This window comes from Toxotes jaculatrix, chromosome 20 (genome assembly GCF_017976425.1).
Source record: "Toxotes jaculatrix isolate fToxJac2 chromosome 20, fToxJac2.pri, whole genome shotgun sequence".
Classification (NCBI taxonomy): domain Eukaryota; kingdom Metazoa; phylum Chordata; class Actinopteri; family Toxotidae; genus Toxotes; species Toxotes jaculatrix.
This window is the reverse complement of record NC_054413.1, coordinates 19,671,208-19,743,296: the sequence shown is the minus strand read 5'-3', so window position 1 is coordinate 19,743,296 and position 72,089 is coordinate 19,671,208. Positions and strand designations below refer to the sequence as shown.

General features: G+C 44.6%; 1 protein-coding gene across 1 annotated transcript; it reads right to left on the bottom strand.

The window, feature by feature from the left end:
• Positions 1-42,268: 42,268 nt before the first annotated feature.
• On the bottom strand, positions 42,269-49,574 carry klf6a (Kruppel-like factor 6a). Its single transcript, XM_041065540.1, has 4 exons — positions 49,223-49,574; positions 46,794-47,364; positions 45,892-46,015; positions 42,269-45,170 (listed from the first exon to the last, which is right to left on the bottom strand). The coding sequence occupies exons 1-4, from the start codon at positions 49,322-49,324 to the stop codon at positions 45,119-45,121; spliced, it is 849 nt and encodes a 282-aa protein (XP_040921474.1). The 5' UTR covers positions 49,325-49,574; the 3' UTR covers positions 42,269-45,118.
• Positions 49,575-72,089: the final 22,515 nt, after the last annotated feature.

The window sequence follows — 72,089 nt, the reverse complement described above, 5'->3', positions numbered from 1 at the left end:
TGGTGGGGGTGGCGATGACGACGATAATGAAGAAAATGGCTATTTTCTTTCTTTTTTTTTTTCTTCACAGGAGGAGTGTAGGAGAGGTAACAGTAGTAATTGCGGTTTAAATGGAGGGCGCTGTAGAAAAAGTCAAAGACATGAGGATGACATGAATAATACAAGAAGTAGCGAGATAAAACCAGAAGCCCTGAGCTTGCACTAAAATAGAACTAACCTCGCAATTATTACTGACACAGAGCGAAAATGATCATTATGGGGACCATATACAGGCCGTTAGTAATTTAGAATGAGCTACCGAGCTCAAAGGTAATAGCGCTAGAGGCGAGCAGGGCATGAATTTTTAAAAAGTTTTTCTACTGTAAAAAGAGAGAATATACCTCAAACAACCATCAGACACATGAGGGGAAATAAAAAAGCAAGCGGCTCCAGCTACTGCTATTTGATGCCACATGGAGCAGAGAGCGGGATGATTGACATAATCAGAATCATAATAATTGCCACGGAAATAACGCTGCCAATCAGGCTATCATGTTGGTGTGCAGGCTATGGTAATTGGAAAACATGGTGACTGACAGTATCAGTGTGAGCCGTCCCCACCAAGACCTGCTAAATTGCAGCTGGCACAGACGTAGCACGAGTCGAGTCACGCAAGACAGACAGACCAGTCTTTGCTTGTTCCTCAGGAAAGAGAATACTGGGCAGACTGGACTGTGATCAGAGCATAAAGTCAGGAGTCCGTTCATTGATTTGATTTCCTTCCTTTCTTTCCAAACAAACCCTCTTCTCCCTGCTAATCTGAAATGTGTTTGACTGACGCCGATGCAGATTCTGTGGCCGCTCGAGAGCTCGGGCGCCCACGGGGAAATCAGACGAACAGGCAAAGCTGGGTTTCGACTGGGAACTAAACCTGTGCCCCTTCCTATTTTAAACTTAGTGTCCTGACAGTTCACTTCAGGTTCTGACCACCCAGGGATAAATTTAGCAACACCTTGTGACCCGCTGCCGTCTGACCAAATTAACTGTAATAGGTCTCATCCATTAACGACTGAGGCTTTTAAAAACACGTTTGAATATGAGGTAGCGCGTCCCCCTGGCACCAAACATCCAGGGTTGCCACTTAGAAACAGAACTTTTATAATCTATCATGGCACATCTCCCGTACTCCCTGTCTCACAGGAAGTAAGAAATTTGCCAGCTGTGCCCATTTAAGTCGTTTAGCATTAGAAATGCTACATGCTACGCAGCAGATTTTTTTGTGATTGCGTGTGTGAGTCGTTAGCTAGCTGCAGCTAACGTCCGTACATCTGCTACATCGGCTGTTTGGGATAAATAAACTGCAAAAACACACATTCGCACAGTTATCACTCAGAGTTAATTTTATTTCAGTCTGAACACACCTTTAACAGCCCAGTGCCTGAGAAAAGACTTTCATCTGTCACTTCCTTTCATATGCCCTGTTTCGGAGGACAGATAACTAGGATTATTTTTGGTGGGGATGTTTTTCATCCAGGGAGCGAAATGAGGACAAACAGCATGTACCAGTGTTTAGAAGATCTTCCTCTGTACTGTTCTCACTCCGTGTGCTATACTTCTGGTGTGTTTACGAAGTGAAATAGCCAAACTCCGTTTCCACGAGCCAGGAGTTGAGCGTCCTGCTCCTTTATTAACAATATTCAAATACACCACGTGAAAATTGCGAGTGAAACTGAAGAAGAACCAAAGAAAGCTTCAGCATAGCATGGCAATGAAGCTTAGCTAGCGCTAACCATAACGCTACGGTAACATACATTTACATATAAAGCTAGAAAATTAGCATTTCAATGCCCGTGAATGGCTAGTCGTTAGCCGCTAATTCGCGCTCCGTTTTAACATGTACATCTACAGAGGAAAGTCACTCGACTCCACTTTATCACGTTCACACACATTCAATAATAAACACTCATACAGCCATGTTTTCTGTCGGCAAAAGAAGAATATAGGACATCGGAACACACACATCGATGTTTTAACGTTCTGAGCGCAGCGATCTCTCGCATCCCATAATGCATTTCGTTCGTATAACGTCCGCCTTTTCAAAATAAAAGCCCAAATTCAAGTGTAAAAATAACATCATTGAAAAAAACTTTACCATTCTAAATATTTGCCCTGAGAATTTATAATAAAACAACTTCTATCATAACATGAACTAGAGGGCAGAACATCCTCTGTGTTTGCAGCTGATTGTATTCTTATTGTGTAGCTGTGGGATGAGGACTTTACCAACGATAACAGTGACTGTTCTAACTAACCATTTATCATACAGTCCTCAGGGGTTAATGTGACGTTCTTTTCGAAAAATTTATTTTCTATTTTCTGAATTAAATAACATAAAACGCTCCGTCTCTGCCATAACCACCACTCCTCTTTGTCCCCTGCCCTTCACACTAAAAGCCTGGCTGGAAATTGTCTTTCCACAGCAGCTCGTTGTGGCCTCAGGTTGACTCAACCTTAAGTTCACCCCTCTTACACACCCTGATTTCCTTGCCACGCTAATCTCCCGGGTGCATTTTACTGCACACGGCTCGCTGTTTGTCTCAGGCTTCAACTTCCAACCCCGGGGCAGGTAGCAGTAATGGGCTATACAGGAAACAACATTGAAGCGGGGCCCCGTAGTGTAGATCCTAATGAGAACAGGAACGAACACACACACGGACGCACACACGGGCACACATATTTCTTGCTCAAGCCACAGGGGAATTTGATTATTAAAAATGGTTCTTGTGCAGCAACATGCCAGTCAGTGGATTCTCAGGGCTTTTATGTAAAGTGTTGCTCTCAGCCCACCCATCACAGACGAATATTCAGTTGACAGCCCAGGGTGTCTAAATATAAACACACTTTTCTTCTTTGGTCTAAATGAAAGTAATAGCTGAAGGTAACAGAGAAGCAATAATCGAATAACTAATGACTGTACAGCAAAACATTTTTAGAGTTTTTAAATGATACTTAAAGCTTTTGTATTCCTGCAAAACGCAGTACAACAATATTTATTAAAACTGTGGTGTAATCTGAGAACACACATACACACCACATTTCAAATAATTCTCTTATTCCAGGCAGGTACTGCTAACAAAACTTAAGTGGCTCCGTCTGCTGTGACAGCCTTCAGTGAGTGTGCATTTGTGAGTGTGAATGTGTGTGTGTGTGTGTGTGCGTGTGTGGGGGCATGTGTGCCCACATGAGTGATCGAGTGTGTTCGCCAGACTCTGTCATCACATGCTTTCATGGCTTTGTGAGCTCTTGAAGAAACCCACATTTTTCCAGTCAGCAGTTTCAAGCACACACACACACACACACACACACACACACACACACACACACACAGATGCAAACACACGTGCATGCTCACGCTCACACTTTGTTTCGGGTTTGTCTCCTCCACAGACTGTTCCACCACCTCACCAAGTCCACAAAAAGATCTGGCACTTTTTGTTTTTCAAACGTGCCTCTTTTTTTTTTCCTCCCTCCCTCCTCTCTCTCTCTCTCTCTCTCTCTCTCTCTCTCTCTCTCTCTCTCTCTCTCTCTCTCTCTCTCTCTCTCTCTCTCTCTCTTTCTCTGTCTTCCCACGTTGCCATGACGATCTGACACACTGCACAAAAATGCCCCTGCTCCTGTTTCCCAGTGACGTGAGAGAGATGTGTAGGTCCCTTTCTGCTGTAAGTGCAGTCATGTCTCTGTACATCTTTGTTCATGGTCAGGAATTAGCGTACGTGTGATGTCGAACTGTGAAGACATTATTGCTCCTTACAGCCTCAATTTCACACAGCATCAGAATTAATAATAAAAAAAACAACATTTGCTGTTTAAGCTGTCAAATCCCCACAGAACTGTGCTCACATTTATTCATAATTGCACAAGCTCCACATTTTCTGCAGCGACGTCTCAGCAGCAGAACATAATAACGTATCACACTGTCAATAGACGAAAAAAGAAGTTTGAGAAGACTTTTGTAAACTCCTCGGCAGAGGGGAATTGTGGGAATAGAATATTAATGCTAACTTTGTTTGAGGGATGTTTTTCGAAACGGGACAGTCAATTTAGAAGAAAGAAAAACACACCACAGACACTTGTGTTTTTTCCTTCAGTGATCAGTGGCCTAAATGTAATTTATGTGAATAATTACAGATAATCATATTCAATTATGCACTTAATGCTAATATGACTAATAATACGATTTAATGAAGACAGCCTTGACCATTTATAATTTACCAAAGTAGACTGCTTCGCTTCCTAATTGAAAATCTGCTTTTGCACTGACTGTGTGAAGAACTGTTGGTGCTGTCCAAATCCCCAAACTGGTTTCAGTCTAGCTGTTGACAGGACATTAAAAATACAGGTGGTGTGTTTCAGATGGAGAGGGCAATAACACACTTGGATGTTATTATCATAAATATTGATGTTGTAATATAACCTGGGCCGAGCACACATACATTTCAGGGTCTGTAAAGGTCATGTCCCGCCATGCTATCAGATTCAGCATGAAACTGATTATCGCCGTCACCTCATCACACAACACATTATTATTTGTGGAGCGGCTCAAACAGCACACACTGTATTTTGATCCTCGGCCACGTTTGTTCCGTTCAGCCGCCGGTGGGCAGACAGTTAATGCAATGAGCAGTGATTGGTTGAAATGCAGAGTGCGACCTTTGCTAAGGAGTGCCGGCACCATTAGCTAAAGGTCAAACCAGACGACACATTGAACATTAGCTACAGCTCCACCGGCAGTGACATGTAACCACACAGGACCACAGACCCACCGCTGGTTGTGGTTCAAGTGGATTGATCTGCTTGTGTAGCCCATGTGGTTCACTTCAATAAGGGACACTGACAATGATGGACTGTTCCTCTGTACCTACGTTACATGCGAGGCAGACCGCTGTGGCTGTCCAACTAATGGCTGTAGCCGGTTTGACCTCATGCTGCTTTCACATCGCATCGTTCAGGAAGAGTGGGAAAAACTATTCACCTTAGTCTTTTGTTGGGAATAAAAATGTTGGGAACAACATCATCTCCTACTCAGGAAGTGTCGACAAATCCGTGGCAGAATAGCCAGAGGTTTTGTGGTTCCTGCGTTTCTGCCAACGTTCTCCGGCCAATGAAAGCAGCTGACGTATGTAACCTGTCTACAAATAAACAAAACAAATCCATACTTTTATATCCCAGCAGCTCCGTTCCCCAGGTACAGGAATAAATATGATCATTTTCTCCACTAGAGTTCATAACTAGCCAGGGTGTAAGTTAGCTCGCTGCTCTGTGTTAATTCTTCTTCAGTCTGATGTAGTTACATATATTTATTTTTACATCCATTTCCTGTCTGAAATTTCCCACCCACAGCGCGATGACAGCTCAGAGCGGCTGTCAGAGGAATGAGGTCAATCAAATGCAAATGTTTACCACTTATAAAACAATACAAGCCCATTCTCAAATATTAAAATTTCACAGGCTCTCATTAATTATACACTTCCACGATTGCTTAGCATATCTGACAGTCAGAGGAGTCTGCTGAGTCCTCTGGAGTGTGCACAGTGTTCGTCTGCGTCTGGGTGGTTTTTGACCTGAAGGCCCTGTTAACACTCATGACATTGGCATGCTCAGACTGCTGCGGATAATGGAGCAAAGGGACGACCTTTATGATGAATTAATAATTGATAGAGTAATTGGTTTGGCCTCTTACTGGGCTGAAGGAGCCCAAGGTTTTGCCTCACGCCTCTGAAAGAGAGCCATTATTCTGCAGTGTGTGGCCGGCAAAGGGCAAACAGCAGATCAAATATTCACCATAGAGAACACACACACAATTATTTCTGACTTAATGGGGCTGACTTCACAAAAAGTCTTTTCTAAATGCAGCGGACTGGAGCTGACCACAGTTACTGGGGGTCACCTTGGAGGAGTTGGTCAACACTGCTGCTAATGTGGTCGCTAGAAACGGCAGCAGTGGAAATTATGTTCATTCGGCTTTGTCAACAGAGTAGCAGGGGTATGATTAAATATAAAAGGGCTGTGGGGGGGGGGGGGGGGTATTTTCACTGCAATTAGACTAGCACTTGCCACAGAATTGCTTGATGGGAGATGATCTTACAGCATGTCACCCCTCTCTGTCTGTCTCTGTCTGTCCTCCCTCTCTCAGTCTCCCTTTGACGTGGAGATAAATGTGCTCCGTCGTCTCCCCTTAAACACTGCCGAGGCCTGCATATCAATTTTTGACAGCGTGGCTTCGCCGTCCATTAAGGCGCAATTATGTTAAAGATCTTCTATCTATTATTTGGTGCTTAGCTGTGCATGCAAATCGCAGTGAGGTCAGGCTCTAATCGAAGGCTGGCGTTTACTGACTCTGAGTGCCTTGTAGGTTTTTGTAATTGGCCTTTTGAACACTAATGGTGTGTCATGACTGATGAGCTCTTCAGTTTGAGGCCCAACGTATGCTTTTTGAGCATCAAGGAGAGACGTTAAAGGCAGCGGACAGGGAATGAGCGTCTCAGCTTGCTGACTGGTTGTTATGCTCACAGTAAAATTTGGTTTAAATCCACTTATTATTGTGAGAGTGGAACGTGTGGGGGGTTGGAAGAAAGTCAAGAAAGGGAAAGCTAAAGAGGGAGGTGGGTTCAGAGGGTTCTGATGATGAGGTGCCCTGTCTGACTTATGGAAACACTGCATATTAACCAGCTCACACATAGTGAACAGTGCATGTATAATGAGTAATTCCTGTTTGTGTTTGCTGTGGTGTGCTCCCCCTCTGCTGGCCCCTCATACATTATTTGTTGTGGTATTGTTTTCCAGCTGTGAGAGTACTCAACACTTTGCCTCTCCAAAACACATCAGCACAGGGAGGAGTTTGCAGCTTCAGAAGAGGCGATTCAACTCACCGTGTTGGTTTCATTTTTTTAAAAATATATTTCTATTATTGCGGTTATAAAATAAACCCCCCTCCCTGCTTGTGCATTAAAAAAAAAAACTGGAATAATAGCTAAAAATGGATTGCTTTTAACAAAAGTGTAACCAAAGAGCCTTGCCGCTGAGACGTGTTCTTTGAAGTGTACTTCCTGCTGCTTAAAGCTGTGGAGGTGCAGCCGATCACCTCCTAAATATTCTCTCAACAACATGACAACTGGTTGAAACGTGTGCTGAGATGAGCACAGACGAGTTTACCAAAAAAAAAAAAAAAAAAACATTTGTTGTCCCAGTCCCACCCCCCCTCCACCCCCCTCCTCCCTGACTGGGACTGCAGTTGAAAAGCATGCGGTGCGATGTGCACAGCAGGTGCCTGCAAACTCCACTGAAACTCTGTTAAACAAACCAGAGCTGCTCCTCTCTCTCCTCTGTCTGCGCTGATGAGGGATCAAAAGCGAGAATGCTGACACGTAAAAAAAATTAAATAAATAAAAAAACCATCGAGGCTTGATGACGAGATCAAGTGGAATTTTTACTGTATTGGTTTGGCGTGAGTGTCCCGTGCTGGATGTGCAGAGGCGGCGCTGCCTCATTAGCTATTCCTCACCATCTCTGAGACAGTGCTCGGGGCAGGTGGGCAGTAAGGCGCCGTCTGGATCCCTGCTGTGATGAAAGGCGTCTGGTTGTCACACAAATTTGATTGGATGGGTTTTAATTGCTGGGCTCTGGTTGGATGGAGCATTGGTTAATTGTAGCCAAAGCTGGTCTGCGGGCTGGGTTTATGTGCATATATCAGGGTAAAAGCATGTGGACATGTAACATATGGCATGAGAGCAATAAACTAGATTTGTGTAGGGCAATGTGTGGTTTCAGCATCAGCATCCTCTGTTTACCCGGACTCGACAAGCCAGAACTGCAACCACCATGAGGCAAATGCCTCGGAGCGGCGTTGCTGCGGCTGCTTTATTATTTTGAAGTTCTGTTTCAGTACCTCCGCACCACAGCAGAGAATCCAGTGCAGCTTCACACTGTGCGGAGCAGAGAGGCGTGAGCAATCAGAAAACTAAATCATAAAAAGGGGGGCCCAGAGACAATTGACTAATCCGGTGCAAACCCAGGATCTGGGTCTTATTGACTTACTGTCAGTGTAATCCATATCATAACCATCTGCTCCAGTGCTGTGAAACACCAAGGGCATAATAGCTGTATGTCTCCTGTGAGGGTTTCAGCTGACAGTAGCCTAAAGGGCTCCGTGGAGTCATTTGGAAGAGTACCTGCAAAGCCACGCTACACGAATCCTAATTCTGCTATTGAGTCTTCCTCAATACTTGTTCTCCCTGGGTTAACAGAGCAACACCTGCTCTGCCCGCAGTTTGATGTGGAGTAATATCCCCGGAGACGGATTTTCATCTTTTGTAAGATATTTATTTGTGATGGATTTATTATGAAGAAGCGTTTACATGACAGCTGATCCAAAGTATTGTTTCCAGTGATAGTAACTCCAACGCTGTTTTGACTGGCAGGAGTCCACATGCTTCCTGAGCCTCTGGATGGCTCTGTTTATATCAGCCCAGTTCATAATGAATGGACAGACCAAGCCACAGTCCAGGCCGGTCCTTTGTGAGCCCTCAGTGCAACAACATGTAATAACCTCCGTGGGCCAAAACACACAAAGGTCATTTTCTGTCAACCACCTCCAATAACCAACATTCAGCCCTTCATCCACGCACCAACCGGTCGACTGGACAACTGCACAGCCAAGCGGCCGACTCCGGGGTTTTAATGAAACCCGCTGAGGTCTCCCATTCCACTGTGACATGAGCCGGAATAATGACAGATGTAATGAGTCTGTCTGTCTGCAGGCCTGTCTGTCTGTCTGTCTGCAGCACTCCTCTTCTGGCCCTGACTTTGACCCGAGCTCCACGTTGACACCTTGAGCAAAATTCATCTGCTGCGTCTCACTTTCGTCGGCTGCCAGCAGAAGATTTCTGTTTGACTGCATCGCAGGGTGTGGGGGGTGGGGGTGAGGGGGGGGGGGGAGCGGCGATGTGCAGGCAGCCCTAACCCAGTCTTTGTCACTGAGCATCAGGTGGACTGTCAGGATAACAGAGCGTGACAACGCAGGATAAAGTGCTCCAGATGGGTGTTCCTTCCACATCTATGCCTGTTCCCCTGTCTTACCCCCCCTCTCCCTGCATGTCTGTTTCCTCTCCCCCGTGCTCGCCTCCCCTTTCTTGTTACACTGTGTTATCCAAGGTCTGATCCCTGTTCTTAGTTTTAATATCTTTCTCTCCACCAGGTGAATCTCAGAAAATGAAACACTGTGGGCAAACCAAGGACTCTGGTGTGTGTGTGTGTGTGTGTGTGTGTGTGTGTGTGGTGTGTGTGTGTGTGTGTGTGTGTGTGTGTGTGCCTCCCTGGGTTGTAGTCTGAGCTGCCCGACTGATGAGTCAATACGCGCTGCACAATCCGTAGCTTTTAGCAGAAAACCAATATGCTGCCTTATCGACTTGTCTAAAGATAAAACAATGCTATATTTTGGTGGCTTAAGCATCTGAAAAGCTGTAAATAGTGTTAGGTCTGGGGAGGGAGAGCGACTGAGAGAGAGAAATGGGGTGTAAAGGGAGAAGGAAGATGTCACGGTGCTTTCGCTGGCACATTTAGGCCACGGATTCCTGATGATTTATAGACTCACACAGGGCCTTGTTTTATCGAGCGCTATGGCAACAGAAGGATGTTGTGGACGCTGCCCTTATAATTGGGCTCATCCTGTTTGTTTGTTTACTGCAGCAGGTAGCTGACAGCTAATCCTATGCAAAGCCTGATAATAGAAGGCTTTCTGGGCAACGGGGCTGTCAACTGCCCCTGAGTCGAAAAGCACATAGCTCACCTTTAAGTCGACGGGGAACACACATACTCACAGACGAGCACATATTGGTTGGTTGAGGACTTGAGCCTCAGAGGGTAATTAATTTGTTTCCTTAAAGGGGCCCGTGGAGTTAAAGAGAGATGATCACCGAGCTGTCCAAAAACATATGGAAACGGACCCTGAGAGACACGGAGAATGGAGATAAAGCTGTTTTCCAGCTGCTGTGTGGACTCATGTTATCAGGTTAGCCAGACAGATGAACAACACCTCTGGTGAGTGACAGGCAGAGCTTCCCTTATAAAGAAAAGTTAAGAGGGATCCTCCTTGTTGTGAGTTATTATAGATTGGCTCCCTAAACCAGCTCCGAGCCCATCCCCCAATCCTGCTGTCGATCCTCACATCTCTCCATAAATGCCAGGAGCCGATAATTAATGATAGATCGGTGGTTAATGAAAGATTTACGTGGCATAAAGGAGGCTTGGCAATCAGGTGGCGTGTTGGAGGCTTTTGAGCTTTGACAGCCAGCGGCACATCAGCAGCGCCCTGGAGACAAGTGTGCGCAATGGCCCGACAGTCAAGGCAATGACAGTTGTAGGTGAGGTTAAGGAAAAGGGGGGCGGGGGGAGCAGGGGGGTGGGGGTGGGGGGGTAGGGGGGGCAGCCAGGCGTCCCTCGGTCACCGGTTGTGACACGCAGCAGAAGGCGGCCCGGTCGGCTCGGAGCATCCTCGTGACAATGCAGACAGCCGTTTAACCTCCAGCCCCCATCAGCCACGTCTGGGGGGGTGGGGGGGAGCTCAGAGCCACACACTCCTGACAAAATATTTAATTCCGACTTAAAAGGTTACTTCACAATAACACAAGGTCCCCCTTGCCTCTTTTTTTTTCTCTCTGTCTTCTTCCCCTCCACAGCATTCAATTTATTCCCTTCAGATGCACGCTTCACTGGGTACTGTAGTTGACTCCCTCTCTCACTACAACTGCTGGCTTATTAAGTTTCCATGGCAACTTGCCGTATCCACTTGTGTTTTATTCGAGCCTGTTGGGACCCCACAGGGTAAAGCTTTAAGCCGGAACACCAGGAAGCGATGGGTTTAGAGGGGGAAGAACAACCTGCGGCAGCACCGGGGAGAGGGATTGTTGGAGAATTGCTCATTGCCCTCCGCTCCATTTAACCTGCTATGAGGCAGTGGAGCTGAAGCACTGCTTTTTTATGTCATTGTGTCTCCTTGCATCAGGCTAAATATTAAAATATATCGACAAAACCACTAGGACTGAAGCTACCTGCGGGGAACAAACCTTCTTTGTTTTACAGTAAAACAAATGCTAAGAAATATTTTTGGCAAATCAAACCATTCTCATTTTCGTGGCTCTGTACCTCACTAAAACTGTTGGTCCCTCCTCTTTGGTCCAGACTGAAATATCTCAACAACTATTGGATGGGCTGCTATGAAGTTTTATACAGACACTCGTGGTCCCCAGAGGATGAGTCCTGTTGACTTTGACGAGCTCCTGACTTTTCCTCTGGGATCACCAGGCTGACATTTTTGGTTTTTACTGACGTGTCTTCACGACTGTTGGACGGATTGTCAGGAAATTTTGTACAGACACTCGTGGTCTCCAGAGGATGAATCTTGGAGACCTATTTCACTTACAGAGTGAAACATCTCAAGACCTGCTAAATGGTTTGACACAGATTTTTGTACAGACATTCATGGTCTTAAGATGCTGAATCCTGTCGACTTTGATGATCCCTTAACTTTGGTCAGGTTGATGCCCACATATGGTGAACAAGGTAAACATTATACCTGCATGCACAAGCATGCAAGCTTTGGCAACATGCTGGTGTTAGCATTTATCTCAAAGCACTGCTGTGAAGTTCAGAGCCGCTGTGTTTCAGCTGCTTTCAGCTCATTACAATTGGGCTTCATGCTAATAAATACCCATTGTAACTGAATTCTTCAGGGCCCCTTTTCGAGGTTCACCCCCCAAAGCTGCCCGTACTCTTTAGAATGAATACTGCTGAGCTAATATGGACTGCCAATGATTAGATCATACATTTTCATTTCATTACTTAATTATCAGTTCAACTCTATGGGACCTTTTGAAAGAGAATAGATGTAATCTAACACACTATAAGTTAATAACGCTAATTTGATTTTACAATTCGAAATTTTATATGCATACTAAGCAGCCTTGTTAAGATATTTCTACCAATAAGATAATTAATTATTTCATATGCCAAATGAGAAATTGTCTTATCTTTAAATTCCTCCTCAAGGTATTACACCAGATTTAGAATTTCAGCTCTAATTTGATGCAGCTCTTTCAAGACGTCTGCGACCACATTATAGTCTTCATTAACTGTCAGTTCTATGAAAGACCACAGATTTCATTAACATAGGCTCCACACAATCAAGGCCCCATTGAAAATTATTCCTCTTGTAATGTATGCTCAGGGCGGAGAGGGGATCTTTACAAAAACTGCACACGCTTTGAGTCATTTCATTGACAAATTACCATTAAATGTACTTCGACCACACGGCGCCACAATCGGTGCCCCGTCAGTGGACTCCGTGTAAGGTCAAGTTCACTGGAAAATGGCTGTAAAAGGCAATTAGATGGGGCACTAACTGAGCTGGTTAAATAATATCGATGGATCCCGTTCACCGAGCAGCGTGAGTGGATAACAACAGCAGTTAAGTGATTTAGTTTTGGAACGTGGACAGATGTACTGCCCGTATATGATGAGGATTTGGCTCGTTAGGAGCCAAACTTATGAAAACATTTAATCTGTGCTCAGAAAGGATAATTAGTGACAATGAATATGTCTCCTCCTAATTGTTTATCCCTCGGCCAGAATGAAACCATTAACAAAACACAACTCAGAGCCATCAATTTCTCTTCTTTATGACAGGGGTATTAAACACGACCCCGTCACTTTGGCAAAGTTGTGGGACATAAATGAAATGACTTTAATGGGTGGGAGGGAGAGGATGACAGAGAACATCAAACACAATTAGAATAATCATTTATTTTTTTTTCTTTTTTCAGTGTCGCTGATTTGGGTGCAAATAGAAAACACTGCAGGGATCTGAGCTCTGAACTGGCTCTGATTTAACAGTGAAGGCCATTGGAGGCCAGATAGTAAATCATGAATGGTTCCACTGTGTCTCAGCCTAGAGCTATAGAGCTGGACTCCAAACCCACACACACACACACACACACTGGCACCCACTGCACACTCCACTGGTCCAATCTTTTCATTGCCGTGGTGTCACTATGGAAACCCCCCACACCACCGGCACCATCACTCCCACAACTGTCCTCTCCTTAGTAATCCTCAGGGCTGTAAGGAAACGATACTGAAGCATGACTGAAAGGAATGGATTGTCAGGGTGGCTGGTGGAAAAAAACCTTTAAAGGACTCGGACAAGTGTGTCATGCCTCTAGTTATCCCTCCACACCTGGGCGAAGGTGTGTGTCTGTGTGCGAGGGCGGCAGAATCAATCCGGAGCGGGAGCAGAAATGCTGTCGAGCCCAGTCAACCAGGCAGGCATGTTGGTGGTTCTGTGCATGATTGCCTGCATGCACCTTTAAGAAAATTGCCTGTGATTAGCCGCAGTTTATCAGCAGCCAGGGTGTAAATGCCACATGTAATGCATTCACTGCCTACCATCGGGCTCGGGCACAAAGGGATCATTCTGTCAGCACAGTGATCTCATCGCTAAGCTATCTCTCTCTCTGTGTTAGTGCCATTGCCTTGGTGGGATATTGGCCTCTATAAGCAGAGGATTGTCTGCTCCGGTTATTTTCTTTTTTCATTTACTGCTCCACTAAGAATACTCAGGATTCAGGATTTCTTTTGTCCAACTCACCTGATAAGTGAACTTAGGATCTTTTATTTTCCCTGTCCTGGCACAGATTTCTCAGCGCTCTCTGTCCGAAACAGAGCCTTATATGGTGTTTCCTCTACTCTGTGTCGGCGTTTTTTTTTTTTGCCACACTGAGGGGAGGTGCAGATTCAGGAGATATGATATACAGGATAGACAGAAAAGGGGAGGGAAGGATGAAGGGGAATAGGGAGTAACAAAACTCAAAGAGCGCAAGGGGGGGAGGAAAGGAAGTAAGGATGAGACAACAGGGAGGGTAAGATAAAGAAGAGGGAGGGAAGGACGAAGGGGGACAGAGGATGACGGAGGGGGGGTGAAAGACAGAGAGGGGAGGTAATAAGTCCCTCTTCCAATCTGGTGTTGTTGAGCAGGGGTAGTAGCAGAGCACACATTCCATTAGGCAGTAAATATTGACTCAGCAGCGAACAACTGGTTTCTATTGCATAGCAAACAAAGCTATTGTGTGCCTGGCAGCCCTGAAAGGCCTCTGTTTGCACATCACGCTCACGGCTGATAAGTAGGCAGCCTCATTCACTGCGGGGGCCTGATACGTCTTCCTCCTCGTCTGTGTTTTCTTTCCCTTTTCTCTGAATCTCTCTATCTGTCTCCCACTCTTGGCCTCCAGCCACCAGGCCAACAACCTTGACTGTAATCCTCCCTCGCTGAGTTACCAAGTAGCTGTATGTGTCACTGAATTAATCGTGGGCATTCCCATCGCAAACAATAGGCCCAGACATGTTATGCAGCAATAACCGCCGGTGTAATAGTCACCGGCGGGCAGGTCATCAGTCACTCACACAACACCGGCCATCAGACATCACGGCGAGACAAATGAACGCAGCGGCATTTACCTTGATGACTGTACCGAGGGCTCGGCTGTTTGTGTGCAGATTACATGTTGACCTCTGAACCCGTGCGGCTCTCTGAAGGATTTGTGGCCTGGGAGGGATCATCATCATCTACCTGGGACTTGTGGGCCCACGCCCTCTTCCCGTGTCGGTGAAGTGATACATGACATACTCTCCACTCTTGCACCATATGGGCTGACTCAGGCTATTAGGGCACTGGGTTGTGTAACATCAGCCAAGACCTGTTGTGTTTTGTCCCAGGTTTAGCGTAGCGTGGGCGTGTAGTACAACCACACAACTGTAAGTACTAAAGTTTACAGCGTCATCAGTGTGTGACAGATAGGAAGGTACTGTACTAGGCGTGCAGTTTCCATGGAAACGGATTATTGCTTCATACGGGTTGTTCAGCAGGAAGAGGTGTGTTCTTTATGGTGCAAAAAACTAAAACTTAGTAAACTCCCAGGTTACACTAATATTCACCTCAGAAGATTTGCACATTAAGAAGTCAGTGATGATTTCTTTTGTTAATGTCTTTCCTGTGAAAGGGTTAGGGTCCAGAGATCGCACACAGCTCACTCATGTTGAACAGACTAGAGAGTATTTTTGGTCAACAGAGAAATAAATGTCAGAAAACCTGGAAAATGTTATATTGACTTTAAACGTTACAGAAAAACCACTCTGTTTTTTTTTTTTTCAGAACTGAAGAAGCAGCGTGAGGTGAAACATCTTCGAGAATCTGCTGTGAACTTGTCAACACGCCTCGACGTGGATGACTGACAGAGACGTTTTGACTGCTGACTTCTGTGCCGACATTCCTCTCTGTCTGTACATTTTAACTCTCACTAACTGCAGAATTTAACACGGCCACGCTCAGTGTTTCACCGAGGGAGCGTTGGGGTGCTCGTCTCCTCTGCCTCCCCTCTCTGTGGTTCAGCCTGATCATGTGAGTTCATCCACAGGAAGATTTTACCTGGCTGAAGTTTTAAATTAGGTTCAATAAGGAAGTTATCAGCCTCAATTTGCAGCGGGGCAGTCGGGGAAATCCTCCCCGGTAAAATGGTGATTGTGCTTTGTGTTACTGTGCAGAGGGATAATGAAACTCAGGAACAGCTCATTACTGTAGGTGACTGTACAGTGTGATGGTTATCGTGTAAGTGTTATTATAGCTCATGATTCATACTTTTCTACCTGAAATTACCACATGGTACAGTGTGTAAAGCAACACGCAGCGCAGGTGTTGAAATACCTGCGTGTTCCATTGTGTAACATCAGCCTGCATGTGTGTTGACATGGTTCAGCTCACCTGAATGTGCAGGGCAGTGCTGTAATTCTATGGTGCAACATGTAAAACCTGAACTGCAGTCACTTGTCATTTTGTAAGCTCCTAAAAACACAGACACACAGCTATGTGCATCCTCCCACCCACACATCCACCCACCCACACACACACCCACCCACACACACACACACACACACACACACACACACACACACACACACACACACACACACACACACACACACACACACACACACACACACACACACACACACACACACACACACTCCCCCTGCCAGCCTGACTGTTCTTCTGCCAAAGTGACACCTACTTTAAAGAACCCCACCGGGTCCTGTGTGGTATGCGGGTTTACGTGCTACATTATAATTACATTGCTTTTGTCACCGTGTGATGTTCCAACAGATGTTCACAGAGGAAGTGCCCAGGAAGGCGCAGTGCTGTTTATCACAGTCTGCAGTGAGTCCTGTAATATCAGCTAAAGATTGAAGACTTTAATACTGCTCCTCCACAGCAAAGAAAAACGGCAGTAAAAATGAAAGCCAACCCATCAAAGCACAATATGTCCAGGCGACAGCTTTGCAGAATGCTACCCCCTCCACCACCCATAACCCCCCCCCCCCCCCCCCCCCCATCCCCCCCATGTCTCACTCTTGCTCCCCTCTTGTCTCCCTTCTCCCACTGCACCACCACCACCACCACCACCAGCAGCTCCTGTGCCCAGCAGGCTGCAAGTCGACAGGCAGCAACTGATAAGCTGGATTCACTGCGACCTTTCCATTGTTCAGGTGGCAGTTGGCACTAGTGAGGACGGGAGTCCTTCCAAATCAAATATTTGATTCATAAACACCAGGGCCCCTGAGCCGAGCGGGGCCGAGGTGCATGTAATTCCGCCGGAGGACTCGGGGACCTTCGATGCTAAAGAGCCAAAGACGAGGAAGGTGGAAAATCCTCATGAATTGTCTCAGCTCTCGCTCTCTCTCGCTGCGAATAAATGTCAGGTTTTAGTGTGCAGCTGGGGGAAAAAAGCAAAAAGAAAGCAGAGGAGCATCATTTGAATAATGTTTCTGTCAGCTTCTCAGCTACCACCCACCCCCACCCCTACCCCCACCCCACCCCCGGCCCCCCAATCCTACTTCACTCTCCCCTCAGTTCATCCTCACGTCCCCCTGGGAGGAATCTGCTATGATTTACTGCAACACACAGCAAGCTCTACATACACAATCCACACTTACACCACACATATGTGCCTGCACACATGCCTGCTCACCATCATGCCTGGTGAAGTGAGGCAAAGTAGAAATTTTACTGGGTTGGATTTCAAAGTGAGCATCGATTGAATTCCCTGCTGTTTCCCTCTGTGATATGCTGTTTCTTAATACAGTGCATTTGGAATGAAAGGGGGTGGTCGTGCATGGGAAACATTATTTCAAAGGCCACTGCTGCTATTTTGGCTGAATATCAGTATTATCATCAGATTTTAATCCTGCATAGCACTATTGTATGGGTTTGATATCAGAGAACAAAGGTTATAGCCCGAGGCGAGGTTTGATACCAGCCTGTATTCCCCTGTGCAGGAAGAGGGACGTCCGCCCGATGTGTCGGTGCGGCTCTGAGCTTTCTGCACAGCTGAAATTTTCTCCTCTCTGTCTCATCTTTTTGGTTTGTATGAAAAAAAAAAACATTTTCCTGCATATCAACCACAAGAGCTTAGGTTGATAGAAGAAGTCCCATTTAAAATGAACAGAAGTGATAAGTTTCAGTATAGTTTTATTAGTAGTTACATATGCAACCACAGGAGACGTAAGCCTGATAAATAAAACCCGGGGAATGCAAACACTTTGTGTTCCCTTGTTATTGGTTATAAGCTTCACACGAGTGTGAGACAGAAGATCAGGATCAACAAGATCAACAAACCTCTGGAGGAGAATTAAGAAGACGGTCATATAAAGTGGTATAAAACTAAACAAGCAAACATTTGCATAAACTTTAATATGCCTTTAAAATAGCATCAACAAATACTGTTAGATGAACATCGGCATTATAGCGAGGCCAGTAAATCATTTTTATAGTTCTATCACAGCGACACACAGCCTGTACTGTATTTACCAAACATAAGGGCAGCTGAGTGCTGCTCTACACTCACACGCGTTAATGTGAAGAAATACACCTGGTGCTGGAGAGAACTTTATGTTCGTCATTCTTAACTTGTCATTTTCCTCTTTTTCTTTTTGGTCAATGGTTCATGCACTGAAAGGAGGTAAGATCAACTCTTTGTGCTAAACAGTGCAGAGCAGGAGGAGAAGGTTACTATTCAAAGCCTTTAAATGAATTTAAAAACAGTTCCTTTAGTGCATTTGCAATTCAATCACTGTGTCTCGGATTAATGCAGAAAATCTTTCTTCTTCTCTGCATCTCTTGAAGACACGTGTGGCGTGATGGTGTGGATGTATGCCTCAGATCCACTTCAGCATCTGCTGCTCAGAGTTGTAGGCAACTAACATGATCTCAAAATTTTAATAACATCAATATATGCTAGCATGTTCCCATCACCGAGCCCTGTGACTTGTCTCTGCATCACCACGTTTCTAGAATCGACTATTTTGCGAACACAGATAACTTTTCTTTGTCGGGCCCTTTAAACGTCCACAGGAGGTGAATGCACCGATCGGCTGAGGATCATGGGGTTAAATTCCTCAAAGATACTGAGATAAAACTCTCACCTAACTCTAACCCGAACTACATGTCGAATGTCACTCAACATTCAAGTCAAAGGGTACTTTGTCTCGTCACGTCCACACCTTCAGCTTTATCTGCTCGACTTCTTTCTTTCCTTTTTTCAGAGGGCAAACCTTTACTCCTTGCCCCTGATACACAGATACATGTGACAGAAGAGTCTGGAATATTTCATATTATCATGAATGACATGCACCACAGTTTTAAGTCCTCTATGACTTTATCAAACTAAAACCTGTTCCAAGATCAGGTTTACCTCTTCCTGCCTGATGCTGATGTGTGATGTCTAACTACAATATGAAAGCTGATGGACACTGAGTTCTATAGCAGAAATAGCCACTTGTAAAAACAAGGATCATTCTGTAAGGTAGGACCTGTGGAAATGAAGATCATCAAAGAGCCAGGTAAGACCAACAAGGATCAAAGACCCATGAAAGACCTTCGTAAGACACATCAACATAGCAGCAACATATGTACAGTCTTCAGTAACTGATACTGAATCACACAGTATGGGCTATAAGTGGGACACGATGTCAGCGAAGAGCACATTTCATGTCCGTTATGTAATTTGTAGACAGAGAGAAGCAGGTTGCTTTAAATATCTGCTGAGGGGCTGCAGTTCTGCGTAGGACAGATATAGACACAGACTCGTGTCATCGTGTAAGACGCTGAAGCGTCTGCACACTGTGGACCACACAGGAACACACAGCTGTGACAGGTAAGGTAAGACGAGGTCCAGTCAGACCAGAGCTGATGATTTCACAGGTGTCATTTCAAAGATTTTAAATCTCAGTGTGCTTGTTAAACTAAGTAATATGGTTGGTCATAGTCGTGTAAACCAGCAGCAGTAATATCAGCCACATCAGCATGATTAAAGTTACTAAAATCAGTTTTTGTTGCTTCCTGTGTAATAATAATAATATAAACTGCAACTTGCCACCATCTGAAAACTTTGTGGAAAAGTTGTTCTACAACTTTGTAATGAAGGCGACTGAACGTCCCACTGATTCAGTGTATATGGAATATAGTTCAGAGACAGTTAAACTGTGTTAAAGTGCTGCGTGCAGTGTTTCCAAAGTCCTTCTCATTTTCATATGACAGTTGTGGTCAATGGTTCATGCACCGAAAGGAGGTAAGATCAACTCTTTGTGTTAAACAGTGCAGAGCAGGAGGAGAAGAAACGATTACTATTCAAAGCCTTTAAATGAATTTAAAAACAGTTACTTTAGTGCATTTGCAATTCAATCACTGTGTCTCGGATTAATGCAGAAAATGCCATTTGCATTCCTACTTCGAGCTGAGCTGCGTGCACTGCTGCACACGAGAATCACAAAACAGCCGCTTTATAAGATATTCTGCTTCGTTATTATCGTTCATCACCTGCATCGCTCGTCTGCGTCTGGGATCTCTGAGACGTAAACCTGCAGGGCAGCGTGTGTACTGTGCACCGTCGGACTGGGCCGTGATAAAGTTTTAACCGGCCCTCTCTGGCGTATCTGTCATTCAGGGCGCACATGAGAGCGTGCTGCGTGCGTGTTCTGGCTCTGGGCTCTCACTGGCCAATCATAGCCAAGTTTCAACCCTCACCGACTCGACCCGGGCGTCCGGTTTCAGCAGAGTTTAAATTCTCTCCCGGTCCGATGGCGGTGCTGTGTACAGTGTGTTGTTAGAGAAAAATCAGCAGCCACGCTGCACAAACTGTAGGATGCATGGTTTGATCCCTCCCACTGTTCAACACTTCCCTCTGAGGCGTTCGTGTGTTTTCATGATGCAACATGCTTGGCAGCTGGCAGAGCTGCAGAGCCTTGTCTGCTCCAAGTAAGAGACCCGGCATAAGCTCTGACGGTATGTGAGTAGAATTTTGATCATTTAAAACCCGTTCTTTCACACTTGTTTTCTCTGCTCTCCCTCCCTTTTCTCTCTCTTTTCTCTCCAGTCCTCTCTGCTCCAGCCTCTCTGTCTGTGTAAGTCACTGAATCACAGAATAATGAGTTCCTCATCCTCCTGCGGTGAGCCGCCTTCACCGTTGCAACCCAGGGCTTCTTTGATATGGATTCTGTTTAAATCAACCATCCCACTTATTGTTGGGTTTCCTTGAAAGGTCACGCTCATTAAAACCAATCAACACTGGAAGTTTTAAGATCACTTTTGCCCTTTTGGAGAGATGAGACGGTTTCTGCCCGTGGAACAGATTATCCTTTCAAATAAAAATCTTCTCCGCAAAAATGTGAGATTCTGTGAGATCAAAGACACGGAGGTGGACGATCCATATCTCACATCGATTTCATTCCTGAGATTAAATTTGGTGCCACCACTGTCACACATGAACTGTGACGTTACTAAATAAAATGGATTTCATTAAACGGAAAACAAGAAAATCTATTAGAGAAAGATGTGATATTTGGGCCTGTGGCCATTTTCAAATGCTTGTGTGTGTTGTGTCTCTCATGTTGTACCTCCATAGTAACAGAGATTAAATTAGCACAGCAGTGAAATGAAGGTATGATGTCTGGTATGCAGGCTACTATATCTTGTTTACCCACAGCTACCAGCTCTGACTGCACATGCATCCACAGAGTCGAGAAAATCTCTGCTCAAACTCCTCAGTGGGCCTGTCGAGCTTTACATTTCTCCATGTGTTGGAGCATCGTTGATATGTGGTATCTCAGGACTCTGCGGAGCGGGGCGTCCATTATCATCATTTATTATCCCCCATTACAAAACAACACAGACGTGTAAGGGAAGGATTAGACAGTGTGTGTATCTGCTCTAAGCTCCACGTTAGCATGCCAGGCTAACTAGCTCACTACCTACATTAGTTCAGGTGCTTCTGGTGAAGGGGGGAAAAAAAAATTCACCTTCAGGTGAAACACATCTCCAGCTCAGACCAGCACAAACCTCTCATCAGTACAAAAGAAAAACAACTGCGTTAGAAAATATCTGGTTCTTTCAGGAGAAGTCAGAGGCACAGGTCTGTGTGCATAAAGACTGAAGGTCATTTTGGTTGGAAAAATATGCTGTTATATATAAAACTGTTCAATAAAATCTGCAGTTTAACGCAGTTCATGGACTCGGTGAGCGGCAGCACGTTTTCAGAGCAGCAACTACACAAACAGTGAAGGTGAAAACTGAAAGGCTCCGACGTTTGAAGGCTGCTCAGCTGCTCATCGTCGTCTTGTTGCGATGGTCTGGAAATGAGAAGCCCGCTTTTGTTTTCTGAGATCAAAGACCATTGTGTCAGAGCGAATGAGGGATTTTGTGTGGTAAATCTCAGTGTTATCACTGTAAACTACATACAGAATACATACAGTTTGACATCTGTAGCAACAGTCGCTAAGGCCAGAGGTGCTATCTAATCAGGAAAGGCATAAAGTTTGGAACGTGTCAGAGGGCTGAGCTGAGAACTGATAGCTGTGTGATGTTTGTATGGGTGTGTGGAGATACAGAGACTCCCACACACTTTATCTGACTTTATCTGGAGATAAAGACCAGACAGTCTGTGGCTCATCAGCGACGTCATAAATCATAAAAAAAAGGTAGATGAGTAATATTTGATTCTGTTGCATACGATAACGCTGCTTGATGGAGTGTGAGTGTGTGGCGTGGATAGGAAGGCAGGTGAAGACTGAGAGCTCAGGACGGTTGCGTCTGCCCACAGATGCAGAAACACAGGAGGAGCTGAGAGCCGAGGACGGAGAGATTCGATTAAACAGTGGAGGAGTTCGGTAGCAGACGTCAGTGTTTACAGTCGCCGCTTGAACTCAGTGAACTTGATGCAGATTCTACAGAGGATAAACATAATCCCACAGCTGAACTTAAAGTGACTCCGAAAATAAATAACTCTTATTTTCATGATGACTGTCATCATCACCAACTACCCCCAACAACTGTAATAACTTCTGGATGAATTATTTATGTGTGATATATTCAGGTGGCACTGTGAATTATACACCAGCCCCCCCCCCTCTTTGGAAAGAACAAGAAAATATTTGCAGCAGTTCGAGCAGTGATGAATGAGGCCGTTCCGTCGAGTTTCCAAAATAAAGGAGTGAAATAACATGGGCGTGTGAGGAACTCCATGTGAATGAATTGTTTTGGCTGCGATCCAGAGAGTTCCTCCGGCAGAGCCAGTTAAAACACAGATAGCGGCACGGCTCATTGTTATGTTGGGATCCGCCCCAGAGCTGGGATTTGTGCGTAGAGTACAAAAGCAGGGAAATGAAATAGTAACACAAACTGGCATGGGAGGGAATAAATTCCATTCCATAGGCCTGGGTGATGTGACAGCGGGGTTACGCAGGGTTGAGGAGATGTCCTTGGGGAGAGGAGGTGAAACTTAACAAAGGCCTTCGCAAGCTCAGACAAGTACAGTGAGCTATGCTGAAGGTTTTGAAGAAAAACACTGGTGTAACCCACCACCCATACATACGCCAGGAAAACACCCAGACTCTGTCACTAATCATCTCTTGTTTGCTTCTTTGTGTGGTCGCAGCACCTTCCTGGAAAATCTGAACTTATTTTACTCTTCAGATTAAAAAAAAAAAAAACTAAATACAACATTATCACGTATTTTAACCGATAAGCTTTAGAGGCAGTGGGAGGAGGATTTTCGGACACAGTCAGAGTAGCTGTTTCCAGTCTTTGTGCCTGGCAAAACAAACCGGCTGCAAATTCGTATTTAACACACACAGACATGAGAGTGGTGTCAATCTTCTCATCTGACTCTTGACAAGAAAGTGAATAAATGCATTCCCCCCCCCCCCCCCCCCGCCTTCTCTTCACAGTAGCTGTTTCACAGCGAACCCTCCAGAGATAAGCTTGTCCTTCATGTGCTGTGTCTAAGCACAGAGCCCAGATTACATGGCCATGGAGGATTCCCCACTGGCTGACTGCTCTTCTTCCACATCTCCTGGACATAAACAAGGAGGATGCTGCAGGGAGCAAACAGGCTTCCACTGTGCTCTGTCTTTCTAATCTCGTAGCTGTGCAGCTCTGTAAAACCATACAGACTGTGACGCGTTCTCCCATCACAGAGGCGCTTTATGAGGAGCTTATATCTCCAACATACTTTTTCTTTTAGTTTCTGGAACTGCATTATTATCTCCCATCAACAGGAGGGAAGTGAGAACCTTCAATATTCAAAAGACAGTTTAGTTTCTCCAGAATAGATTCTGTGATTATCAGTCTGGTTTTTAATGTTTATACTGCACTGATGATTAAAAGGAAACAATCTGCACCGTTGGCACTATTTTTTAAAGCCACATTATCACTTGACCTGTTTTGGGTCAGCTGACATACAGATGAGGTCTCAGGAGATTTGTATTTGTGATGCAAAGCAAAATTTAGAGGCAACACAAACACAACACACAGATGTGACTGTGTGAGCTGAAACCCTAAACACTGAGCAGGCAGATCAGAAAATGCTTGAACAACCTGTTTTTGTCTAAGGACCCCTCTCACCTGTCGAAGGGACATTTCCATTGGCTGTTTTTTTGGCCAATAAACTTTTGCTAACTGTTGTTTCGCACGTAAACAGAGAAGGAAATTTCCTTTATTTTCTATTTGAATGTGCCTTAAGACTGATATTTAACAATTTGATCACAAATAGCTAGTAAACATAATTTCTATAAGCGTCATTTCACCTTGTATCATATATTTGTATAAATACAGCCCAGCTCGGATTCACCTGAGAACGTGATCGGTCCATGAAAGGACATGAAATGAGCACATCATTTAAACGCTTTAAATCACCCACACGTTTCTTCAGAGACAGGTGATCAGCATGTTCTGGTTTGTACTTTTCCTCATGCACTGATTTTGTCTTTGCATGTTGCAGCAGCATGTTGGCAATACTCTGGTGAAAAAGGCTCATCCTCCTCCCCCCTCGTTCTGCTCGTCCTCAGATAACTGCCTCCAGCAGAAGATGTCCTGTCGGCACCTGGCACCCAGGGAATGGAAGGCCTGCTATTCCCCGCCACACACACACACACACACCCTCGAAGTGTGGGTGTCTGTGTGTGAGATGAGAATATGTAGCAGAGTGTGCGTGCATTCTCCTGCACAACTACTCTGCGTGTCTGTGTGTGTTGCACAGTGTGTTTGTGCATTATTATTGTGTGCCTGTGAGCCGGTGTTGTCTGTCAATCTCCCCCCGGTCCCAGCCTGCTCTGGCTGGTTTTATTGAAGCAACAGACAGCGTGGGCACACACACACACACACACGCACGCACACACACACACACACACACAGGCTCGGAGCAGCCCTGATCCCAGGCTGATAGAGACAGAGAGAGACAGACAGAGACTTGGTGAAGTTGAGAGAACAGCCTGGGGTTGTCTGCAGACCACGGGGAATACGCCCCCGAGTCACAAAAAAAAAAAAAAAAAAAAAAAACTAGAGTAGGAGCCAAAAACTGTGCTAACCGCCCCCTCCCTCCTCTGCTAATGCTGCCACTCAGCACTGTCTACCTGCCTGTCTGACTCCTGTCTGTCATTCACTTCATCAGCTGCTTAATCGTTCAGTCTTTTTATTTTTATTTTTTTACCTTTGCATTTATTTAGCAAGCTCCATTTGTTTTTTCAGCATTTTTTTGGTCCGTGGTCTCAGTCGGTTGTTCCCCTTTGTTCATCAGTGCCATCAATCTTCTGTGCTGAAAACCAATGCATCAGCAGTGTAATTTTGTAATCAGCACGGCGAGGAATACAAATCAGATCGGCAGCCGGGCCGTAATGCATGTAATCCATCAGCAGGAGAGTGTTACAGACAACTGATAAACATGCATTTTTTTGTGGTGATTAATTGACTGAATAACAGTCTGATCTCTCCATATACTCCCAGATCTGGACTTTCTTCCTTTAGTGCTGAACCATGACAGTGGACTGGGAGTGTGAACGTGGGGGACAAGCACAATAAAATCAGATTTCCCATCAGTTGTGTAAAATCAATTCAAATATACAGACGGTTTGGGAATAAGCATCGCAGGACTGATTGCATTTTTACTTTCTCTGCAAGTGCTGCAGGCATTACAATATGTGTCTGATTGGGACGTTTCATTTTGTTTACGCCGTTTATTTATTTTATTGCTCTCCATTAGGAATTCTAACAGCGTCATAGAAGTTACCTCCTCGTACACAACTTCCCCCACTCGCTCAGCAGCTCCACATCCGCTCATTCTGAGCTACAGTGCGGAGGCCTGGACTTTCACACAGAGACGAGTGAACTAGCTAATTAGAGAAACATCCCGTAAACAGGTAATATATCACCCTGCTAAATATTGCAGTAATAACACAGCTTTGGCATTTGCTTCCATCTGATTTTGGTGGCTTGAGAATGAAGCTTATTAGTCTTCATAGCTGAAATGTCTCAGGATGCTGTTTCTACCTCGTCTCCGCTGTCGAGCAGTTGAAAATGCCAGTCGGAAGGAGGGGGAGGCTTTGGGTGGGTGGGGAGGGGTTTGAAAGCCAGAAATCTCAGCACCTGGCAGAGAAATCATTGATTCATTGCTATCGATCAGCAATCCTATCAACTCCTGCAGATATATGGTGGTCATTCTGTGCAGCCGGGCAGAGAGAATAATCTTACTGATTGCTCTTTCAGTCCGAGTAGCTTTTATTCTTACTTCTGCATAACTAGTAGCACATGCCAGCACAAGATATAGCGATTGACATTGTTTCCCCAGCAATCAAAATATTGGACTTGTGCTGCCTGGCCCAGCTGTGGCTATCTCAATGAAAGATTGATGAGGCTCTTCAGGTAGATACAAAGCTAAGTGTCTTGTTTATTAATGTGCTGTGATTGGATCCATTAGCTGGCTTGTGTAAACTAATCGCCGTATAATGTGTGTTGTCATTTCACCCTAACTGCTGATAATGTATTCCTCCCCCGTCTTTGCAAATGCAGTTATTTTCTAATAGACTCATAGAAATAATGTTGTGTCAGGAGTAAGGATTTTTATTTTCCCCATCTGGTCCACTGAACAGTAAGCATGTTTCACATTCACATGGACTGCTGAATATGCTGTATGCTCCAGCTTGTTGTTCTGTGATATGTGTAGCTGTGCAGAGAGGCAGTGCAGAGTGCAGCAGATTTGGACAAATCAGGTTGTCCTCCTCTGTTTCATTCAGGCAGGAGCGTTTAGTTTATGAGGATGAAATTTGTAAATGAAAAAAAATCAAGTTGGGTCAAATCTCCGCTGCATCCTGGAATATTACTGCAGACAACCTTTCCCTCCTGCATGACATGTGGCAGCGGCAACACCGGGGACGAAGATTATTGACTCGTAATAGCAGATCTAATGGTATCGTTTTCACAAAAGGATGAAAAACAGCCTCGCTGAACCATAACGGTATCATAACCACACTGGCTGACATCCAACGTGCCATCTTCAGGGATCAATTTCTTCAAAGCATAATGTATCTCTTTTATTCTCCATCTGAGATGCAGAGTTGGTGATCAAGGTGCGCAGCGAGACTTTGAAGTGCAAAAGAGTCGGAGTCAGAGATGGAAGATTCACCGCACAAGTTTCTCCCCGCTGAGACACTCTGACCTCAAGTGAACAGAGCCAAAGTGAGCAAATTGAAAATAAGTTTAGTGGGACACGCCACAGCTCAGTGTACACGCTGCAAAATAAACCTCGTGAAACTACCTGTCACAATCGATTTGCAATGGCAATGAATTTCAAAGAGTTGTCTCGGGCGTTTTAAATGGTTGCTTCTTCCCAACACCAACTCTGTGGTAAGTGCATTTACCACAGATATGTGCGAGTTCCATTTTTACTGTACAATAACTCATTTTCATGCAAATTTGCACTTTGAAACCTGGAACAGCAACATTTGTAAGATAAAGGAATCTCTATTAAAAAAAACGGTGTATGTCCTTCTACCTTCATCACTGTATCACGTATGAAGTGACGCGTGTTTTGCATCTCTGCCGCACACATTCGCCCGTTCATGATGCAGACAGTCAGAGGAGGCCTCATCTATAAATAACACCGTGGCCTGTTCCTTCTGCAGCAGGTTCTCACCAAGAAGACTGCCAGGCGTCTCCACTCCACTTCACAAGGAACAGCACAACAAATATTACACATGGAGAGAACGAGGGAACAAAGGAGAGAAGTAGCGTCTCGCTCAGTAGACATGCCACAGAACGTACCACATGCTGTGGAGCTACAATGGCTGTGTGCTAATGGACAGGTCTGCACAGTTTCTGAGTACGGCGTGAGATTATAGACGTGTCGGGGGGAGAGATGGAGGCAAATGTAAACAACTCGGCTGGGGGGGGGGGGGCACAGTCCTCCGAAAGGTTTAATAGAAAGTTAATGAGGGCAAACACACTTGACCTCTCGCCTTTGGGGTTGTTATCAGCTTACTTAGTTGCGTTCAGACAAACGACTGATGAAGACAGATGCATGTCGGTGAACACACAGAACAGAACGTTGGTGCAGGTTCTTTGCTGGTTCTGTTTTTCTAACCATAAACACACCTGCGATTCTTTCCCACAACCAATCGGACGGCCTGAAAGAGAGAATCACAATGATATGATTACTTCTCCAGGTTCCCAGGATGCAGTGAAAGGAAAACAGAAGGGGGGTGGGGGGGGGCGTGGAACCGTGGCTAACCAGCAAAGCCAGTTTCGGTACTCTTTAAAGCCGACTTGGGTGTAAGGCGATTCCGGATTACCCTGATACACGATTTAATGCCACATTCTCCATTGGTTCAGCCCACTAGAGAACTCAGCATGGAGTAATGGGGCAGGGGGAGGGGGGTGGTGTTGAGAGGAGGGTGTGTGTGTGTATGTGTGTGTGTGTGTGTGTGTGGGGGGGGGTCTGTTCTGGGAAACAAATCAGGAGGTTGTTTTTTTGGCAGATTGGAGAAGAAGAGTTCCTTTGATTCGAAGCTGTTTTCCAGGCAGAAATAATCTAATTGCTGGGATTAAAAGTCAGTGGAGCCAAAGATCAACAGTTTCTGTGGATGAGCGCAGACTGAAGACCAGTGTAAAGGACAAGAGCCGAGGAAGTCTAAGTTTAGTCTGAGTCTTTAGAAAGGTTTCTCATTTACAAACAGCAGGGCCAAATCTGTCTGAGCTGCAGAGCACGTGTGCACTCGTCATCGCTCCAACACCGGCCTGCAGGTTTCACTCTGCACGACCACGTCTCAGCGTTTCCTCCATGATATTTACCTCCAGCGCTGAGTTTACTTCTGCCTCCAAACCCATTATGCATCTGAGAGATGCCTGTGAAACTAACTATATTTAAATTACGACTGTTTGTAGTTGTCCTTGTGGCCACTGCAGCACTTGAGGAAGAAAAGCTCTCTGGAGAGGATGCAGATGAGGGAAAAACTCTTTTACTGCTTTTGAACTCAGAGTGGTATTCAGTGCTTTTCAGAAATGACCTTCAGTGTCTTTGTTTTCAACCAAGCTGAAGTGTCTTGGGATTTGATTGCAAGCAAAATAACACGACTTTATGTAATGCGGTCGACGACATGGTAAATTTGGGGGAAAAAAAAAAAGAAGACAAGACGCATAGAGTGGTGAAGGTTGGACTTTTTGTTTACATTCAACAGACTGGGCCTGATCTGCCTGATGGTTAAACTGGAGGGGAGAACTTGTAAAGTTGTGAGGGACAAAAATTAACTTGGCTGACAGAAACACTGTCGTAATCACTAAACACTCACACACAAACACACACACACACACACAGAACAACCATCAGATGTAACACTAACTTTTATCCCCCTGTCCTCGTCCCCCACCCACACCACCACCCACTGTCTTATTCCTTCTGCATCAATGCAAGTCATTCTCACATTAGTTCAGACACTGGGGTGCACAGCCTGTTTGGCTCCTCAGCCTTATTGGCTGTTTGGGGGGTGGGTGGGCTGCGGCAGCGGTGGTGGCAGTGGTGGTGGTGGTGTTGGGGGGTGGGGGTTGCCTCCTTTTTGAAAGTGTGGGTTTTTGATTTGGTGCCATATTCTCTGAAGCTAAAAAACAGCTCCATCAGTAACTCATCTCATATGGATGTGCTCTGATGTGGCAACTGCTTCAGTCTCTTCTCAGTATGGTGCTTCGCTATAGGCACTTTGTATTCATGTTCTGTGTTCTCCTTTTCTTCTTGATTATAGAATAGATTATACAATGGTGGTGGAAGCTGTTTAGCAGGAGGAAGGAAGCTGGTGATAATGTGAAATGTTAACTTATTGGTGTTTCTCACAGAAGGCGCTCGGACTGTCGGTTTTTAGTCGACTGTCAGTAACATGGGAATGTGTCAAAGTGTGCCGCTTCACATTTTGACCTGTGCTCCGAGGCTGTAAGTGGCTGTCAAAGCAGAGCTGTCATGTCCCATCTTAGGTGCTGCTGCTCTCCTATTGACCATGGTCAAATGAGCAGACAGTTGTCTTGGAAGGAGGGGGCAAAGGGGGCAGAGTGGTGGGGAGGGGGGGGGGGTCTCCTCAGGGCATAATCGAATCAGAAACTTAGACCATTAGCAGGAACAGGAAATAGGAAACAGCGTGGGTGATTAGGTGGGCATTTCCCTGCAAAGACGTGGAAAAAAGAGCCCAGAATAATCTGGATGTGAGCAGAGTCAGTTCCTGGACTCCTGATTTTTCTTTTTTTTTGTTTTTTTGTTTTTTGTGTGGTTGCCTATTAGCGCTTAATTGAGGGAGTCCTGGGATAAGCTGTGGAAGAATGCAAGCACTGTCCAAGCTGTGGCGCGGTCCCGACAGAGGGGAGAAGAGGGGGGGGGGCAGGAGGGCACCATACAACACCATCAGCCCCCCCATCTCCCTCTATCATTTTCTTGTTTTGTTTTAGAGCAGTGCCGTAAAGTCCGCCAAACTGCATATTTAATTTGTTTGAGGAGGCAAGGAACATTGTTTGCTGTTGGTTTTTTTTTCTTCCTGCGAGGCTTCCTCTCTCCTCCCCGCTCCTCTACATCTTTGTTCCATTCCCTCGACGGCTTGTTCACTTACTTTCCGTTTGACGTTCATTTGTAACAACTGCAAAACACGCTGGCACAGAATATACAGACAGATGTTAGCGATGAAATATTTATCCCATAAATTGTAACCTGGATTCCTCACTTGCCTTGTGAGCTCAGCCAACACGTCTATTATTAATGATGAATGGGCATTTTTTTTTTGTCAGCTCTTTGTTGATTTGTAAAATAGCTGTATGAGTGCTTTTCAGATTTTTTTTATTTTATTTATTTCTGTGTAAGCATGTAGCAGATGATGCATGATGAATGATGGGGGGCCAGAAACAGCAAGCTCAGGTCTGTTTTCACCCGATGAATCTTCATCTGAAATCCATCTTTATCTGCTCTCCGATGGTGATGACTGGCCATTTAAAGATACTCAGGCTGTCTGTTGAGATGGAGCCAGGAGCGTCTGAGCCCGAGCCGGGATCCAGGTTCCTCCCACTGCTTTGACACATAAATAAAAGAGAATAATAATGTTCAGTGGCTGCCTGAGCAGCATGCTAATACGGCTGAAAGTGCCCTTTAACCAATGCACCATATCAAAAGGTGGAAAATATGATCCTGAGAGGCATCTAGCAGTCTGTGGAAAGCTGTAATCCCACACAACTGGGACTCCTACTGCCTTATTTTATCTGCAGCTAAATAAAACCATTAGACTCTAATGTCCATACCTAAAGCAAGCATGCAAAGTGAATTCAGCAAACTCAATCTGAGTGAAACTATAAAATCTGCAGATAAAGTCTGTGCCCTGCACATAAATCCAACACGCACTGTTGTGATGACTATTTGTTGGAGAGCAACCCTCAGACTTTCTCCATTAAGCAGCGAATAAAAAAAAAAAAAAAAAAGGGGACGGTGGGAAATTCAGAGGCTGAGATTAATTGGCATGCAAGCAGAGTAACTGTCCACAGTCTGCCGATCACAGGGCTAGCCAAGCATGACAAGCATAGCCTATCTTCTACTTTTCATTAGGCCAGGGACGGGGCCAGCCACAAGCTTTATGCTAAACAGGGTTGATACGGCTGTCTCAGTCTCCCATAGATCTTTACACCCACAAAACAAAACAACAGGATACGTACCAACAAAACCAAACAATGTCGGGGGAAAAAAGGACGTTCGTGCACGAAGTCTGTCATTCAAATAAAGGGAATGAATGGCTGCCGGGGAAATAAGAAGCAAGTGCAGTATCAGAAGTCGACTTGATGCGGAGAATCAATGAATAACTGTCTGCGTATGATTAACAAGGCCTTTATCCTGGAAGTGTGCCTGCTCAATTTACAAAATGTACATTTCATTTATTGGGATCCATTAACTGTGGGGTGTTGGCAGAATTATGATTTGTATATGCAACAGTGGCAAACTAATTAAAATATAAACTAGGCTGCGTTGTTTTTGTTTTTGGTGTATGCTCAAACCATGACTTGAAAACAAAACGAATAAACAGATTCAGTGTCTTGGACTGTTGTTGGCCTGTTTGTGTGTCTGTCTTCGAGTGTGTGTGTGTGAGTCACCACTCTGTTGGTGTGAAGTCAAAGATCCTCCTCTACTCTTCCCTCTTTTAAAATCCATATCAGGAGCACCTCTGCAGCAGACTGGTGTTTCACTTTTACTGGAGTCCCTCTTTTAATGGCAGATTTCTTTAATGGGAAAAAACTCAAGCATAGTAGTTGCCAGTGTCAGTGTTGTAAGGCCGTGGCCGGGAACACAGGGTGGGGGGCAAATGCAGACACACGAGATGGACGGATGAGTGATAGTGTCCTTAATTTGAACAAAAATATCACTAGCATAAAGTCCATGTGGGCAGGAAAACAAAGGAAAACTGACAACAGAAACCGAAACGCTATCCACGAAGGAGGAAAATTCAGAAACACACGGAGGTAAGTCCAAAAGAACACAAGGAGCAAACACAGGGGATGGAGACTGGAACAAACACAGAACCACAGGAACAGGACAGGATCACTGGTACCAACTCAGGCAGGACAACAGGTTCAAACAGAGACTAAACCACAGGAACAAGTGCAGGAAACAAACACACAGATGACAACAGACAAACAAAGAGACCGAGAAGCAATGAGACCTAAACACACCTGGGTAAACTGGCAACAGGTGATCTACGTTAGGGCGAGGCAGGCAATCAACAGGGAAGAGGGGAAAGGCGGGAAACAGACAAAGACAGGAAGTAGACTATGAACAGATACACAATTCATCAAACAAACAAACACTTAATTGATGAATTTGCTGCCACTCTCATGTCTGTCTGGTAAATTAATCAAACTAATCAGTTAGTTGGTTTAAACCGGTGCAGTGTGAAGATTTGCTGTGACCGTGAAACTGAATAAACCTGAAATTTGGACGAAACAATCTGGAGACGACAACTTGGGATTTAGGAAATTGCCTGGCCACGTCAAGGTGATGACAAGACACTGTCCTCTGAAAATGAAAGTGTTTGGCAGCACAGAAGGACATAACGGGAACCGAGAACTGAGTCGTCTCGCTGTTTCGGTCGTGCTCCCTCTTTATGCTGTGACTCAGACTCGCACTTGCTTTTTGTGCCAAATCCGACCCAAGGACAAACAGAAGGAACAGACAATTAAGCAATTTTCCCCGTGGCCTGATATTTATTCAGCATTTATACTGAGTTTGCCTTCTGCATGTCAGAAAACAGCATGATTCATATTTAAGACATTAATGGCAGCAGCTCAGGACGTTATTATATCGAGCGTCAGACATGAGCTAAATGAAGCAGGGCTGCGTTTTCATGTTTGCTGAGCTAAAACTCGTTGTTGCCCATCCAAAGGAAGTGACTGACAAAACAATGGTATCCCCTCATGGTGAAGTGGGTATGACAGGCCTAACCACCACCACCACGGTGACCTGATTTATGGAAATCACCTATCCACCGAGCAGAAGCCTCCAGCTCATCATAGGGGAATTTTCCAGAGGCTCTCAGAGGCCAAGAGTAATATCAGCAGAGGAGCCGGGGGGAATGTCGTCACCTCCACTGTTTGTCTGGTCTGGTGTCTGTCCAGAAATACTTGAAGACGCTTATGGTTTTGGATTGAGAGTGGACCCGGAGAGCAATACTGAAAAACACACATTAGCAGCACGGTGGCGGTGGTTTATTGTCTCTGAACATGCTGCTGTGTAAAATGACATGATTGGGCTCAGAGCCCAGGAGCGGGGCAACCCCGAGGCTACGGCAGGTTGTTGCTCTTTTTGTTTCGCTCGGCGTAGACATCAGTTGGACACGGCTGCACAAGCACTTCCTAGAGGGCGAGTGGGGGACGCATTATTTTGATAGTCGCCCCTCCTTTTTGCTCAAATGACAAAATGTCCGATTTTTTTTTTCTTTTTTTTTTTTTGCTGGAGTGTATTCTTCAGCCAAGCATGGGAGGCAGCATTCACAGCCACAGAGTGTTAATAATGTGCCAAACAATTATGTCACAGTCTTTGGCCTCCCATGTGAGAAAGTTAGCCCTCCCTCCCCTGCTGTGTTACAGTATGCAAATGAGAAAAGGCTAAAGTCTGAGAACCAGATCTTATGGAGCAGGGCCAGGCTACTGTTCTGCAGCAGAGTGAATGGCATCTGTAAGTGTGTGTCGGGGGAGTGCGATGTGAATTAGAGCGGTTTTCCATGGGAAATGAATTGGGAATAAAGGAGCATCACTCTGTTGTTGCTGTTGTTACGGGGGGGGGGGGGGGGGGGCAGTGGGTGCTCATTGGCACCCAATCAGAACTGAGGTTTTTTTGAATTTCCCATGCTACAGAATGTAATCCATGTCAGCTATGTAATGTTTTTTTATGTAGTGTGCGGCGCTCAAAATAGCTCAGTGGGAATAAATAATGAGAAGCACAGTGAAATCTGTCGGGTGACAAAAAACTAGAAACATCACAAGAACTTTGAGCCGCAGGTTTACTGTGGGAACAGGACTCTCTGTCCGCTGATGTTTCCTGTTTCCTTTGGCGAGTTTGTGGAATGAGTTTGATTGTAAAGAAACGCAGCTGACGAAATTACCAAAACATGTATCTCTGATTTTTTTTTCTTTCTTTCCCACCAACAACCTTCATCCTTCTGCCATAAATTACTGGCATTATTTACGTGCACCAACAAAGGCTGGTGGGAGATTGTAAAATTGCCATGAGGTCAAAACGTCCTCTGTGCTCTATAAATTATGCGTCCGGTGCATGTTTAATTACATGAAGCACAAGGCTGGAGAACAAACCCCGGCCTGACCTTCTCATAATTAAAATGCAAAGTAACCTGTTGCCTGTCTGCTGCAGTGATTGGACGTGACGTGGTGCAGTCAGTCAGCCTCACTGCCGCTGGGCTACAGAGTTGTACCAAACCTCAGACACATAAAGACACATAAAGCTGGTGTGGCTCTGAGACCACAGGCTCCACTCAGGAGCTACACAGGCAGACTGAACCAGAGGCAGAGGAGCAGCAAGACTTAAGTACACTGAGGGTAAACTGGCAACAGGTGATACACATTAGGGCGGAGCAAGCAATCAACAAGGCGGGAAACAGACAAAGACAAGGAAAAAAAAGGAAAAATACATCAGGAACATGACTTATAATAATCAAAATAACAGATTAGATTTGATTTTATTATCTTGCACAGTATGAAAGTAAGGAATCTGTGATTATAAATTATAAAACTAAATAAATATAGTTGTTTTTGTTCACCCCTTAAAAAAAAAAAAAGTAAACCACTATGTTCAGGAAAACAGCTCATTGTTGCCGCTGTAAACTGTACTATCTCCAAAATGCCAAGAAGTAAGGAAAAACATCTCTGGTTCCAGAAAAGCATGCAGAAAAACACGAAAGCATGAAAATCACCAAAATTGGAGATGTGAGGATTCCACAGAATCGCTGCATCATGTTTGCTCCCTGTGTGTCGGCTTTTTTCCAAGCTCACTGTGGTACTAAAAGGCTCCTTGCTTCCCGGAGAGGAGCTACCATTAGCCTCAAAGTCGATCCAGGGTTATGAAACCTTTTAACATTCCTAAGTGTCGTCTCTAAAGCATTAAGCATCAGCATGCGAGAGAGGCCGTCCTCAGCCTGAGTCATTTATATTTAACTACAGGACCCCGTGACCCAGAGAATAAGCTGGCAAAACAAAACAACCGCTTTCATAATTGGCGGACAGATGTCTTTTTCCACGGAGAGCGGCAATTAATCTTTGAAATATGCTTGATAACATCAGCTGAAAATAGAAAGTGCGTGACCTTTCTCCTTCTTCACCGATTCCATCGTTTATTTTTGTTTTCCGATGCGCCAGTGAAACAGTTTGCGTGTGTGTCACCCGCAGTAAAGAGCAACAAACTGATGACAGCCTTATTTCACCTTATTATTTCTTTATTTTTTTATTTCTACCACATTCACTTTCCATGCTGTCACAGTGTTCAGCGTGTAGATCAACCCCCCGCCTTCGACACCAGCAGCAACTTTTTTTTTTTTTTTAATCTCTTCTCTTCATTGTCACATGCTACAGTATTTTCTATACGCTCTTCACTTTTTCAGTCGATAATTAATTAGTGTGACCAAAAATTAATTAGGGTCTGGTCCAAAGGATGCTGGTGTGCGTTGCAAAATGAATCTGTGAGCTGGAGGTGGGGAGAGGAGGATTAATATTCTGCATGAGCGTCCCTGTTCATTTGTAGCCTCAGGTTTTAATGAGAGCTGATGAAGTGAAATGTAAATATCAAACATTAAACCTGATGATTGACTTAACGTGGATGAAAAGAAAACACACAGTCATTTGACAAAGTTAATTATTGTAGTTAACAATGATTTGAAAGCTCGTGCCTGTACTCGTACTCGGTGTTGGATGGTAACGTGGGTTACCTTCTTCACTGAGCAGCTGTGAGGATTTACGACCTGAAATGCAATAATTACATCACTAATCCCAAAGAAAGGTTTCACCACACGTTAGCGTTGGTGCAGAGGTGGAGGAGCTAACTCTGCTCTTATTCTTATGTCTGAGTGAACCACCGTCAGTCACTGCTGCTAAGCTACTGTTAGCTGCTGTGTGTGTGGAGTGCTTGGAGTTATTTAAATGGATCAGATCAGAGCTGAGTAACGTGAGTAAAGGAACAGGTGACATAAGCTGTGGACCAATGTCGTACTTTCTTTTTCAGTTAGTCTCATGATGACTGATTGATTGATCGATTTTCTGATGGCTGTGAAATTTGTATGTAGTTTTAAAACAAATGATTGGATTAAATAAAGCTTTGATCTGATGGTGGCGTTTCACAGGTTTTCAGTTCAGTGACTTCAGAAAACTCAAAATAGATTCGTATGATGACACAAGTGTGTTTTATTGATGGAACTCAATATTTTTCGGCTCCAACTCTGGGAATAACTTTCTAAAGCAGCAGCTTCCGACCACAGGAATCGGCTGCAGGTCGGTCGCAGTGAGTTTCCAGTTGGTTTAGTTGCTTCTGGTTTGTGGAGGAGAAGCAGAAACTGATTTCAGCTGTGTTATTTGGTCCAGTTTTTTTTTTTTTGGTGTGTCCTTTTCCTTTGTCATGTCTTTATGGCAGCAGTGGAGGAGAAGAATGGAGAAATATCTTTGTCTTGTCTTTCTCCACTTTTTACAGGGAAAGCTAGAAACTGGTTGGATGTTGAAGACCTGGTGGAAAAAGTGTATTACTTGATTTTCTGGATTTGTAAGACGGAGATGAAATGGACAGGTATGGACTCAATAAAGCAAAAATAATACGACCCATGTGGGATGACCTCATCTTTTCTTAGAGTAATTGCAATCTGAGTAAAGCGGAGAGGATAACAGCACAAGTCTGAAGTGAAAACATTCACAAAGTCTGAAATTAAAATACATCTTGTCACGAGGCTGCCGTCATCTCTCCGCTGCTTCTCTCACAGCACACAGTGAGGAGGCAGTTGTCATGGTGATTAATGCAACTGCACACTGTTAACCTGTAGAGGAGAGAAGAGGACTTTTCAAAGCATCACAGACCTTGACTTCAACTAATAACTGCCTCTGCTCACTACCCGCACAATAGCAGCAGAAATTGAAAATCACACTAGCTTTTATAAGACTTGACATCTCGCTTAGAAGTCGTAAATGAAATTCCTGCGCTTCAGATTGTGGAATATCTGCGTGGTTTGTGGAGAACACTTTGTAAGCGGAGTCTAACAGTGGGCTGGAAACAGAACCTCTCAGAGCCACGACCTGACAATGCAGTTATTTTTGGTCGACGCGCCGACGCTGACATGGAGCTACATAGCAACAAGTTGTTTAGAATGACAGTACCATAACAACTGGGATCATTAGTGTACATAAACGGTGAAGCATAGCATCTATAGTTCTGAAAGCAACGTGACCCACCAAGAATGCCTTAATGAGTGGGAAAGGGCAGGGACACAAACATCATTACACCAGGGACCATTATGTGGGAATGTGCTCTCGCCCGCTCTCACCTCTTCTTGACTGTTTGACCTCAGGCTCCGCAGGCTAACGGTGTATTTTGGTGCATCCTCCCGAGTGCACTGCTGCCGCCGCCTGACACAAGCCAGAGACTCGCAGAGTGAATCTAATTACAGAGACAATTACGATTGTGACCCAGTTCGACCCGGATTTATATTCAAATGGACTCATTTACCTCGAGCTTTGGAGATGCATCTTCTGAGGACTGAGTGTGAACCTGGAGACTCCTCTGTCACTCACACACACTCACACACTGTGCACAGTGATCACAGATGCACATGCTTATTTATCATCTCAATGCGTCATGGGTTTTTCTTTATCAATCAATCAATCAGTGATTTAAAACGAGCAGTAACTAAAAACAAATTTCTTACCGAGATGGTTGTTTAACCAGAGCTCCAGACTGAAAACAGCTGTGTGCTGCTTCACTCTGCACAGTGGTTTACAATAAACTCTGCAGTGTTATCACACCAGCAATCCTTCCTTTCATCCACCCATCACCCAGAACTGCATCATTCACACTGACAACTGTGTGGTCACCTGTTCAGTTTGAATCAATCATCACTGTCCACACAAAATCATGTGATGCCAAACTTTTCCTTTTTCTGTTTTTTAACTAAACTGGAGTTGGGAGAAAATTCTCCCGCTTCCTAAGCTGAATAAACCCATTGGAGCCATTTAACAACCTATTAAAAACCATTTAAAAATATATTTTCACAGTGTAAAAGCTGTTTTTCACAGGACAGTGAGAATATGCAACAGTGTGTTTACTCTGATCAGTACGTTAGTGAGTCAGACCTCAGCAGAGTCAAACAGCCACACAGGGCAGAACTACCAGGAGGGCAAAGTGGGAAACCTTCCCAGGGTCCCAGACCCCCGGGGGCCCAAACTTCAGCTGGGATCAATGAGGTTTGGCCCAGAGCAGATCTGCTTTTGAAAAATATTTTTATTACACAAACTCTAATCCGTCCATCCACAAATGTCTTCTGAGGCTGCTACATATCAGTTTTCAAAAGAACCAATGGTCTTATACTTTCAGTCAGAAATGAATCTGTGTCAGAAAGAGCTGCAGCTCTTCATATTTCTGAGGCTTCAACACAAAACAAAACAGAAGAGGAAAAAAAAAACCTTGTAATCTACCAGACTTTGTTGTGGGCAATGTTCTTAGATCCTCTCTCATTTCTTCTGCTAATTGCAACATGGTAATTAGGTGTAGAATCTAATTTACCATGAGGTTCAGTTTAAGGAAATATGCATTATTCAAGGGGGAATCCAGGGAGGAGGAGGAGGAGGCGGAGGAGGAGGAGGAGGAGGAGGAGGAGGAGGAGTAATGTTGGGACAGCAGAATAACAATAGTCCTGATGATGCTTGTGTTTGTAATGATCACGGTGACAGTGAGGACTGAAATGGGAATGACAGTGTAGGGGAGGCAGACAGCGGCAGTGATGATGATGGTGATGATGGTGATTATGGCACGGTGGTGGCGACTGCGGTCGGTTGTGGTCCTCCACAGTCAGGAACATAAAGGAGAGTCATTGACCTCAGATTTCAGCCCTATTTCCCCTACAAGCCAAGTCCTAATAGACTCCATTAACAGAGAGAGAGAGAGAGAGAGAGAGAGAGAGAGAGAGAGAGAGAGAGAGAGAGAGAGAGAGAGAGAGAGGGGGAGAAAGCCCTGACGCTGGAGCTTTCAGAGTGAAGTCTGCATATGTGATGACTTGCAGTCTGGCTGGCTGAATGAACCAGGCTCAGAGCCTGATAACCTCCTCTTTCCTTATTATTTCCCCTCATTTAACTCACTGTGTGCCTCCATCACAGTCCATTTTCTCATGCGTGTGTGTGCGCGAGCCAATCTCTCTCTCCTGCAGCACGTCTGTTATTTCACAGCAATTTTGGATAATGATTTATTTTACCATCCACAATTGGAGGGAGCCTGCGCTTGAAAGGGAATGATAAAATAGTAATCCCTTTGCAATTATGTCGTGAGAGATAGTCACATTCATCGAGATTCACTGATAGGACTGACGTGGACACAGGAAAGCTTTGAAACGACTGTGAGTAACATGCTCGCTCTGTTTCCAGCTCAGTGTATCAAATGAAAATAAACACGCCTTTAAAATACACTGTGCGCGCTGGAAATACGTGAATCAGTTCGCAGCTGATGAGAAGAATGATGGAGATTAGTGGTCCTGCCACACAGGTATGGGCTGGCTTCTGGGCCCGGCCATTTCAGTTGATATTAAATGGTGCATATTCTGAACAAATTTGCATTTAATCAAATGATCACAGGCCTCTGCAGCCCCGTGGAGTCTGGGGCAGCTGGCTGGCAGTTAACTCAGCCTTTCTGTCCGTGGTGGAAAAGATCTCAGATTCTTTACTGAGCTGTAAAATACACTTTCAAGTATCAGGAGTAAATGTACTCATTGTGCAGAATTGTGGTTCATATTACGATTTCATGTTACTGGATTATTGTTACTGATGCATTAAGATGTAAGCAGCATTTTAATGCTGCACCAGGCTCAGCAGGAGATTTTTAACTACTCTGTATAGTGTTTGGCAATTTCATCTATAATATGAATCTTACTTATAAGATGATGGCGTGTTTTTCAAAAACAAATTTAACCTGCAAAGTAACTAAACTAAGATTATTTGGAGGAAGAGGTGGTCAGAAGTTAGGGTGGTGTTAAATAATAATCTGATAAATAAGTTAGTTAGTTAAAAAGTACAATATTTTACCTGAACCCTAGTTGAAGTACAGAGTCACATGAAACAGAAAGTACTCAAAGTACAGGTACCTCAGATTTGTACTTAAGTACAGCACTCGATTAAATGAACTTTTAAAAATACTCCTGACCGAAGCCATAACACTGTCATGGGATACAACCCCGGATCTTTGTGCTCCCCTGAGACGTTAAGATAAAATGTGTGACATCTAAAAGTGAATGATTGTTTCCACTAATCCGCTGAGATTTAGCCTGAGACACAGTATCAATGTGGGAAAGCACATGGAGGACGTGCACTCTGGATACATCAAAGCAAATAAAATCTTAGTGCCACATTTACGAGAAACTTTATCCATGATGGTCCACTTCACAAGAGGATGTTCTCCTTCTGCCGTGAGGATGTGAGTCAGCTGCATGGAAACTAAAGGCAACGTGTTCCTGACTCCAGCTTCAGAGGTTAAAGACAAGAATCTGAGCCTCCAGGATTTTCTCCATGAGCAGGTCAAGGGAGCAGTTTGGACTCTGAACGCTTCTTTCCCGGTCGCGTTGCTCTTCAGCCGTTCATTATGCATCATAGGTAGATCTGATGCTGACAAATCAAGCGGGGCAGCAGTTTTTAGAGATCAAGGAGCTGCAGCATTTGAGGCAAAAACAACACTCTTCACCACTCCAAAGCTGGGAGGATCTCCAGAGCAGGCTTAATTACCAACTGCAGGCAAAGCTTCATTTATAAACCACAGGGCTTTTACTGGAAATCAGAGGAGCTAATAAGTTGCCTGCCCATTCTAGGTCATCAGCATGAGCAGGGGAGCAGAGAAGAGGCTTGTCTTTTTTTTCTCCATCTTATTTTCTTGTTAGTTTGTGACTTAAAGTAGGCTCTTTGCTTTATCCACTGCTGTTTTGTATCATTATCTGTGTCAAGTAGAGTAATTATCTAACAAATGTATAAGAGCGGCTCTCTAATTAAATGCCATAGGCTGCAAGAGACGGAGATAAATTATTTATACTGCTTTGATGAGAGCTCGCTCGCTCTAAGGAGTGAACAGTCAGTCGTTTTTAGAATTGAAACCACTTCAGTGAGATTTTACAGAAACTTTTCAGGGGGGTGTTTGAGGGGAAAAAAAAAAAAAAGCTAAGTCTGAATGTTTGCCACTGGGAGCGAGGTGCGTCAGGTTTCTGTGTTCAGCAACCAGTTTCTCCAAAGATGTAAAGATCTGCTACACTGGAGAAATTTTCCTGCTGTTGTTTACAAGTCAGGAGGAGGTGAGGTGCAGCGGTTTAACAAAGGCCTTCTACTGCACCAAGACTTTAGCAAACATTCGGGTTTCTGATTCATTTTTTAAAGTGACAAATCCAAAGTGTCAGATATGCTCACACCCTGGCCCTAATCTAATTTTGTCCGTTTTACTGGAGGGCAGGGTGCAGCTGAAATGAAGCCATTCATCCTCAGCAAGCTGCAAACCTCCCACAGGCTGAAAGCTCTCACACTAACGAAGCACAACTGAAGACAATTAACAAATAAGACAAAGGAAACAAGCCAAAGTCAGATAAGAATTTCTTATTATTCCAATAAAAAATACATTCATACAGAAATATAACAATTTTGCAAAACAATTTCAAATAAAAATTTCATAAAGCAAAAACATAACAATTTTACAAAAGTTGTTTTTTTTCCTTTTTATACAAAGATTCAGTTGAGAACAAAGAGCTGTGTGTGTGTGTCTGTGTGTGTGAGACTGTGTGTGTGTGTGAGTGTGTGTGACAGAAGAGTTGGAAGGGTAGTGGGATGAAAAAGATGATGGAAAGTGTAAAAGATGCGAGCAAACACGAGGCTAAATCAAGGCTCAATTACCACTCGCAGAGTGTCGGCTGCGGTTTTCACAGAATGGATGCAGCTTCTCTGTGGCCGCTGAAGGCCGTGCCAGCTCTCCCAAATCTATCGCAGCAAGCACTTTCAAGTCTGTGCTCATCCTGTCTCTCTCACCCGCTGACCTGAAATCCATATGTCTTAGCATGCCACGGCACAGCGTGCTGCAACATCGAATTCCTACAGCGAGGTCGCTGATCTGGAGTGGGTGGCACAGAGATCACTTTATCCCGGAGCAGTAATAAGAATAATCCCTACAATTATTTCAGTCTCCACCTTCTGTCGAGTATCCGTCTCCCTCCACCTCCGGTAACATCGAGCAAACGTTTTAGGGGAGATACCATCATGGGCTTTTGTTTTGTTTTGTTTTTTTCTTTCCAAATTTCCATGTGCAACATCAACGCTCGATCTTTATCTCCTCCTGAGAGTCCCCGCCCCCTCGCTCCTGTGGTTTTCATAATACTGTTGCAGCTTGGCTAAAACAACGCTCCCCAGACAGGTCAATAACCAACCTACACAGTCAGCAGTCTGTGACAGATTCCATGCCAACAAAGCCTTTAGCAATTCATTACTGAGAGGCAGTACAAGGCGAGGCCTGTCCGACTGCAGCCTGTTAATTACAATAAATCTTTAGCTTTTTCTTCGGTCCCCACTTGCAGGGATGGATGGAGGGACGGGACGGGACAGGGTGGGGACAGGGAGGAGAGGATGTTTGTCATAGTGGTGGGGAGGGATACAGGATAAAGGAGCAGCACTGTATGAACTGACTGAACTATTTAAAAAAAAAAACTGTTTTGTTCACCTGGTCTGGTTATTTTGTACCTTAGAGCTGTGTGTGATGGACTTCAGTACATACTACACAGTAGTTAACATCTTTAATAAATGAATGTAAGTGCTCTAAACATACAGCATTTGTGGTATTTACACGTTCTGACTCATTTGAATGTGCTAAACAACTGAACTGATTCTCCGGCTCAAAAAAAAAAAACCCCAAAAAGAAATAAACAGAAAAATCAATCGACTGAGAAAAGATTCTTTTCTGAACATTTACATTTTAACAACACAATTAACCATCGGAGAAGATGCAGGCGACTTTCATTACACACAAAGAGGTGCGAGTTAATTTGTAATTGAGCCTTGATCAAGCTTGTCAAATCACCCATACGACAAATGTGACTTCCCGAGGGGAGCAAAACAACCGCTACCACCGGGGCTGAGTCACTTGCATAAGGCACCATTAAGGTCAACAGTGCATTATTAGATAGAAAAGAAAGTACAAAAATCAAAATTAGTCCTCAAGGCAAAGGATGAATGAGAAAGTTAGCAAGCAGTGGTGAAATCTCCAGCCAGATGAAAAAGCAGAATGAAGGAAACGGGTGACGTTGTAAAAATAAGAGGAAATCATCAAGGCTTTATGTACAGTATTGTAACATTTAACCGTTCGCATTTTAGCTGCACTTTTATTGAAACTATTTGCAGTCCTGATTACAGTGGAAACAGGAAATGAACAAACCCTAGAACCATGCAACACCTGTCTATGATACTGAAGTTATAGTATAGTTGTGTTATACCTCTAAGCACACAGCTTATACAATTGGACTACAAATGAGCTTTGTAGCTTGTAAAAAAATAATAAACCAGGCTACATAACACATTGCACATTTAGTAGCTGCACCAAAAACACCAAAAAAGCTCCTGTCATACAGTGACCGGGGGGAACGGGGGGGGGGGGGAGTTTTGGTCCCTGGGTCACAGACCAGAATCTGACACGTCAACCCTCTGTCTCTGTCCCTGGTCAAACCCGAGGCCTCAAAAGCTTCAGACCCCCCCCCCACCCCCCCTCCCAGTCTGGGTGCCAGACAGACAGACAGACAGACAAACAGACAGGCAGACAGGCAGGAACTTCCTCCCTGCCTCATCCTCACACTGCCGCCGGGGAAACACAAGTGGAATGTTTCTCCCAGAAACCCATTCAGTCCACAGCAACATTGGTACCAGCCCCGCGCCATCCATCAATCCATCGCTTCTCCCCAAAATCCTCTCTTCCTCGCTCTATCCAGGGGGGCCAGTCGGCCAATCGCAGACATTCACAGTGCACACATGCTTACCTCAGACAGTTTTGTAAAGTACCAGTGTATCTGCTGTCCGGGAGATGTCCCCAAAACATCATGCACCATACATACAAATCATTCACTCTTTTTGTTTTGTGTGTCTTTTATCTTTTTTTTTTTTTTGTCTTTTGTCTGTGTTGTAAGTCCTGCTCAATTAAAACAAATTCTTCCCCATCCATGATTTTGTCCTCTTGTTGCAACAGACAACCTTCAGAGCGCCTTTCTCCAAAGAGAGGTCCCGGAGGCACTGGGTTTCAGTATGGTGCAAAACGGCATGCTTTGGCTGGAACACACTCCCGCCACTCTGCTCTGGGACAGTTCAACCAAGAGACTGGTCGGGAGACGGCGTTTGTTTTTTTTTTTCTTTTAAAAACTTTCTCCTTCGCTGCGTTGCTCGGTTGGTGCCTTCCCTGCTCTAGATGTGCCTCTTCATGTGAAGAGCCAGATGGTCAGACCTGGAGAAACATCTGGGGACAGAGGTGTGGGGTGGAAGTCAATAACAATGCAATAAGAAAATGGACAACTGATGAATGAGTCATGTTGTAGTGAATAGAGGAAACAAGCTTTTGGAAGAATATTTGTGCTGCGGTGATGAGGGATGAGTGATTTGGCCACTGGGACACAAGCTTTTTCATTTCATGTGAAGTAATAACTGAAACAACAAAATCCTACTGAGAAGTGGCTTATTAACACCAATTATCTCCTCCTAATCTGCAGCCTGATTAATGCTGAATTTTGGAGACTGATAATGATATTCTGAAAGTTTATAAATCTGGTAACGATATATCGGCCAATGTTCATGTTCTTTCCACGACCCATAATATAAAGAGACATTTTTACATCCACAAAATGTGCTGGGACACGTGAGAGTGGAATTACTTTGTGCTGACACGGTTTCAAAACTTATCTTTGGCACTTCTGTCCTGTTTTTGTCCTTTATCGGCCAAAACAAACACACAACTGCCCTAAACTGCAATAAGCTGGCATCGGCCCAAACGTGCTCCTGGTCCTTTCTTCAGTCTCACTCTAATTTTAAGCTGCTTGGATAAAATGCATCAGTTCCTTCGATCTTTGAAGACGTGCATCACTATGTGGATGATGCAAGAAAAGCAGATCAGATCAACAGAACAAGACGGCGGCTTATCCAAAGCACGGTGACGTTAGCTGCAGATAAACGCCCGGGCTCACCTGTCACAGTGACTGCATTTAAATGGCTTTGCCCCGGTGTGCTTCCTGAAGTGTCTGGTCAACTCGTCGCTTCGTGCAAAACGCCACTCGCAGCCCTCCCACGAACACCTGTACGGTTTCTCACCTGCAGAACAAACAAGGAGAAATTGAGACACAAGCACAAAAGGACGGCTCTGTGTTTTCTGCTCAGGCGACGATTGGTCGACTCGGCGCCGTTGTCATTTAAATACATTCAAATCCATCACCCGGGGTCAGGCCGGATGACACGGGTGCTGACAAGTCGGTCGAGGCCCAGATTCCACTGAACCTGTTGGATCACTGGCTGTGTTTCTGCGCTGCCTGAAACATGCTAAGAATGCTAACAGAGCATGTGGGTAAAAAAAAAAAAAGCCACACGTGCAAATTCACAGCTCTAATCAAAAATAAGAAACACTCAAATGACCATTCAGACGGCCTCCCACTCAGTGCCCCCCCCCCCCCCCCCCGTCCCCCCCGGGCTCCCCACCCATTCACTCCTTTCCCATGGTGAAACTCAATCTGTTTTCAAGTCCTTTTATCTCCCATGTGCAGACCCCTCCCCCCGCCCCGCTCCCTCTCTCTGCTCGCTCGCTGGCTGGCTCGGTCAGTCACATTCCACATAGATTAGGTCACAGTTTAGGTATCCAGCCATGCAGAGCTAATACTCACAGCGCTCCAGCTGAGGACATCATGCAATGTGGACCTTTAATTACGTTACACAATGGCTGGACAGTGACATTACGACAGAAGGCTGAATTCACGGCACTTCTACCTTTCACTCATTAAACCTGAGGCTCTGTAACTGTGTGAATGAGCTGCTGTTTTTCAGTTTACACAGATCACACGTGGCCATACGTCAGGTAACGACAGGTGTCTGGACTCACCTGTATGAGTGCGCTGGTGTGCTTTAAGGTGGGAGCTCTTCGTGTAAACCTTGCGACACCCGTTGAAGTGACACCTGTGTACTCGCCTCCTGCCGTCTGGAGACGCGTCCCCGCAGATGAGTCCCGTCTTGTCCGAACTCTTTGCCACCCCGCCGCTCCTAATTTTGACAGGCAAGTGCAACTCGGCGTGCGTGCCGCCCCAGCTGCTTGTCACAGCGCTGGGCTCCGAGTTGGCCTCCGGTGAGGACGGGGGAGTGCTAATGATGGAAGGGCTACGAGGTCTAGAGGCAACCAGAGGGTTCAAGGTAAAGCTGTGCGTGGGCGAGAGCTCCTCAGAACTGTCTGAGGCCTCGCTGCTGGCGTCTGAATTCACACTGTTGGTGTCCAAGATTTGGCTGTCCTGATTGTCCTCCTCGTGGGCCGCGGGCAGCTTTGGGTCGGACTCGGCCTTGGCCTTGTCCCCGCAGGCCAAGATCAGCTTGCTCCAGAGGTCCTCCTGGCCGTCGAACTTGAGGTCGGACGTGGAGACGTAAGGCTCGCTCTGCAGGTAGCGCTCCAACTCCAAACATGTCTGGATGAATGAAAACATACAGTCAGAACAGATGAAGTGGAGCAGCCCTACAGAGAGGAGGCTCACTGACAGCAGCAAAGTGCTTCTGTGTGGGAAATCCTCTTAAATGATGCATGTGCACTTTCCCCAAAATGCCTCATGTGGAGTAATATTTGTTAAATGCTTACAACAGGACAGTTTAGATATTCCTGCACTTATCTTTACTGTACACACATAAGAGCTGCAATAATTAGTCCGTTCATCAATCAATCGGTCAGTGAAAGAAAATGAATCATTTAGTCATTTTTTAAAGCAAAAACTGCAAATGTTAGCTGGTTCCAGCCTCTGAAATATGAGGATCTGCTGTTTGTTTGTATCATATATGATGGTAAATGAAATATTTTTTGGTTTAAGAACGTCACTTTGGTCTCTGGGAAGTTGTGATGTGCATTTTTCACTTGTTTTTGTTGTTTTGTGGACTTAAAACAATCGACAGATAAATCAATGCCAGTATCCGTGAGCTTTGTGACAAGTTTCCACAAACCATCTGCATTTGCATTTCTTGACTCTTCATTCACCGGTTATGGTTTCAGTGTGGCTAAACTCAACTTCCCTCAGAAAACTCAAGCCTTCGTCTCAAACATCATGACACGTACCGGCCACCCTGCACCTGAGTGCAGCCGCACACTGAACGTGCGTTGTCATTTCAGCGCTCGAATGACTCACTGAACAAATTTAGAGTCCTTTTAAGGAAGCTGCTCAACTTCCTCCTCCAACGTGAGCCATTCAGCTGCTTTTCCTCATGCGTACCTCTGACATGCAATCACATCCTTCCTCAGTGTCAGCCACTCAAGCTCCTGCTGTAAAAGAGACACTGGCTCCAGTTTACTTCGGGGGCCATTAAAGTTGAGGAGAAGGGGCTGTTCGTTGGAAGGTGCTCGGAGACAGCAGCTTCCACGAGGCACATGTAGAATAAACATTTCCTCTGGGCTCCTGCAGCACAGTGTTTTCCAGCTGTGCTGGTGTCTACTCATGCAAGGAGGAATTGGCCACGGCTGACATTTGATAGTGTCATGTTGTGGAGCCCATTCAAACCACAGAATGATGCAAATGGATGTTTTTAACTAAAAAAACAAAATGTGATGGAGCAGAACAGGGATGAGGAGGATACTGTTCAAGTCTTTAACACCGGCTCAGAAAATAAGACACTGAAACATGTTTCTTGCATCTAAAGTTCATAATGCAGGTTTTGACACGGAGCCAACACAGAGTGAATCGTCTTATCAAAGACTAAATCAATGTGATATTATTTCCTCCTGAGCTGCAGAGCTGATCCTGAGCCAACACCACATCTGATTCTGAATTAACCGCTTGCTGCGCTGAAATTCTACTTCCTCCTACATCCGCGGCCACTTCACCAGCCTGTGTTGGAAGTGAAACCAGCTCTCATGTCCTGAAACCATCAGCTAAGAGAAGGAGAGGAGCTCATGCTGAAAACACAGCAGAGCAGCAGCGGCAGCGGCAGGAGCAGCGGCACACACCGCCTCACTCACTCACTCTGCCCATTCATCCTGCTGCAGCGGAGCCTCGGCTCCAGCTGTCAGACCGACACACTGATCCACTTCAGTCTGCCAAAAACTTCACAACCAAACCGAGAACCGCATCGCACGTCAGGTGAGCGGACGGGCTCCGCCTGAACACCCGGGGCACCTGCGTTCACAGCCGTTACGGCGGGACCTTTAACTTCCCCCGGCGCCCTGAACGTGAACGCCGCGGTGTATTCTATTAAAGCGTAAAGAGCGTGAAACCCGCTCGGTTCCGCTTTGCCACACAAAGCTCACACAGAGACTTAAAACCAGCTGATAGTAGATATATTCACCTGCTGCCAGTACTCCTCCAGTGACGGTAAGGCTGAGAAATAGCCCGTGTCGTGAACTATTTGAAGTTCTTGAAAGATGCTGCACATGGGTAGAACATCCATTTTTTTCCCGAGCTTGTTTTAAAAAAAAAACTATTCAGCTGCACTTTAATATTTTTCTCCGGTGAGAAGCAGAAGGAGAGCGGCGATCCCCTGCGATGCAAACGAAGAAGCGCTTGTTTTCAGCAGCGGCAGCAGGAGACGAGCGTCCGTCCGTCAGTCCCCCCCTCGCTTCTTCTTCTCCTTCTCTCTCTCTCTCTCTCTCGCGTTCACGTTATTTGCAAACACTGCACCGGACTGGATGAGGAACAACTGCGCTCTGCAAACTTCCCTATTCAAACCCCGACACCCGCCCCCCTCCTCCTCCTCCTCCTCCCCTCGTCCGCGGCAGGATTACGCCTGCAGGGAACCAGCCAATCAGAAGCGAGCAGCGTAAGGGATGGCAAATGATATCACAGCCGACCAATCGCGGCCGGCCTCCCGCTTAATTTGGTTCCTTCTCCGTTTTGATTGGTGAGTTTGACTCCAGTGGCTGGCCGCTGATTGGCTGGTTATTTATAGGCCTGTATATAAGCGGGCGGTGCGCTCCGAGCCTCTGTAGTCTTTTCTCTGGGCTGCGTGTTTCGCCACAGACAGCGCCTGTGAGCCGAAACCGCTTTACTCCCTCTTATGTGGAAAACATCTCAGCCTCTCTCTCTCCCTGTGTTTAACTTTGTCACAAGTCGCACTTTTGCAACCCTGCTGTTTGCGGGGATGAGTTCACTCAGAGCTGTGACTGTGGTGAAGTGCATGTGTTGACATCGGCCTCTCAAAGTTCCCCTGGGTGAGGACACGTCTTGGGGACTCAGTGACTAATGGACAGCACAGATATTACAGTGTTATCAGAGGAAACATTAGACCAAACCGGTCCTCTCTGTCCTCTCTGACTGAATTAACACGGACTTCTGCTTTATCACTCAGAGGCTGAAAAGAACGAGATCAAAGTTGAACTCAGTCCTTTAGCAGAGGTTTGTGATTTGGGTTCAGATCTGTTCCTAATTTGCACTTAAGAGCAAGCAGAGGAATTAATATTGCAAAGAATCTACCCAAAGTTAAAGAATTTGAATTTATACCCCAGTTCAGTGATTATGATACATGAAAAAGAAAATCCTACATACAGTAACTGTAATTAATCATCCCAAGACCATTTTAAACCTGGACTATCAGCCCACATGAGCTACTGCAGCCTGTGACCCGGGCATGATGTGCAGTCTTATAATATTTGTATATATTTATATATGTGCTTTAATACACAAAAGGGTCATGACATTAAGTGGAGTTAGTCAGACACTGGTATATTTCCAGAATTAGGTCAGATAGTGTTGCATCTAAAGTTATTCAGTATAGTTTGTGATTTTAGAGGCTTGGAGAGGTGAAGGTGAAAAACAATTTCACAAGGAAAAAAAACAAAAACAGAGAAAATTTAAAAATAAATAGATTTTTTTTGTAAGAGAATTAAAATTTATGACTTCATAGATAAAGTTGGTGAATGTGCGTCTAATCCAGTCTCAGAGGGTAAAATACAAGTTAAAACCAAAGTTTAGATTCTGGTCTTCATTCAGAGACTTTAGAAAACTTTACTCTGTAGTTAAATGGCTTGAGTTCATGGTTCTGGTCTTGCCCGGTGATACCCAGCTGTGTTTCCTCATGAATGACTCTTCATTCCAGTAGCATTCCATCACAAATTTGGCAGTGGCACTACGTCATCGACTTATTCTTATCATTTCCTCTTTGGAGAAGTACTCGCGTGCCACAGCGGCATCTCTTCCTGCAGCTATTGCATAAGTTCACAGCATTAAGTCGCACCACAACCTGGCACACCATGGCCTGATGAGATAAACAACATTTCCACACAAGAGCCACATTGTCTTCGGAGCGGCAGTGTTTTTCTGTTGCCGGCCTGAGCAGACAACTGAGTGCCTTTTGTGCTGCTCTCAGCTGTGAGGCCATATTTGTCACCCATAGCATCTCATGTAGTCATATGGCGATGGGAAGCCTTGTGAAGCCTGGAGCTGGCCTCAGTAGCCCTGCAGAGGAATTCCACTTTGCTTTTATGTTACTAATGGGGCTATTCATTGTGTCCCTCCAGGACTCAGTGGACACTTTGCTTTGAGGGGTAAAAACTCACTGAGTCCATGTCCATTTAGAAGAGCTTGCGAAAACTTCTTTTGTCACCACATGAAATGTAACAGAATGCATGGCTTATCATCACACAATAACATGCCCACTCATTATTCATGCATTTCCGAAGTTGCCAAGGCTTACTCTGTATGTGTTTGATGAATAACAGAGTACGCTGTCGGGTCCCGCTGGAGCATTAGTGGGCAGCTCTGCAGTAATCACTTCCTTCAGAGGGCCTCTTAGATGAAGCATTTAGAGAATGCACGAGGTCCTGCATGGCAGCTTTTATCTTGGAAGGCCAGGTCCGCAGCTTTATCATCGTTATGTAATCCCAACCCAGCCAGTAGCCACAGGAAAGAGCAATTACAGGATGACCCATTTTAATGCATCACTGTCAACCCAATCAGTGAGTCGTTCTAAGGGCTTTTCTGCGTAACCTGGGTGCGTTGGAGACCCACTCGTGTACGGTTTTCCATAATGTGCATAGGGAAATAGACGATGGCTGTTAGTTATTTTCATCATTCTGTGTGGATGTTCTGCAGGAAGCAGAGCTGAAACGATTCCATCGTCAGAAACTTAATCATCAATTATTCTGCTAATCAATGAATTTTCTCTCATAATTGTAAATTGAGCATCTTTGTTCTCTTGTCTTGGACTGTTGGTTGGACAAAACGTGACATCTGACGACGCCACAGAACAAAGACTCATCGATTCATTGAGAAAATGATCAGCAGATTAATCGATTTTGAAAATGATTATTTGCAGATCTATCAGGAACCATCTTGTTCAGTTTTCACTCAGTTCATCAACACTATGACGTCCGATGAGTTCATCTTATTTTCTAAATAATTGTAGATTAAATAAAAGAGATTTTCTCAGATCTCAGGTCTGTGGACTGTGTTATTGAAATAAGAAATGAGACCAATTAAAAATGTCGTAACATTAGAAAACTGGCTGGAACTTAGTGGCTAATTTAGCAGAAGCTACCTTGTCTCGCTTTAACAGAAGACCTCATGAACATCTCAGGACTGTGTCTGGCTCACACAGATAAACCTGCCTGACTGGACAGATGTAAGCAGATGTTATGTGAAGTGAATCTTTAAAGGAGCACTCCTGCAGTTTAATATTTCACTTCCATGAAGCTAAGGGTCTTGTGAGAGACTTTCTGAAAATAGAAAGACCAAAATCAAAGCAGCTGACACAGAAATCTCAAACTTCTCACTATACAAATGCATCTTTAAGCCTTGAGTGTTACATAAACAGGGAGTTAACATGTTCATGTATTTTATTTCACTCTAAGTGTCACAGAAATGAAGCAGAGACAGATTTATGGCCCAAGAATGTTTAAACAGACGTGATAGACTCAGAAATAAACGTTGCCTCATTATTTCCTTGGTTCCCATCAGGAGGCCAGTTAGTAATGAGGTACAGCACCGCTGATAGAGATGCATTGCTCTCCGCGGGGGCCGCTGAAAATTTGTCCAAGCTTAAATAAAATGAAAATAAAAATAATTGATTGGAAATCAATGCACATACATCATTCACTCTTTTGTTAAAAGGAGAAATGGAAGGGAAGAGAGAGGGGGGAAAAAGAGCTCCTGGAAAATCGATATTCATTCGAATCATAAATCAGAATTGAGTCAGCGCTTGTGGGGAGGGGAGATAATCATTGGCCTGGTTTTGGATTACATACTCCACAGGGATGAGGCTTGTCCAGCCTGCATGTGTGTTAAGCTTTGTTACAATCCCCCCACTCCCTGCATCTCATGTCCCTCTCACACACACAAACACACACGAACATGAACGGTGAGATCCTCTCATTGAAATGCATTGATGGTTTAGTGCGACATCGGCCTTATGTGCCACTGTCAGGCCACGTCTGGGGACAGATCAACATGTGTGTACAATGGGTTGTGCGGTGTCAGCTCCATCAGGCCGTCAATGAGGAGCCTCCGCCTCCCAGCAGCTCTTGACCTTGAGGACGAAGAGAGGGGCCCCGTGAGTGTGTGTCTGTGAGTGTTTCAGCTGTGTTTTCCTGTGCAGACGTGCATGGGACACAGCAATCAGTGTGTGATGTTTGGTGATGGCGGTTTGTGAATTGGTTTGTGCGCTCGCATTCAGAACAGACAAATAAATCAGTTTGCTGATATATTGGGGTGGAAATCAATATTGTCCACGTCTGAGATGATGGAGGTTCCTCCCTGATCGCTGCTGCGCTCAGACACTGTGGAAAAACCCGCAATAAAACGGATTCCTCTTTGTTTAAGTCTGATTGGTTGAGCTGAGCTACTGATTCTTACAGAATGGCATGATTCATATTTCTGATTATTTATGACTAGAGGACAGTACATAAAGTATTCATCGAGAATGACCCTTTGAGAGTGACATCATATTTAGTTTAGCTCAACAACCAATCAGACCAATCAGCTTGTTAGTGTTAAAATACATTTACAACATCTAAACAATCCAACAGTTTTGAATAACACTATTAACACTGTTTGTTCCAACATAAACACTGAGCAGCGTCACACTAAAAAGTGGAGATTATCAGTCCAACAGTGCCATTGAAAATGCACTGCAGTGCACGCTAAGTGTGTAACTTTGTGTATGGTGGCGGTGCTGGTGTTTTGACAGCAGCACATTACCAGTGACCACGCAGGCTGTGTCATGTAGCCTTGAGGTTATCACTCAAGTGAATAGCAACAGAGTCAGTTTCTCTTATCTACAGAGAAACGCTCACTGCCCTCAGGAGTCTCTCTGTTCAAATGAAACAAATAGTCTCCAGCAACATTTGAGGAGAGACAAACGGTGAAAGCACCACATGCACCCCCTGCAAACAGCCTCATTCACGTCTCCCAATACACACTGTGCCAGCCAAAGATTTCAAGTTGCTCTGTGTTTCTGAACACTGCAGTCACACAGGGGGAGATTTCAGTGGCAGATCTTAAAAGTGCTGGAAAATCTGCGGGACAGTTCAATAGTCATTGTTTCCCCACACAGTGATGCATTCAGGGGCTGAAAGTTGTTTTTCCCTCGAGTGATGCCAGCTCTGCACTAAAGGCTGCTACCATTATACAGGGTGGAGGAATGTTAAGTATTTTATTATTTTCTGCCAACCTCTGTGGGAACCAGAGCTCTCCGGCTGTTTCAGGGGTGGTATTTATCAAGGCCACGGTGTAAACACAGACCCAACCCACTGATTAGGGAGCTGGGATGTATTCATTGTACACTTTCGGGTGTGAGAGAGAAGGAGGAGGCAGGGGGTGGGGGTTATGATCAGGTTACCATGACCATGAACACACTGAGCTGAATGTGGTATTCTCAGACTCTGATAAAGGATCACCTATCACCCAGTTCTGAAGAGCACACACGGAGAAATTTCTTGGGCTTGAACAAACGTAACACTGAGTCACAGTTTCAGCTGCTGAGGAAAAATATTAACTGTAATCTGTTTGTCATTCCTGTCACAGGGAAGTGACTGTTGTCTTACTCCATGCATGAATTCAATCTGACGTCTTTCAACTTTGCTGAAAAAAAAAAGGTTAAATAATGTTTTGTAAATAAATGAATAGTTTGTCTCAAGAAAATGTTCAGCGATGAGCCTGCGGTGAACAGTTCAGCTGCAAGGTAACAACCTGAACAATAGCTACTCTGCTCTTTTCCCCTAAAGGTTGATGTTTTATTTCATAAAAGTGTCTCTGCGTCATAAAAGGGTTAGCTATTTATTTTTCAGCAGTGATTTTTAACAGTTTTATTGGTGGCAGTTTATTTCTCCTGCTCTCAGTATGGAAGCTAATTCAGGATTCTGGTTTCAGGTGAGGCGGCTCACCTCGGATATAAAAATGCAGCCATGTTGTATAAAGTTCTGTTATTTTGTCAAATTGTACAAAATGCACAAAAGTTGTGTGTCTCCGAAGTATTCACAGGGTTCATTCTGTTCATTGTTTTAGATGTACAGTCGCTGTTTGCTCTGCATTCAAGGACACACACACACACACACACACACACACGCATGCACAGTACATGCGAGAACCCATACTGAAAACACAGTTGTTCATTAACTCTTACTATTCCACTTTAAATCTACTTTTATTCCTTTTAACAAAAACTAATCAGACACGTTTTCATTTTGAGCAAAACTGATCATTTTCTTCTCACTTTCTTTGTGAGAATATTTTATGTTAAAGACAAAATACACAGCCTGTATCGATCATCTCCGGCTGAATTTATCTCTAATGAAAAAATTAAAAAAATAAATAAGAAAACATCCAGTAAGAACACAGAAAAAAAAGCTCTTTGTGTTTCATTCTAATCTGAAACCAAATCTGTGTTTTACTTTGTAATGTCAGTCACCTCTCTCACTGTGCTATCTGAGTTCACGTCTCTATCTGAGCCAGTGGCCTGGGAGGCAGGCCTCTGCCCAGGGGGTCTTTGTCCTCACACAACTGTGAACAATGTGACTCCACTGCCTGCTTATCATGCTTATCCTAACTCAGATCTATCGCTTATTGCTGCAGATCTGGGTCACAGACCAGTTTCGGATGAAGTTATCCGACTCCTTTGCTCCCCTTGCTGCTGACGGTATTGAAAAGAAATACAAAGGAGATATAAGAAGGGAGATATGCTTTTGTTTCCACAGGTTCCACATTCAAGCAAACAAAGTGGGGCTTTGCTCCACATGGTTAGGCTTGAAACGAACGACTGTCAGCAGCATTTAAAGTGAAACTTGGAGCAGTAGCACTGTGACTAAGTCTTTGGTCATCACTTTTAAGATTCTGCTTCCTCGTATGAATCCACGTATGGCAAAGTTCATGGCACTGTAAAGAATGAACTTTGGAAAATCTTTATGGTGAGATGCTACTTTATCACGATTGTGTTTTTGTCAGGAAAGCTGATCAGCAGCGGCGAATGCAGAGCGTGAACTTTAGGTAGCTGTGCTGTATAGGACACACATCGGCTCTGCTGCACCTTTTCGCTAAGGTCGTGACTTTTAAAGGTTGACTCCAAACATTGGCTTTGTTGACTCAGCGCCTGTCTGCACATTAGGACACAGATAGTGGGCAGGCTAACGGCCTGTTGTTGCCAAAGTAACAAATCCTTCCCACTATGACCTCACTTGCCGGTGAACGCTGTTGAACTTTGAGCAGTTATGTCATTTATTTGATCTGTGTGTCATGTGTGCATTTCCTTTCACAAGTTCCTCCCCTCCGTCGCCTCTGTCCCTAAACTGTGTTTTCTTTCCTTATTTCCTTCCTTATCAGAAGGAAATCCAATCCTGAAACCCCCTTGCTTTCCCCCATATCCTATTACCCCGCGGCCTTTGTTATGTTCCATTGTGACTTTTCTTTAGTATAATCGTTACCGTGTTAGCACCTTTCATTTAAACCTTGTAAGTCCATTTTCCCAAGCTTACATAATGGATATGCTCTGAGAGCGAACACTTGAGTGAACAGTTTGATCTAAGGTGACCCACACAGTGTAGGTTTCAGTTCCCTTTTGAACTAACAATAACGCAGCCAATTGCTCTAAATGCAAAAAAATGCAGTGATGCGTTTCTCTGTGTACAAGGCCTGGTGTCTAAAGCAGATCCAATAAATAATCATTAAGCATGCCATAAAACAACATGTGTTCCTGTTTGTACATCATCATCATCTGGCTGCTGCAGCAATCAGATGATAATCATCTGTGTGTGTGTGCCCCCACCCCCCCCTCAGCAGATACCTTTGCCCAGCTGAGAATGACTCATTCATATCTCATGACTGCTTTCCAATGAAGCCTGTTGTTCCAAGCAGCAGTTTCCAGGAAGCAGGCTGAGTGGTGAATTATACCATCACACCACCACAGGCTCCAGGGAGCAGGACTGACATAAACAAATATACCAAGCACAAACTGTACATACTAATAGTCTTAATTACTTGTCAAATAGATATTGATGCCGAGTGATGCCTGACTCGTTTCTCACTGAACCTGCAAGTAATCAGGTTTTAAGTCTTCTTTAAAGTGAGACAAGTCAGGTAATGAGTTAGCTCAGATCTGCTACTTTTACTGTCTCTGACAAGTACAAGTGCTGTTAAGTTTATAATACTAGTGTACTACATCTGCTTGTAGAGATACTACTTTACTACTTTTTTTTTTATAAGTAATACTTCAGATATCATGACTGCCACTACTACAACTCCTGCTGCTAATGATACAACTTCATCTTTTGTTACTGCTATAAAACTAACAGTAGTATTTAAAGCAACAGTCTGGGAAACGTGCACATATGAACAAGAAATACTTAAAGATTAAAAATAAAATATATCAGTGCTTTAAAATAGTAACTACAGCTGCCAAAATAAATGCAGTGCAGCAAAAAGGGACAATATTTCCTTCTGAAATATATCAATTAAAGCACAGGTGCTTGAGATTTGTGCTTAATTACAGCACTTCAAGTTTCAGCACAGTCAAGCAAACAAAACAACAAGAAGCCTCCAGTGGAGCGCAACACGCTAAAACTAAATTAGGCCTATTTTAATAGGCACCACCCTGGCACCTTTGCCACTGCCCTAACAAGCACTGAGTTAAGACTCAACTGTTCCTCGGCACAACATGTTGACGCTAATAATGAAGAATGTGTGAACTTGTCTGTGCCACGAGCCCCAGACCAGCGTCATTTTGAAGCCTTGCAACAGGACAGAAACCATGAGGCCCGGCACGCTGCAGCAGCAAGGTGACACAGAAAGATGGACAGACAAGTTGGCAGACTAAAGCAGACAAGTAAACAGACAGACAAACAGGGCCGGGGCAATGCCCCAGAGAGCAATGACACGAGCCAGTGCCTTCCCCATGAACACACAGACCCAGACCGAGCAGGCAGGCAGGCAGGCAGGCAGCAGGGAGCGGGTGGCTTTCGATTGACTGAAGAGCCGAGAGTAGACACACTGCACCTCGCTCACCTCAAACACACAGCCTGTAATGACTGGAGACACGACTGCCTTCCCCAGGGGAAAAAAAAAAACATGGTGAGGGGGAGCACAGCACAGGCACACAACACCACCTCTTCCCCAACAAACCCCTAATGGTTGGGGCTTAATAAACAGCAGCAGTGGCAACAACAACCCAAATAAGCCGTGACAGCGCGCGGGGCACCTGAGCGAGCTCCTAATTGATCATTCTCGGTTGGAGACTTCCTACTCCTCGCTTCCATTGTAAGATATGCACGCCTCTCACACACATGCCACAGTTACAGTTTTGAATCATGGCTATTCTTAGCACAGGTGTGTGCTGGAACTCTTATTCTGAGCTTACCTCCTTTAGCTGTAAACATATTCCAGAAACATTTATTCATAGAGAGTGTCTCTCTCTTTATCTGGTCTGATATCATGGAGCTGTCACACAGGAGTTATTTCTTTATTTCTGGAACACAGCCGCAAATTCTCGGCTAATGCAGACATGCAGTCGAAGCATGTCCGACCAAAGCCCGCAGCCGGCTGACCTATTGTGAGAATTAATTAACAGGCATGGCAGATTTTAGCACAGTTATTTGGGACTTTCTGTACGTAGGTGTGATATGTGGGTCAGCGGGGAGTGACACGGCTGGGCGTCATGTCATCTCACGCTATCAGCCGGTGACAGCCGCTCGGAGCAGCCTCAATAAGCATGCTGATCCCGGGCGAGCCTGCTGACCAGCACAGTTAACATTCCCTCCCTTTATAGCGGCCTAATCCGGGTATTTAACAATGCGCCCGGCCTTCCAAACCAGGGATCAAATTCTCCCGGTTGACTCCGTATTAGCCCAACCAGCACATGCAGCCCCGGCCCTGTGCCCACCCACAGAGCCAAGCAGAAATTCTCACACTCACACCCTCGGTTCATTCTGCAGTCCCAGCCACACGCAACACTGAGTAACACAGGGATGTTAATAAGCACCGTGAATTTCTTCTTCTCCTTCCTACCAGTGTTTTTTTTTATTTTTTATATTTTCTTTTTTCACTTAATCCCTCTTGCTCCTTCATGAGCGTTTCTGCGTCCTGACACAGCTAACCTAACCTTCAGCATAAATTTACACCAATGGAGATGGCTGGTGGGGTCTTTAACTTGCATTAGGCTTCATGACATTGACAAAAAGGTGAGGGAAGTGGGATGTGTTTGCACGGAGGCAATGGGATCAAATCCTGGGAGAAATGTGTTTTCTCTAGAAGCCACGCCACAGAGACGGGAAAACCGGACACATCCTGACATGCAATTAGGGAACACTGCACTTTGGGAGCACTGCAATTAGTGAGTGTCATTTTCAAGTTTTTTTTCCCGCCCCTTTCTGTCTGTAGTCACCCTTCCAGTATGAGCTTCTAGCGTTTCAGTTCTGGCTATCACAAGGTCAGATAGAAGAGATACCCTACGCCGGTGTCGGAACCTCTCAGCTGTATGCGGTAATTACTGGTGTCCTTGATATTTGATGTGAAATGGGGACGGTAACCTTTAGTGTTTGCCTGTTAGCCCACCCTTCCTCTCACTGCTCCTGCCCTCAATTCCTCCACTACCTCTGCCACCTCCCTCCCGTCCACTCCGGAGGGAGTACGGACAGAAAACAGGAGGCTCACTTTGGAGGGAAATGCGAAGTGTGTTTGAGTGCCAGCTGGTGCCCTGGGAAATGGTTAAACATCTACTCGCCAAATGGAGCCTTGTCACTGCTGTGAAGCAGGATGATGCTGTTTGATGGGACCTGCTGTCCAGGGGAGGACGGGCGAGAGGGTGAAGGGCATGTGTATATACACTCCGCTCTATTTATAGCTTTAGCTGGGATGACCGCTGGAGGTTTGACTTTGTGCACAAGTATAATCAAACATTTACCATATTGAAGGAAATATCAAGTTTTAAACCTCAGATTTTGCTGCAGAGGTCGAGGCCTGATGCAACTCACTGCACACTCATGGAAGTAACATGTTATTAGACCCCCAGAAAATGAATGTGAACACAGCCTTCCAGTACCACACTCTACACACATATATGTCGCTCTGCACAGGTTGAACATCCATGTGAAGCAACAATAAGCAAAACACATTTTTGGAAATGAGGGTTATCAAGACTTTATCCGGAGGAGCCGTATGCGAGAGTGCGAATGTCTGAATTAGCTGAACTGGACATTAAACTTTATCCTGTCAGCCCCCGAGTACAAAGTCTGTAAAGTGTCCTACGGTGTGTACCCTTCCTGTAAATGGCCCTTCTTCACCTCATCAAGCACATTCAAGTGACGGCAAGAGACTCGGTTGTTTGCCGTAAACAAAACACTGTGAATTCCGCTGCATACTTTTTTGCATCATGTCCTGCCTCCTGCCTCCTGCACGCTCTGCCCAGGTGCCACCGCTCGCCTAAACCACAGGAAGAATTTCCAGTAGGTGACACCTCTGTAAAATGTCCAGACCTGATTCATCATACAGATTCAGTTCATATGAGAAAATGGCTTGTGCTGGGTAATGAGACATTCTTTAGAGGATTTGCAGACACAGACTGGACTTGTGATTACTTGTTCATATGAAAGCTGGTGCCATAGACACGGTACTGAGACTCCAACATGGCCTGTGGCTACTCATTAGACTAAGAACAGCTTCACCGTCAGTCTCTGATGAGCTGCTTTAATTGGCAGAGCAACAATTGAAGAAAGCCTCGTGGCCATTACTCTAAGCTACACCTGTGATGGAGAAACTCCTCAGTCTGCTGCCTTCATATAAAGTCAGATCACACGTGGGTGAATAGATTCTTCCCCCTGTAATGAAGAGCTCCGGCTCCTGCTCTGTGTTTTGTTAGTGCTCCATGCAACTGCAGCGATGCACATCTGTCACTGCTGCTGCTGCTATCGAGTCAGCACGTTGTGCAACATACTTGAAATGCTACGCTTTAGAAACCCCAACGCGAACACATTCAAGTGAAAACGCGACGTGTTGCAACATGCCAGGTGTTTTGACAGTGGGCTGGTGTTATACATCTCTCTCAAGCACCTACATCAAGTGTGTTGTGCCAACCTTCAAACACCCCCCCACCCCCCCACCAGCTGAAAAGCACTGGCTTATATAACACAGCTTCACACTCATCAATCTGTACGCCCTGTGTTTACGTTTGCCCCTTGCTGTTTTTCTTAGAGGGCCCGTTCCAAGAGGAGCGGAGATGGAAAGGGTGAGGCGCTCGTGCGCAAACATGCGCAAACACCTGCATATCTGAGATGCCTCGGAGGAATTATCATCACGGTTCACTGTGAACACACACACACACGCTGATTTCCATGCACATGCTCAACAAAAGCTGAGGAACTCCTGCCTTATCGTCTGCAAACAAAGTGAGACAGCCCGGAAACAGAATGTGGACTGACTGGGATAAATTGCACCGGGGCCTCAGTAGGGGCTTGTCACTGGAAGACAAGTCCTTCCTTTCTTTCACACAGGTTTGCGTTGAAACATGTTTCGAATGAGGTATGCATCCTTCCAAAAGGGAGGAGTGGAATTATCTTTATGTTTGGTTCATTCTTCTGTTAACTGAACTATAGATGCTGCATTAATAAAAATATCACAACTGTTCTGCAATAGGCTATAATATTGCAATTACAATTGGTTGGGGAATTCAGCAGTAAAATGATAATGGCTTTCCATTACAGGCATGGCAATAAAGACATTTGCAGCAACATTATCTACAGCTATTGATATTTTTTGTCATTACTATTCCAGCTAATTTCAGTTCTATTCGGCTCCTATTGATTCGGTGTGAAAACACTGAGAAGTGGTGCAGAGATATGAAGGTGAAAGGAGAAGTGAACGTGGCTGAGTGACTGAGGTCAGCGGCATTGTCTGCTGGCGATCTCCATCTCCGTCCATTGTCCACGCCGTGCTGAATGGGCCTTTTCTTTTTCTTTGATAAACTTTTGACCTTGTGCAAACACTCTGACCTTGGTTCGCGACGCAGTTACATGCTGAGGCCACGGGCAGCATATTCTGACGAGCAGATACAGGGATCCACATTCATCTGCGGTTAAGTTGCAAGGGGAAAAGTTTGATAAACTAGACCTGGTGAATTCTGTGCTCGTGTCATTGGGTAAAGTTGTTTTTAATGGCTCTATTTTGAGAAACCAGGTCAATGCGTCTTGTGCTGCGAGAACATCCTTCACTCCCAACCTAAAATACAACCTCTGTTGCTTCCTGCAGGTGAGCATCGTTACCCAAAACCAAGCCGTGTCAAGGCACGCCGCCGAGCATTTGTCAAAAACTGCTCAAGCAGTGGCTGGTTATTATTTATGGTGTCTAGTTATAGAGCCTCATTGTTGATGCTTGCTCCGGGCACCCGCATGCATTTTCATCACACATGCTCATCTCCCACCCTTTCATCAGATGTCGTTAGCATCAGGTTGTGACCGATGTTCCCGAAATCCTCGCTGCACTAAACGAGATCCTCTTGGAGGTGTTTTTTTTTTTTTTTTTTTTTTTATACAATAAAATAAGAGCCAGGAGGAGGGGTGATGAAGGGAGCTTGGGGGAGATGGTTGGGGGAGTGATTGCCACCTGCCACTTCATTCAACTGCATTTTAATCTGGGGTGTCTGGAGAAATCTCGTTCCGTAAATGACTTCGCCCGAGGAGTGGCGGTGCTGGAGGAAGGGGTAGAGATTCGAGGTGCTGATACCTTGTAACAGATCACCTGCATATGAACTATTCGCTCTCTAATGGGAATCCATATTCATCTTCCTCTCCAAAAGCTCTCCTGTGGGGATGCAGATGCGTGGCTGCTTTTATATCTTCTCCTTATCCACTTCCCCATCCGTGTACCCTAATCAAAACCCCCACACATTTTAAGGCCCTACACCAGCCGCTTACTCATATTGAATTTCCATTGCTCCACTATTGAGTTTATGGACCATCTTTGGGATTATTAATGACACGGCACAGAGTTATATATATGAATATGGAGATCAGCTACATTGTGCATTCGCTTTCCTATATAACAGGACTGATCTAAATCTCTAACGTCTTGTTTGACTGATGGCACCACCCTCCTGCTCCACACACTTTTCTTAATGATGTGCCTTCTTCACTCCCATTATCTGCGTATTTAAAACCCAACATCCCCTAAAAAGCAGTGGTGAATGATAAACTCGTCCGGCGACTTCAGTTCATTCCGTGGAAAAGATAAAAGGGTCAACTTCATGCTACAGGGGATCAAACCGAGAGTATTACAGGTTTAGTTCTGGTGGTCCTTTTTCAATGTACAGAATTTGCGTTTTATTCAGGCATCTTGAAGGGCACATTCACGCCCGCCGTTGCTGTCTCAGGAGCGTGCTGCTGTATATGTGTGCGATGCCCAGACGAGATATTTAGGATGAATTATTACAGAAAAGGGATTTTATTTATTAACTGGTCCATGGAAGTTGGGAGTGTGCCAACTGTTGCCGTCCCATTCAGGGGACAACATCATCATCTGCACTGCTGAAGGGCAGATAAATACTGCATGGCTGCGTTCATGGTCACAGATAATATACCTTACAGTCACATGGTCCGAATCTGCTTTAGCAGAGAATTAATCTGGAGTGTGTTGGTGAACAGACTCCAGCCACAGTACGATGTCTGCTCAGAGCTCAGTTTTACATTAGTCAATGAAGAAAAGGAGAGGAGTTAAAGGAGAGTTACACCATTTTTACACATCAACACCAGTTTAGTCACGAGTCTAGTTCCCTGAGAGTCTGTGTCACAGCTCTGAAGGTGTTTACCAGGTAGGTAGAGTGTAATGTTTAGACTGAAGTCAGGTCAGAGAAGAGAGAGAGGGGGAAACACAAAGAAGGTATCAGAATAACTCTACTAACTGAAAACATGAAATCTAACCGTGCTGGGTTCAGATTACTGTGCCGGCCTTGTTGACTTTCCAAGTTCAAACTACTCTGGTTATAGTTTGGACATGTCAGCTGAGCACAAAGATCAGCTTATTGTTCTTTGATTTTTAATGTGATTTTCCCAGTTATTTTTAATTTAGAGCACATGGGAGTCTGCACACGGGTGATGGGCACTGAATCAGCAGCACCACCGCTGTAAACATCAGTTATAGCAGACCCACTGAGCTGATTTTACTCTGCATTATATCACCTTTTAACCCAGTCTTGCACAAAAACAGCTTCACAGCAGTGAGCGTAATATTGACCGGCGTTATCAGAGGAATAACAAGTGGAGGAAACTACAGGAAATTAGCAGGGATAGAGCTACAATGGTTCTTCAGTTTATTACATACTGCACCGTTTATCATTTTATTCTATTGCCTCTTGTTGCAGTGTGCATTGTCATTTTTCATTGTTTGTTTATACTTTGTCTGAGTCTCAACTTTCTCCGGGGGGCAGATTGTTATTTCAATCAAGCATAACGAAGCCAGGGAGGCGTTGTTGTGTAACTGCTGCCTCTGTATCTTCCTGACCTGTGCTGGTAATGAGTGTCATCTGCACATGCTTTTGGAGACCTCTGCAATATCAGCTGATAGTCATGTTTGTTCAGGGTTGTTTTCCTGGGTTTAGAAACAGCTTGGGGTAAACAAGAGGAAACAGAGCGCCTACACACGAGGCCTGCCTCTCTGCAAATGACATCAAATTGCTCTCTTTATTTTCTCTCTCTTTCTCTCTCTCTCTCTCTCTGTATTTGTTTTACAGTAAAGTGAAGCTGCATCATCTAGCCAACAATTTCTGGGGAAATGCTCGACTGCAGCAGAGACAGCAGCTCGGAGTTTTGAGATAAATGCGCGCTATTCAGCACACGAGCAAAGCCTTTCACTCAGTGGCTCCGCCGTGTTTTTATTTGCAAGCAGCGATTTCATCTTGCAGTCTTCACACCAGTCTCAGAAATCCAATAAAGATGACTGACTACATTTTATCACTGCGGGATTTATCTTTGTGGGAGATTTACAAGTCCAGCCTGATAATGTGGAAAAAAGCAGAAATATGAAGAACTATAAACCCAGTGTGATGTGCGTTTTACTCCAACTTGTGTGGAGCCGCTGAAACCTGTAATTCACCAGCGCTGTTAAAACAGAATAAAAGAATAAGACAGCTGATTTGTATTACTGCTGGCGCCGCTTCATAAAGTGTGTCAGTGTACTGTGCATTAGAGGCTTGTTGTTCTGCATCACTTCTGTTCTGCCAGCTTGAGGTGCTGTTACCAGATTCAAACACTGACACTAGTTCCTTGGCCCAGTGACTCAGGAAAAGCCTGTTTCACCCTCGACCTTTGTCATTATCCACCAACAACATCATAGGGCAGACAATCAGGGGATCAAGGCCGGCCAGGAGAAATCCTGTCCCCAGACATAAAAAAGGATGCGTGCCGTGATCTCTCCCCCTCATTGCCAGGAATTCAATTTCACTCAGCTAACATCTGCCAGAGATAAGTGAAACATAAACAATGTCACTCACACAGAGAGAGGGAGAGCTCAGGGCTTTTTCCTGGAGAAACACAGCAGCACTGACACATCCGTTAATTACAACCATGACATTTGTGCCCACCACTCTTCTTTCCTGCTTTTTTTTATGAGTCTGAAAAAAGACAAAACTAGGAAGGAATTTTAAGATGGAATTTGGTAGTCAGAGGGGTCACCTTCAGTGGTAACGAGAAAAAAAAAAATCCATTCAAATTTACAGTGTAAAATACACAGGGCATCATGGCTGAGCGAGGATTGTATTCAAACATCTCAGAAAATTATTAAACCCTCCAAACAAAGATGTTCGATTTCTGTTTAAAACCTGGTGCGAGGCTCATGGAAGGCCAGGAACCCCCACCGTCACAGCACACAAAGCCCTGTGCCTCTGGGTCAATGTCAGTGGTGCAGTGTTTTCTCCTATACAGCTGTGGCTGAAGCTGAAGGCTCCATTATGGTTGAGATGACGCAGACATCCAGAGTCCTGGTGTAACCCCTCGAGACCTGACTCACTCTGTCTCTAGTAAACATGTTATTAGGAAACCATGTTGTTTACATTGTGTGAGTGAGAGACCGTGGTGCTAACCTGTGCCAGTATACAGTAAACTGTTTATCCTTAAAGTTTTATACACGTCTTAAAATTCTAGGCCGAAGAGGGGGGGTGCCTGCTTGTGCTTCTGTATGTGCACTGAATGCAGAAATGTAAGAGGACAAGTCTGTTTTTCTGACTGTGGAAAATCTGTTAAAGCAAATGACAAATCCATGTTTTTCCCTTTATCCATTTTCATATGATCTGCTCATATTTTCCTCAAGTGCGTGAGGTGGGGGACGGGGGGCAGGGGCATGCATTCACGGTTAAAAGCAAAAAATCGGATCAGAATTTCCTAATTAAGGCCTTTTAGAGATGATAAATCATTCCACAGTGTTCCTCGACTTTAGGGACTGTATGAAAATTACCAGGTTGGGAAGGTGGGGGGGCTTGGATCTTATTTTTTATTTTATTTAAATCAGTATTTGTATTTTGTTTGTATCAGGCCTGGCTCCCATCGGGTCGGTACACGGTGGTCAGAAGAATAAGGCAAAGGTATCCAAATCGTTAGGCAAACTCGAGAAACACAAAGGGAAAAACTGGGTCGAAAATCACTAGAAAACACACGAGGGTAATACTGCTGGAACGCTTGCCACAAGGACGAAGACAAACAGAGAACAAAGGGGAAGACACAACTAAATACAAGAGGGGGTGGAGAGACAATGGGAAACAGGTGCAACACATTAGGGCAGGGCCAGGTAATCAAACAGGCGGGAAACACAGGAGGGCAGGAAGTAATTCTGAAACGAGACACAGGTTAGAACAATAAAGTAAAACAGGGGAACACAAACTAGGATGACAAGCAGGAATGAAAGCCATAACCTGATTCAGGGGTTAGATGTGACAGTTTGGACTTTCACACTTGACTTGAGAATAAAAATCTCTCAGCAAATGATCTAAAATTAATATATTTATATCAAACATGACAAAATGGTGAAAACAGGCATTAATTTTGAATAAACTGCTGCTAAATAAACGAGGAACAAGCTGCTGATTGTGATGAGAAAAATAAAGCTGTGATACAGAGAGAACTGTTGTCCTCGTCTCTCTGACACATCTGATTTTATTTACTGATTTATTTTTTCTCGGGCAAATATCACAAGGAAAAACTGAAATAAAAAATGAGCTGAAAGACTCCCTGCTCGCTCACATCTCTCCCTTCAGCAGAAATAAAACGTGGCCTACATATCTCCACAACTTTTCTGACCCTCCCGATAATTTTCCCACAGTCCCTTAGTTTGAGCTGCTCATCTGCTCTCTAACAACACACGTGGCTGTCGGGCCGCTTCACAACTGTCATCAATAAAGCAAAGATGAGCTCTACCTTTGTGCAGCTTTACTGGTGCCCTGCCTTAAGATTTATCGCTCACTGAAGTATGTGAGGAACACATAATGCAATAACCTTATGCTGATGGAATAATATAATTTTCTCTTCACTGGCTCAAAGGAAAATGTGGCCTACTATTATCACTAAGTATTCTCTCGAGGAAAAAAAAAAAAAAAAAGAAACCCTAAAGGCAGTATTTGTGTTCTCTGTGCGCCGGTTGAATTTGAAAACACAGAATCAGTATTCATGCAGACTTTGGTTATTTGGTGTGCAGACCTCATTATATTAGCATACCAGGAGGTAAATGACAAATAAATGCAGCACTCATCACCGTCTCTATTTCTACTTGACAATGCATGTTCTGCATGAATGAATATTGATGCACAGCTTTCCCTCGATGGTTCATTTTCAAGTTAACATTCCTCCCCTCCCCTTTTTTTTGGAAGAGGGATGAGGTTTAAAAAAAAAAAAAAAAGAGGCAGCAGCAGCAAGGAGACTTGTAAGTAGCGCACATTGTTAGCATTGAAAGCATTTCCTGCTGGTAGTCAATAAACAGGATGCTTGCTGTGTCATCCCAGACGTTTGAAGACAGCTGCCGTATGGCAAAGAGAAACAGCTTGGTGTCTGCCACTTTGAGCCCAAATCTATTCCTGGGATTTATCCTCAGCTTTTTTTTTTTTTTTTTTTTTTTGGTGAAATGGATGTGAAAAGTGATGCCCCCCTCCCCCACCACCACCGCCACCACCTCCTCCTCCTCCTCTCTTCTCAGCTCCTTCCCCTTGCAGCTAGTTTCACACACCTGCTTTTTGTTTGACACAGAGCTTATTACACTTTTCAGCACAGCTATTCCTCGACAAAAAGAGAAATCCTTGGATAGTGTCACTGTCAGATAACTATGCAAATTCCAGTGAGCGTGAAGCTGGAAGTTTAAAGGAGTAGTTCAACATTTTGGGCAGCACGCTCATGGATATGGACAAAACCAGGTTATGATGATGTGCTGTGCTGCCATGCTGGTACATTTTCATGGGGGCTGAAGTAGTTTAATTTTTTTAAAGTGTCTTTTTGCTTATATAAATTCAGTTGTGGAAACTGCACATCTGCAGCTTTTCTGACTGTCCTGTTCGAATTCTACATGTTAATAATGTCAGCTACAGTTTTCTTTCAAAATAAAAGATAAGATTTTTTCTTTATATGGGTTGAAGTACAGTCATCTAGCACTCAAACCCACCTTCCCATGTGCTTGTAGAAAAGTGCACAGCAACATTTGGGGGAACAGTATTTGACAGACATGATGGTGGTATCAATATTCTCATCTAACTCATGACAAGACCTCGAAAAGTACATTTCCCAAAACATCAAACTGTTCGTCTAACTCAGCGAGTGAACTGTGAAAAGTACCTCCACATATCCTTGGATATACCGTGAACCCATTACACCGAACTCTGGCTGTTTAGTTCTACATCTTCCTCGAGCTTTCCAGTCTCCTGCCGTTGCGGAGACGCCCTCTGACTCTCTCTGACCCTCCCCGCTCAGCTCATATGGTTCCCGGCTGCACTGAGCACGCCCAGCCCAGCCGGTGGATAACCCCACTACCTCACCCGCCCCTTGGGACCAACTTACATCCTTCCTCCTCTGTCCGCGCTCTTTACCATTCTCCTCGTATCTTCGCTTAGCTCCACTTCCCTCCACAGTGAGAGAATCACCATCTGCTAGCCCAAATCCCTAGCCGCCCCCTGCCTCCCCCCTTTAAATCTCCCAGCCTCCTTCCTTCTCCATGCTTGTATCTCAGCAGCAGGAAGCAACACCTGCCGCTTTATCTCACTTCCTGTTGTCAGAATGTTTTTTTTTTTTTCCCTTCTGCGTTTAATTCCTTTGCCTGTGCGTTTTTGCACAGCGTCTTTTTGCCCTGATGTTTGTTGGACTTGCTATTCACTCTGAGTCTTTGTTCCCAGCTCCCACTGTTGAGGCTGTATTTTCAGTGACAGGTTGTGTCTGGACACTTAATCTGCTCTCTCAGACAACCTTGGCCACCATTTTCTCCCTGACCTAGGCCACCCTGTGAGCAAGTTCCTGGCATAAATCCTGCCCCCCCCCCCATCGTTGGAATCTTATCAATTCATCCATAATGTCCTCTGGGGCTGTCATCTTTACAGCAGCATAAATAAGACAGCGTGTCAGCTTGACCTCTTATTTAGGACAAAAAGTATGGATGCTGAACAACAAGCATAAAAGATATGAGGCCACGTTAACTTCACATTCTTCTGTCACAACTCATTTCCCTGTGATTCTTGCCATTACACAGCTTAGGAAATACTCTTATTGTTTATTGCAGCAGCGACTCTATTGAGTTAGGTAACTCAAAACAGGATGTTTTGCTGTGTAATTACCGCTCACAAGGAATGATGGTGGAACAAACAGAAGCTGAAGTCACAAGCTGCAGTCACTTCTGTTTTTCACCGGGTGGATGTCCATTGTTTTAGACTCTCTAGTTATTCTTTGTTCAGCCTGCTTCCTGTACTATCATTAGCTCCCATACAGTCAGCCTACCCATATGTGGGGTCATCCTGCGTCTTGTGTGGCCTATTGTTTGGTCACAGTGGTCTTCTGTAAATTACATTTATGTCCTAATAATCTGCAGTGGTAAATCTGAGAGAACTTTCCCTCATCTAACCTTTGCAGAAGAGGTGGTTTTGTTGCCGAAACCTAAAGACACGACTCAACTCAACATGATCTCTGGTCTCAGGTTTCAAAGTCTAGCACACGATCCACGCTGACCGCCGTCCTACGACTGTGTGCTGTGGCTTTTCCGTCAAAGCCAGTGAATATGGTCCAGGCAGCAATTACATTTCCTTCAAAACTAATTAGTCGTTTACAAATAAAGAAATTTTAGGTGTTGGCCTTTTATTAAATATCAGGTTATCAATGGTGGAATAGGACAGAGCTAATGCTACAGCATTAATATACTCAGCAGTGGCAGCAGAAACACGCTATGATCGCAACACTGGCAAATGACCAGGATGAACATCTTGATAACTTTTACACAACTAGCAGATATTATCCTTCATCAGGTGGACACGGTGGTGTCTGTGTCCTCCTGATGAAGTCCAGTGTTCCCTCTCTTCGCTCTGTGTTTGGTCTCCACCAGCTCCTGAGGGAAACAGCTGTCTCTTTAGCTACTAAATGCTCCACTCTGTTCACCAGCTGCTCTCTGACTGGGTCTGTCTGCTGTTTGGCCCTGGACGGAGGCTTGATCAGAGCTTTTCTGAAAACAGCTGCCTAAAATGTAGTGGAGTAGAATTATAAGCTAAAAAGCCACGACTGAAAACAGTTTTATTGGTCTGAGTTCCAGTGTGAAGATTTAATGCTTCCTGATGGTGTTGCTGAGTGTTGTTTCAGAAGCTGAAAATAAAGTAAACCTGAAGCAAATGTCCTCTGCTTTTCTGAAACACTCTTTTTTTGTCACTTTTTTTTCCCATCATCCTTAAAAAAAAAGCTAAATCAGCCATAATGTTTGAACTTTGTCTTCACTAAATGGACTCAGATGTGTCACCTTTTGTTGTCCCTTCACTGAACCTGACATTTCTTTTTATCACCTCTGTTGTGTGTATGTTTTGTTTGTTTTTTTTTTTCATTTTGCAGCACATGCTATTTCCAGCCACAAAGGAGCCCCTGAATAGACTGTGGCTGTGTTATTCATACTTACATTCCAGTCATTAAAACCAACCATCATCGATACGCTGGATGACTCTGAATTGATCCCGTCCCACTGATCTAAATGTCTGTGTGAAACTGTTAATAGAACATCTCAGGGCTTGAGGCCGAACACATTGATCCTATACAATGTTTCCACTGGGTCTAGATAGAGAATATTGATAGACCGAGTATGGATTCACTGTATTAGACTTTACATGGATGTGGAGATTCCTGTCATTGAACATAGATTGGCTCATGAAAGGCATGTGTATGAGCGAATATATTGCTTTGTGTGGCTTTTCCAGCACTTTGAGTTTCAGGTGGAGATGCTGCACAAGCTCGTTGATGCAAATATGATCATGACAGAACCAACCGATGTCAGATATCCATGATTAATGAACCTCAAGACTGATTGATTTGTCTGAGACTTGACAGAGACAGAGAAAATGTTTCATTATATCAATCAATGGGAGCGTCTGGGTTGACGGCACACTTTCATTATGAGTAAGGAGTTAATCTAACATTTCATCTACAGTGTGTGATGAGGGTTATTAGGAAACAAGGTTCAAGGATCAAAGCAGCTCTCAGAAGTTGTCGTCTCCGATGTCGCTGCTGTGTTGCCAGGAAACCAAACAGTGAGGCGATAACAGG

Bases quoted from the DNA above. Each gene is read 5' to 3' on its own strand.
- klf6a (XM_041065540.1), bottom strand. From the start codon at position 49,324: ATGGATGTTCTACCCATGTGCAGCATCTTTCAAGAACTTCAAATAGTT. The intron at 47,365-49,222 runs GTGAATATATCT...TCATTCATCCAG, and splicing joins TGGAGGAGTACTGGCAGCAG to ACATGTTTGGAGTTGGAGCG. The intron at 45,171-45,891 runs GTGAGCCCGGGC...CTCTGTCCCCAG, and splicing joins AAATGCAGTCACTGTGACAG to ATGTTTCTCCAGGTCTGACC.